Here is a 72,089-nt window from a genome sequence, read left to right as displayed (position 1 = left end):
AAGCAATATTGGTTTTACATGGATCAGAAATTAAACCAAAATCTAGAGGTGTCCTGCAACTTGTTTGCATGTCCAGATCGTACTTTTGTTATGTCCAAGAACATTTAGCCAAAATAGTTATGCTAGATGAACCTTTGCCATGACAAATCATCAAGTCAATGTTTTGTGGCTTCTCAGATAGTTATGGTTGAGAAAAAGTACTACTTGGTTTGCTCTTATACCATGTATTTATCATCTATAAAATCTTATCAAGTTCAAACTTTTCCTGAATGTTCTTGGATGAGAACATCACATATGAAGATCCCTCCTTCATTAAACAATCTGTATCTCAGGACTTCCCTTTGCTGAGTTTATTGTAGTTGTGTATGTGTTTGCATGTTTTACTTTATTTGGCAAGTAAACTGGTACTCATACTTAGGTTTTGGCTGTTCCAGTCTAATTCTCATCTTCAATGTTTTCTTCCACAGTTAATATAAAATTAAACTGTGACTGGAAGAATGGTAGAGGACAATCTTGAGGTGGGCGACTCTTGTTTGTCTTCACCAAAATCTGTGCAAAATTCTGTAGAGCCTAGCCCAACTGAAGGCACCAATGAAGATGAAAGCAGTAACCTTGAGAAAACAGCATGTGCCAATTTTGAGACACCAATGCACCAAGAACTTCCTGCAAGCTTGATATTGATTGACGAAGAAAGCAATCTGCAAGAGACTTCGGTTGAACAAAAGGCTTCCATTGGTGATTCCATATCATCAGAAGTAGACCACAGTGGGTTGCCATCAATCAAAGAAGATTCTCACAGATTTCCATCTGCCTCTAACGAAGTTGATGAATCAAAGGATGCCATCAGTGACTTGATGACAACGCATTCTTCAGAAGAAAACACACATGCAACACCACAGACTTCAGTTAGCTCAAGAGAAGAGGTCCAATGTGCACCTTTGCATAACGTTCAAGATGGTGCTTCCTGTCCCGATTCTGAGAAAACTGCTTGTGAAGCGCCACCTGCTATCTTACAAAAGGTGAAAGAAGATAAACCACGGTTCATGCATAGATTGCCTGATCGCCAAATGAGCCTACGAGACACTAGACAGAAAATGCCTGCGCCCGTGAGGAGATTGAACAGTGGGAATTATTCGAGGACTGATAATTTTTTTGTCGATACAACGAAGCCCATTGAGTCAGTGAAGGTGGCTGCCTCAAGATTTGGTGGGAGCATCAACTGGAAAACGCGCAAAACAGAACCAGTGCAGGTAACTCACAGCATACCTTCTCTTGTTTGTTACATTAATTCTCTCAGCTACAACTTAATAAATTATCTTTCATTTGCATCAGCTACAACTTAATAAATTATCTTACATTAATTCTCTCAGCTACAACTTAATCCTATCTTTTGTAGTTTTATTGAGACTTACTTGAGCACTCACAGACATTTTTTTTTACTTTCTCTATGTATGATTAACAATCTTGGTATATCCAGGTGGGTGATCATGTCAAACTCGAGGTCAGTCTGCTGAAGAACGAAATTTCAGATTGCAAACAGCAAGCAGAAGCTGCAGAGGCTGCAAAGCTGTCTGTATTCAATGAGATTAAGAGAACAAATAAGCTTATTGAAGACCTGAAACATGAACTGGAGAGGGCAGAACATGAAGAGGCAGATGCCAAGGAGGATTTGGATTTCTTCCAATTTATTGTACCAGAGATGGAGGAAGGAGGAGCTAGCGGTGATAGTGTTGCAGGCGAGGAGATTTTGAAAAATATCCAAGAACGGCACAAAGTACTGGTGTCCAAACTGAAGTTGGTCAATGATGAGTTAAAAGGGGTTCAGGAGAATTATGATTCTTTATTGATTGAACAGGACATTTCCATTGGAAAATCTCAGGCAGCCATCATAGTATCCAAAGAGTCTGAGAAGCAAGCAGAGGAGCTCACTGTAGAGCTCAACAAACTGAAGGAAGTGTTGGATTTGGCTCGTGCCACGCGCCATGATGCTGAAAAACACAAGGCGTGTGCATCCTTAGCTCGAGATGAGGACCGTCTTAAATGGGAGAAGGATCTAGGGCAAGCAGAAGAGGAGCTGAGTCAACTCAACAAGAAGCTTTCCTCTGTCGAAGATCTGAAATCAGAGCTCGAAATATCATCCAGCTTGCTGGTGAAGCACAACGAAGAGCTAAATGCATATGTGGAGGAAAAGCTAATTAAAGAAGCACAAGAACAAGGAAACAAAACTGATGAGACCATGCAAGAAGAAACCATTCTATCAAGAGATGAGCTTGAGGAGCAGAAGAAGAGCATTGATAAGGCGAGAGATGAAGTCTGTGCCCTGAAAGTTGCTGCTGCATCACTTCAGTCAGAGTTGAGCAAAGAGAAAGAAACACTTGCCACCATGCAGCAGCTGGAAGCAATGGCATCGATCACCATTACTTCTCTCAAGGCAGAGATTAAGCTGGCAAAACAGGAACTGGAAACAGTTCAGTCCAAGGAGAAGAAATCCTGCGATAGAATGAGCGAGTTGCCTGGGCTTCTGCAAGCTGCAGCCCAGGAAGCTGATGAGGCAAAGTCTCTCGCTGTGAAGGCACAGGAGATGCTAAGAACGAGCAAGGAAGAAATGGAGCAAGCGAAGGCTGATCTGAGTACTATGGAATTCAGGCTCCAAGCAGTCCTGAAGGAGACGGAAGCAGCGAAAGAGTCTGAGAGGCTGTCGCTTGATGCTCTCAGAGCTCTGGAGGAGAGCGAGCTTGCAGCAAGCATTGCAGAACAAGGCTCTCCTGGAATGATCACACTGGACTTTCATGAACATGCGTCTCTCATCGAGAAGTCCCATCAGGCAGAAGAGCTTGTGCACGAGAAGATATCTTTTGCAGTTGCGCAGGTTGAGATGGCCAAGGACTCCGAGTCTCTCGTCTTAGCAAAGCTCAGCGAAATTTACAAGGTTCTGGAAGAACGAAAGCAAGCGCTGCTTGCTGCCCAAAAGCAGGCCGACAGTGCCACGGAAGGCAAGCTGGCCATGGAACAGGAACTGAGGACATGGAGGGAGGAGCATGGGGAGCGTCGTAAGGCTACCGCTGAGGCTTTGAAATCTGAAACTAAACATTCAAACCCGGTGGTGATCGTCGTTGAGCGCGATCGGGACATCAAGGGCACATGCAAAGAAGACAGCTGCGCCTTGGTTCATCCGCTGTCCTCGGATATGTCAGCCAGGAGCAGCCCTGCCGGCCCAGGTTTGCGCGAGAAGGCGAAGAAGGCAAAGAAGCCGCCGTTCCTCCGGCGCATGATGATGTTCCTGGCCAGGAGGAGGCTCACAGCAGCGGCGTAACACGGTGTGCTCTCTTTCTGGCAGACGTGTTAGAACTATTTCCCCACAACAACAACAACAAAAAAGAAGCAAGTGTTAGAAGTGCCTTCTGCTTGCTCAACTGCGATGCTGCAGAACTCTTGGATCACGGGCTGTGAAGTCTTCATGGAATTTTTATATCTACGGAGAAGACACGAACTTGTAAACTTGCGAAGGTGTACAAGAAAAGCTTGTAAATTTGTAATGTTTTGAATACTACTACCGTGTGTTTGTGCCTGTAACTTTGACCGACTCCATTGCTTGATGAACTGGATCTTGAGTTCGATAAGTACTAGTACTTTGGACGAATTTCGTGTGCTGGATAAGATGGGTGGGAGCTGCATGCATCCGGCTCTTGTTCTCGGATCTGATGCTGTTAACATTGTGGATGCTGGGAGTTTCAGTTTACGGTGGTGGGTCTTGCAACGCCCTTTCTTCTGATGCTGAAATTTTCTTCTGAATTTTAGACTGAAGATTCAGCTTGTTCTTACTAGTACATTGGGAGGTACCTGGAGAAGGCACGGGGAAATCATGGTCCCGGCGCCGGCGCTCAACATCTCAATGTTCAGGTTGCGCTCGCCGGCGACGGGCGGATTGTCGGCGGCGTCAGCCGTGTCCGTGGGACGCACGCGCGCGCCAATCGACATGCTCTCCACACACGACGCCTGGCATAGTGGCATACCATGTTCCTTCCGCGGTGGCAGCCGCCATTGTCGGCGCGACATTCCGTGCTCGTTGCTGCTGGCCACCTCAAGCTGGCATAACGGCATAGCATGAAGCTGTCGCGCACGTCGCTGGGCATTTTTTAAAAAGAATTTCCTTTTAAATTTCCATGCCCTCATGAGTGAGAATTGTCATAAGCCATTTCTTTATTCACACACTCCGCTGTTTATTTAGTTAAAACCCGCTGTAAGCTAATGTAAGGCATTTTTGAACTGCAAAAGCATCTTATATTGACGTACAGAGGTAGTATTTCCTCAAGAACTGTAGCCACGGCAAAAAAAAGGACGAGCTAGCTCAACAGTGGCTGTCTTTGAAAACTATTGTGACATTTGAGTCGCCATGCACGGAGAAGAATGAAAAAAAGTGACCACCGTTTGTTGCCGTCATAAAACGTCACGCGCGGTGTACCATCACATGTTTAGTTTTTTATGTGTGCATTAACTAGCCACAATGAAGAGTAACATACACTAGTAATATACACATATTCCTAGACTATGTTACTACCTTCATAGTGGGTAGTAACATAAGTGTGGTGTCATGCAAAGGTTCATTTATTAGGTTATAGACTCATATTGCATTGGGACATGTGATGTTACAGTAACTAGCTAAGTTACTGTAACTATTTCTCTCCTCATTAACTCAATGCCACATAAGCAACTTTGTTGAGTTGGACTCGATGTTACTGCTGAAGTTACTCCCAATGTGGCTAGTCTAAATCACTGCATGCAAGGATCAAAAGAAAACTCATCAATGCATGTACAATACAAGTTCTTGGTCATTTAGGCTGCTCGTAACGGGAGTATCATAGTTAGTATCATGCATGCCAACTAGACTATCTTGCTAAGGGCATCTTCAATAGATTGTATGTTAGTCTTGTTGATAAAATGTCCATGTCATCAACCAACAAGCTATCATACAACTACTTCAATGGGTTGTATCTAAGGTATCCAATAGATGATGAGAAAATAAATATGATTGCTCTCTATTTCATCTTGGAGCTTGTGCAAAGGTTGTTGGTTATTCTACATATAACTTTGCTCTCTCTCCACAGTTATTACATGCCACATCATCACTATGTCCTAGGTGGCAAATTTACCAACACCTATCTTACAGCTGTTGGAGATGCCCTAAGGTGGTATGAAATTAAATGAGGAAAGAGAGATTTGAGTATCATATCATGATATTGTATCATAATAAATGCTATACTACTATGTGTCATGCATGACAATAAATAAGGCGACCTAAGATAGTACTAGTACTCCATTCGATCTTTTTTAGTCTGCATATAAGTTTTGTTTGGAGTCAAAATATCTCTACTTTGACCAAACTTATGAAAAAATATATCAACAATCACAATGTCAAATCAATATTGTTAGATTCATCATGAGATGTAGTTTCATAGTATATATATTTGGTGTTGTAGATCTCGATAGTTTTCAATATAAATTTGGTCAAACCTCACAAAGTTTGACTTGGCACAAATGTAATATGCAGAGTAAAAAGGACAGGAGGAAGTATATAATACTATGCATTACGAAGGTATTATCATACCCTAGTGGTCATGCATGCATGCGTTGTAATTAATGCATCGATAACAACAACAAAACAAGTGTACTAATTAAATAATTGTACAAACTACGAAATTTATTTCACCACTCACCATCTACCTTGGTCCAAGAGATTTTCAAATGCGAGCCCTACAAACCGAAAAGGAGTGAGTAAGACTAGCCACAGTGGCAGTAACTTCAACAGTGAAGGAAAATGCCCTAGAGGCAATAATAAAGTTATTATTTATTTCCTTATATCATGATAAATGTTTATTATTCATGCTAGAATTGTATTAACCGGAAACATAATACATGTGTGAATACATAGACAAACAGAGTGTCACTAGTATGCCTCTAATTGACTAGCTCGTTGATCAAAGATGGTTATGTTTCCTAACCATAGACATGAGTTGTCATTTGATTAACGGGATCACATCATTAGGAGAATGATGTGATTGACTTGACCCATTCCGTTAGCTTAGCACTTGATCGTTTAGTTTGTTGCTATTGTTTTCTTCATGACTTATACATGTTCCTATGACTATGAGATTATGCAACTCCCGTATACCGGAGGAACACTTTATGTGCCACCAAACGTCATAACGTAACTGGGTGATTATAAAGGTGCTCTACAGGTGTCTCCAAAGGTACTTGTTGGGTTGGCGTATTTTGAGATTAGGATTTGTCACTCCGATTGTCGGAGAGGTATCTCTGGGCCCACTCGGTAATGCACATCACTATAAGCCTTGCAAGCATTGCAACTAATGAGTTAGTTGCGGGATGATGTATTACGGAACGAATAAAGAGACTTGCCGGTAACGAGATTGAACTAGGTATTGAGATACCGACGATCGAATCTCGGGCAAGTAGCATACCGATGACAAAGGGAACAACGTATGTTGTTATGCGGTCTGACCGATAAAGATCTTCGTAGAATATGTAGGAGCCAATATGGGCATCCAGGTCCCGCTATTGGTTATTGACAAGAGAGGTGTCTCGGTCATGTCTACATAGTTCTCGAACCCGTAGGGTCCGCACGCTTAACGTTCGTTGACGATATAGTACTATGAGTTATGTATGTTGGTGACCGAATGTTGTTCGGAGTTTTGGATGAGATCACAGATATGACGAGGAACTCCGGAATGGTCTAGAAGTAAAGATTGATATGTGGATAGTAGTGTTTGATCTCCGGAAGGGTTCCGGAATTCATCGGAAAGGGTTCCAGATGTTTTCCGAAATGTTTGGGCACGAGAACACTTTATCTGGGCCCAAGGGGAAAGCCCACGAGGCATTTGGAAAGTGCAAAAGGAAGTTTTGCGGAGACCAGAGGCTAGATGCCAGGAACCCTGGCGTCTAGGGGGTAGACGCCGGGAACCCTGGCGTCTAGCCCTAGAGTCCGAGAAGGACTCTTGCCTTTCGGGTGAAACCGACTTTGAGGAGGCTTTTACTCCAAGTTTTGACCCCAGGGCTCAACATATAAATAGAGGGGTAGAGCTAGCACCAAAGACACATCAAGAAACACCAAGCCGTGTGCCGGCAACCCCGTCCCCTCTAGTTTATCTTCCGTCATAGTTTTCATAGTGCTTAGGCGAAGCCCTGCGGAGATTGTTCTTCATCAACACCGTCACCATGCCGTTGTGCTGCCGAAACTCATCTACTACTTCGCCCCTCTTGCTGGATTGAGAAGGTGAGGACGTCACCGAGCCGAACGTGTGCAGAACTCGGAGGTGCCGTGCTTTTGGTACTTGGATCGGTCGGACGTGAAGACGTACGACTACATCAACCGCGTTGATATAACGCTTCCGCGAACGGTCTACGAGGGTACGTAGACAACACTCTCCCCTCTTGTTGCTATGCATCACCATGATCTTGCGTGTGCGTAGGAATTTTTTTGAAATTACTATGTTCCCCAATAGTGGCATCCGAGCCTAGGTTTTATGCGTTGATGTTATATGCACGAGTAGAACACAAGTGAGTTGTGGGCGATATAAGTCATACTGCTTACCAGCATGTCATACTTTGGTTCGGCAGTATTGTTGGATGAAGCGGCCCGGACCGACATTACGCGTACGCTTACGCGAGACTGGTTCTACCGACGTGCTTTGCACACAGGTGGCTGGCGGGTGTCAGTTTCTCCAACTTTAGTTGAACCAAGTGTGGCTACGCCCGGTCCTTGCGAAGGTTAAAACAGCACCAACTTGACAAACTATCGTTGTGGTTTTGATGCGTAGGTAAGAACGGTTCTTGCTTAAGCCCGTAGCAGCCACGTAAAACTTGCAACAACAAAGTAGAGGACGTCTAACTTGTTTTTGCAGGGCATGTTGTGATGTGATATGGTCAAGACATGATGCTAAATTTTATTGTATGAGATAATCATGTTTAGTAACCGAGTTATCGGCAACTGGCAGGAGCCATATGGTTGTCGCTTTATTGTATGCAATGCAATTGCGCTGTAATGCTTTACTTTATCACTAAGCGGTAGCGATAGTCGTGGAAGCATAAGATTGGCGAGACGACAACGATGCTACGATGGTGATCAAGGTGTCGCGCCGGTGACGATGGTGATCATGACAGTGCTTTGGAGATGGAAATCACAAGCACAAGATGATGATGGCCATATCATATCACTTATATTGATTGCATGCGATGTTTATCTTTTATGCATCTTATCTTGCTTTGATTGACAGTAGCATTATAAGATGATCTCTCACTAAATTTCAAGATAAAAGTGTTCTCCCTGAGTATGCACCATTGCCAAAGTTCGTCGTGCCCAGACACCACGTGATGATCGGGTGTGATAAGCTCTACGTCCATCTACAATGGGTGCAAGCCAGTTTTGCACACGCAGAATACTCAGGTTAAACTTGACGAGCCTAGCATATGCAGATATGGCCTCGGAACACTGAGACCGAAAGGTCGAGCGTGAATCATATAGTAGATATGATCAACATAATGATGTTCACCATTGAAAACTACTCCATTTCACGTGATGATCGGTTATGGTTTAGTTGATTTGGATCACGTGATCACTTAGAAGATTAGAGGGATGTCTTTCTAAGTGGGAGTTCTTAAGTAATATGATTAATTAAACTTAAATTTATCATGAACTTAGTCTTGGTAGTATTAGCATATCTATGTTGTAGATCAATAGCTCGCATTTAGCTCCCCTGTTTTATTTTTGATATGTTCCTAGAGAAAACTAAGTTGAAAGATGTTAGTAGTAATGATGCGGATTGGATCCGTGATCTGAGGTTTATCCTCATTGCTGCACAGAAGAATTATGTCCTTAATGCACCGCTAGATGACAGACCTATTGCAGGAACAGATGCAGACGTTATGAACGTTTGGCTAGCTCAATATGATGACTACTTGATAGTTTAGTGCACCATGCTTAAACGGCTTAGAATCGAGACTTCAAAGACGTTTTGAACGTCATGGATCATATGGATATTCCAGGAGTTGAAGTTAATATTTCAAGCAAATACCCGAGTTGAGAGATATGAAGTCTCCAACAAGTTCTATAGCTAAAAGATGGAGGAGAATAGCTCAAGCAGTGAGCATGTGCTCAGATTGTCTGGGTACTACAATCGCTTGAATCAAGTGGGAGTTAATCTTTCAGATAAAATAGTGATTGACAGAATTCTCTAGTCACCATCACCAAGTTAGTAGAACTTCGTGATGGACTATAGTATGCAAGGGATGATGAAAACGATTCCCGAGCTTTTCATGATGATGAAATCGATGAAGGTAGAAATCAAGAAAGAGCATCAAGTGTTGATGATTAACAAGACCACTAGTTTCAAGAAAAGGGCAAAGGGAAAGAAAGGGAATTCCAAGAAGAACGGCAAGCAAGTTGCTACTCAAGTGAAGAAGCCCAAGTCTGGTCCTAAGCCTGAGACTAAGTGCTTCTACTGCAAAGGGACTGGTTACTGGAAGCGGAACTGCCCCAAGTATTTGGCGGATAAGAAGGATGGCAAAGTGAACATAGGTATATTTGATATATAGATTATTGATGTGTATTTTACTAGTGTTCGTAGCAACCCCTCGGTATTTGATACTAGTTCAGTTGCTAAGAGTAGTAACTCGAAACAGGAGTTGCAGAATAAACAGAGATTAGTTAAGGGTGAAGTGACGATGTGTGTTGGAAGTGGTTCCAAAATTGATATGATCATCATCGCACACTCCCTATACTTTCGGGATTAGTGTTGAACCTAAATAAGTGTTATTTGGTGTTTGCGTTCAGCATGAATATGATTTGATCATGTTTATTGCAATACGGTTATTCATTTAAGTAAGAGAATAAATTATTGTTCTGTTTACATGAATAAAACCTTCTATGGTCATACACCCAATGAAAATGGTTTGTTGGATCTCGATTGTGGTGATACACATTCTCATAATATTGAAGCCAAAAGATGCAAAGTTAATAATGATAGTGTAACTTATTTGTGGCACTGTCGTTTAGGTCATATTGGTGTAAAGCGCATGAAGAAAATTCATGCTGATGGGCTTTTGGAATCACTTGATTATGAATCATTTTGATGCCTGCGAACCATGCCTCATGGGCAAGATGACTAAGGGCTCGTTCGGAAGTCCGCTGGCTTCTCCGAAAGCCAGCTTCTCGCGCGAGCTAGTGCTAGCTGGCTTCTCACGGGAGCCAGCGAGCGTTCGGCAGCGACTTGGTACACTGTAGCGAGAGAAAAACGATTCGATGGGGCATTAGCGATAAGAAAACGGTTCGCTGGGTGGGCTGTAGCACTTCGGGATGGCATGGAATGTAATATCTGGCAACTCCCGCTTCTCCAGAATCTAGGAGCTGGGACGGGGCTGCTCCCAGAAATTGCACTGGAGCCGAGTCAGATTCCAGGAGCCAGATTCCAGGAGCCGGGTCGTTCGACTGGCTTCTCGCCAGCTTCTCGAGAAGTTGGATCGTGGAGGAGATCCGAACAGGCTCTAAGACTCCGTTCTCCGGAACAATGGAGCGAGCAACTGACATATTGGAAATAATACATACTGATGTATGCAGTCCGATGAGTGTTGAGGCTCGTGGCGGGTATCGTTATTTTCTGACCTTCACAGATGATTTGAGCAGATATGGGTATATCTACTTGATGAAACATAAGTCTGAAACAATTGAAAAGTTCAAAGAATTTCAGAGTGAAGTGGAGAATCATCGTAACAAAAATAAAAGTTTCTACGATATGATCGCAGAAGTAAAATATTTGAGTTGCGAGTTTGGCCTTCAGTTAAAACAATGTGAAATAGTTTCACTACTCACGCCACTTGGAACACCACAGTGTAATGGTGTGTCCAAATGTCGTAATCGTACTTTATTAAATATGGTACGATCTATGATATCTCTTACCGATTTACCACTATCGTTTCGGGGTTATGCATTAGAGACAGCTACATTCACGTTAAATAGGGCACCATCTAAATCCGTTGAGACGACACCGTATGAACTATGGTTTGGCAAGAAACCTAAGCTGTCGTTTCTTAAAGTTTGAGGTTGCAATGCTTATGTGAAAAAGTTTCAACCTGATAAGCTCAAACCCAAATCGGAGAAGTGCGTCCTCATAGGATACTCAAAAAGAAAATGTTGGGTACACCTTCTGTCATAGATCCGAAGGCAAGATATTCGTTGCTGAGAATGGATCCTTTCTAGATAAGGAGTTTCTCTCGAAAGAAGTGAGTGGGAAGAAAGTAGAACTTGATGAGGTAACTGTACCTGCTCCCTTATTGGAAAGTAGTTCATCACATAAATATGTTCCTGTGACTACTACACCAATTAGTGAGGAAGCTAATGATGATGATCATGTAACTTCAGATCAAGTTGCTACCGAACCTCGTAGGTAAACTAGAGTGAGATCCGCACCAGAGTGGTACGGTAATCCTGTTCTGGAGGTTATGTTACTTGACCATGACGAGCCTACGAACTATGAGGAAGCGACAATGAGCCCAGATTCCGCGAAATGGCTTGAGGCCATGAAATCTGAGATGAGATCCATATATGAGAACAAAGTATGGACTTTGATTGACTTTCCCATTGATCGGCGAGCCATTGAGATTAAATGGATCTTCAAGAGGAAGACGAACGCTGATAGTAGTGTTACTATCTACAAAGCTAGAATTGTCGCAAAAAGGTTTTCGACAAGTTCAAGGTGTTGACTACGATGAGAGTTTCTCACTCGTATCTATGCTTAAGTCTGTCCGAATCATGTTAGCAATTGCCGCATTTTATGAAATCTGGCAAGTGGATAAACATAACTGCATTCCTTAATGGATTTATTAAAGAAGAGTTGTATATGATGAAACCAAAAGGTTTTGTCAATCCTAAAGGGACTAACAAAATATGCAAGCTCCAGGGATCCATCTATGGACTGGTGCAAGCATCTCAAAGTTGGAATATACGCTTTGATAAGTTGATCAAAGCATATAGTTTTATACAGACTTGCGGTGAAGCCTGTATTTACAAGAAAGTGAGTGGGAGCACTACAACATTTCTGATAAGTATATGTGAATGACATATTGTTGATCGGAGATAATGTAGAATTATTCTGCAAAGCATAAAGGAATGTTTGAAAGGAGTTTTTTTAAAGAAAGACCTCAGTGAAGCTGTTTACATATTGAGCATCAAGATCTATAGAGATAGATCAAGATGCTTGATAAGTTTTTTCAATGAGTACATACCTTGACAAGATTTTGAAGTAGTTCAAAATAGAACAGTCAAAGAAGGAGTTCTTGCCTATGATACAAGGTGTGAAGTTGAGTAAGACTCAAAACCGGACCACGACAGAAGATAGAGAGAGAATGAAAGTCATTCCCTATGCCTCAGCCATAGGTTCTATAAAGTATGCCATACTGTGTACCAGACCTATTGTATACCCTGCCTTGAGTTTGGCAAGGGAGTACAATAGTGATCTAGGAGTAGATCACTGGACATTGGTCAAAATTATCCTTAGTGGAATAAAGATATGTTTCTCGATTATGGAGGTGACAAAAGGTTCATCGTAAGGGTTACGTCGATGCAAGTTTTGACACTGATCCAGATGACTCAAAGTCTCAATCTGGATACATATTTAAAGTGGGAGCAATTAGCTAGAGTAGCTCCATGTAGAGCATTGTTGACATAGAAATTTGCAAAATACGTACGGATCTGATTATGGCAGACCCGTTGACTAAACTTCTCTCGCAGGCAAAACATGATCACACCTTAGTACTCTTTGGGTGTTAATCACATAGTGATGTGAACTAGATTATTGACTCTAGTAAACCCTTTGGGTGTTGGTCACATGTCGATGTGAACTATGGGTGTTAATCACATGGTGATGTGAACTATTGGTATTAAATCACATGGTGATGTGAACTAGATTATTGACTCTAGTGCAAGTGGGAGACTGAAGGAAATATGCCCTAGAGGCAATAATAAAGTTATTATTTATTTTCTTATATCATGATAAATGTTTATTATTCATGCTAGAATTGTATTAACCGGAAACATAATACATGTGTGAATACATAGACAAATAGAGTGTCACTAGTATGCCTCTACTTGACTAGCTCATTGATCAAAGATGGTTATGTTTCCTAACCATAGACATGAGTTGTCATTTGATTAACGGGATCACATCATTAGGAGAATGATGTGATTGACTTGACCCGTTCCGTTAGCTTAGCACTTGACCGTTTAGTTTGTTGCTATTGCTTTCTTCATGACTTATGCATGTTCCTATGACTATGAGATTATGCAACTCCCGTTTACCGGAGGAACACTTTGTGTGCCACCAAACGTCACAACGTAACTGGGTGATTATAAAGGTGCTCTACAGGTGTCTCCAAAGGTACTTGTTGGGTTGGCGTATTTCGAGATTAGGATTTGTCACCCCGATTGTCGGAGAGGTATCTCTGGGCCCACTCGGTAATGCACATCACTATAAACCTTGCAAGCATTGCAACTAATGAGTTAGTTGGGGGATGATGTATTACGGAACGAGTAAAGAGACTTGCCGGTAATGAGATTGAACTAGGTATTGAGATACCGACAATCGAATCTCGGGGAAGTAACATACAGATGACAAAGGGAACAACGTATGTTGTTATGCGGTCTGACCGATAAAGATCTTCATAGAATATGTAGGAGCCAATATGGGCATCCAGGTCCCGCTATTGGTTATTGAAAAGAGAGGTGTCTCGGTCATGTCTACATAGTTCTCGAACCCGTAGGGTCCGCACGCTTAACGTTCGTTGACGATATAGTACTATGAGTTATGTATGTTGGTGACCGAATGTTGTTCGGAGTTTTGGATGAGATCACAGATATGACGAGGAACTCCGGAATGGTCCTAAAGTAAAGATTGATATGTGGATAGTAGTGTTTGATCTCCGAAAGGGTTCCGAAATTCACCGGAAGGGGTTCCGGATGTTTCCCGAAATGTTTGGGCACGAGAACAATTTATCTGGGCCAAAGGGGAAAGCCCACGAGGCATTTGGAAAGTGCAAAAGGAAGTTTTGCGGAGACCAGAGGCTAGATGCCAGGAACCCTGGCATCTAGGGGGTAGACGCCGGGAACCCTGGCGTCTAGCCCTGGAGTCCGAGAAGGACTCTTGCCTTTCGGGTGAAACCGACTTTGAGGAGGCTTTTACTCCAAGTTTCGACCCCAGGGCTCAACATATAAATAGAGGGGTAGGGCTAGCACCAAAGACACGTCAAGAAACACTAAGCTGTGTGCCGGCAACCCCATCCCCTCTAGTTTATCCTCCGTCATAGTTTTTGTAGTGCTTAGGCGAAGCCCTGTGGAGATTGTTCTTCACCAACACCGTCACCACTGTGACGCCCCCGATTCAATCGTACACTAATCATACACGCAAACGTGTACGATCAAGATCAGGGACTCACGGGAAGATATGACAACACAACTCTACAAATAAAATAGGTCATACAAGCATCATATTACAAGCCAGGGGCCTCGAGGGCTCGAATACAAGAGCTCGATCATAGACGAGTCAGCGGAAGCAACAATATCTGAGTACAGACATAAGTTAAACAAGTTTGCCTTAAGAAGGCTAGCACAAACTGGGATTCAGATCGAAAGAGGCGCATGCCTCCTGCCTGGGATCCTCCTAAACTACTCCCGGTCATCGTTAGCGGGCTGCACGTAGTAGCAGGCACCTCCCGAGTAGTAGTAGTCGTCATCGACAGTGGCATCTGGCTCCTGGACTCCATCGACTGGTCGCAGCAATCGGGTATAGCAAAGGGGAAAAGGGGGGAGAAAAGCAACCGTGAGTACTCATCCAAAGTACTCGCAAGCAAGGAGCTACACTACATATGTATGCATTGGTATCAAATGGAATAATGGTATCATATGTGAGCTGAACTGCAGAATGCCGGAATAAGGGGGGGATAGCTAATCCTTTCGAAGACTACGCTTCTGGTAACCTCCATCTTGCAGCAGGAGAAGAGAGTAGATGGTAAGTTCACCAAGTAGCATCGCATAGCATAATCCTAACCGATGATCCTCCCCTCGTCGCCCTGTGAGAGAGCGGCCACCGGTTGTATCTGGCACTTGGAAGGGTGTATTTTATTAAGTATCCGGTTCTAGTTGTCATAAGGTCAAGGTACAACTCCAAGTCGTCCTGTTACCGAAGATCACGGCTATTCGAATAGATTAACTTCCCTGCAGGGGTGCACCACATAACCCAACACGCTCGATCCCATTTGGCCGGACACACTTTCCTGGGTCATGCCCGGCCTCGGAAGATCAACACGTGGCAGCCCTACCTAGACACAACAGAGAGGTCAGCACACCGGTCTAAATCCTATGGCGCAGGGGTCTGGGCCCATCGCCCATTGCACACCTGCATGTTGCGAGGGCGGCCGGAAGCAGACCTAGCCTAGCAGGCGTTCCAGTCCAATCTGGCGCGCGCCGCTCAGTCACTGACGTCACGGAGGCTTCGGCTGATACCACGATGTTGAGTGCCCATAACTGTCCCCGCGTAGATGGTTAGTGCGTATAGGCCAGTGGCCAGACTCAGATCAAATACCAAGATCTCGTTAAACGTGTTAAGTATCCACGAACGCCGACCAGGGCCAGGCCCACCTCTCTCCTAGGTGGTCTCAACCTACCCTGTCACTCCGCCACAAAGTAACAGTCGAGGGCCGTCGGGAACCCAGGCCCACCTCTACCGGGATGGAGCCACCTGCCCCTTGAGCCCCCAACTCCGAACAGTACCACAGGTAATGTAATAGTGCAAAGTATATAGCATATGCCCGTGATCACCTCCCGAAGTGATCACGGCCCTGTAGTATAGCATGGCAGACGGACAAGAGTGTAGGGCCACTGATGATAATCTAGCATCCTATACTAAGCATTAGGATTGCAGGTAAAGGTAACAACAGTAGTAGCAACGACAGGCTATGCATCAGGATAGGATTAATGGAAAGCAGTAACATGCTACACTACTCTAATGCAAGCAGTATAGAGAAGAGTAGGCGATATCCGGTGATCAAGGGGGGTTGCCTAGTTGCTCTCGCAAGAGAGAGGGGTCGTCAACACCGTAATCGTACTGGGTAGCATCGGCGTCGGTCTCGGTGTCTAGTGAGAGAAGAGGGGGGAAGAAACTATAAATATTAAGCAAACAGATGCATAGTGATGCATGACATGACAAAGTGTGATGCTGGGTGTGCCCTAACGCGGTATGAGGTGGTACCGGTGAAGGGGGGAAACATCCGGGAAAATATCCCTGGTGTTTTGCGTTTTCGGGCAGAGGAGCCAGAGGGGGAAAGTTGCGTGTTTGCTATGCTAGGGATGCGTGGCGGACGAACGGGTTGCGTATCCGGGTTCGTCTCGTCGTTCTGAGCAACTTTCATGTAGAAAATAATTTAATCCGAGTTACAGATTAAAATATATGATTTTCTAAAGACTTTATTAATTTCTAGAATTATTTTAATTCGAAATTAAATTTGTATTTAGATGCTATGGGTACACATGAAGTGTACCTAGAGTGTGTCTAAGGGGCTGACAGGTGGGGCCCTGATCAAATGTCCAGTCAGCGTTTGACTGGACCGTTGACTGGTCAAAAGGGCCGATGGGACCCGCATGTCATTGATACATGTTTTACTAAACAACATTTGATTAACTAATCTGGTTGATTAGGTTATTAAGCAGGTTATTTAAGTTAACTAATTAACTTACTAATTAATTAATTAATTAATTAACAATTATTATTTAATTAATCCTTTTTTTGTTTTATTTTTGGGCATGGGCCCCATCTGTCATAGGCACAGCGGGCCTATCGGGCGACGGGTTACGGGCGCGGGCGACGAGCGCTGGGGCGCTGCGGGGCGCCCGAACTGGACGCGGTCGCGGCGAGGCGCCGGCGGTCACCGCCGCGAGTGGTTGCAGCCGCCAGGGAAGGGGAGCAGCGGCAGAAGGCGGCGAGAGGCCACCGCAAGCCGACGCGGCAGCGGGGGTGCGGTGGCCAGAGCAGCGCCAGAGCAAGAGGGGGGCTGTGGGCGCGTGGTCCGGCAAAGCCACCGCAGCGCCGGAGAGACGGGGCCACACGCGCGGCAAGCGGCGATCAAAAACTGGAGCGCGGAGTCAGGTGAGGCCAAGGCGAGGGGCGCGGCGGAAGGGATGGCCCTGGCTCGCAGTCTGGCGCAGGGGAGACGGGTGCGGAGCACGGCTGCAGCTGTGAGGTGGGGCGCGGGCACACGCACGAAGGGCAGAGAGTGTGGCCTGCTGGCACGTTCGACGCGAGCGTAGCGCGAGCAACGCGCGGGGCTTGGCCCGTGCACCGGCGCGGTCGGGCGCGGCGTATGGCGTCCGACAAGGGGAGAGGGGAGTACGAGGAAAGGGGAGGTGCTCACGGCGGGGGCCATAGGGGAATGGCAGCGGGCTCGACGGAGGCCTTCGGGGAGGAGGTCGATGATGCGTCGCAGTCTGGCGAGGAGGAGGTTGACGGGGAGGGCGCATGTCCAGCGAGGGGTTGAGGCAGAAGAGCTCCGGTGGGGTTGCCCCGACGAACGATGACGGCGGGGTGGTTCTCCTTGCGACGGCGGTTGGCGATGGTGACGGCGAAGGGTCGCGGCAACGGGGGTCGGGGAGCCGTTTCCCTCGATCCAGATGGGGGGGGCAGAGGAGGAGTGGGACGAGGGAGAGGGAGTGGGGACGAGTGGGAGTAGTGGGGGGTTAGGGTTTCGGGCGAGAGGGGATAAGGGAGTGGGGGTGGCCGGCCTGGCCGGGACTTGGCCCAGTTGGGCCGGGGGCTGCTGGGCGGAGCCCGGGGGGGTTCTTTCCTTTTTTTGTTAGTTGAGTTTTTGTTTTGATTATTTTTCTTATTTTCTTTTCTGTTTTATTTCTAGTTTCTTTTAAATTTTTAGTTTCTACAAAAATCACCACTAGTACCTAAAGTAGTATTTATAACAAACTGCTGTCACATCAATTCTTAACCCATAATAAAATATTTTAATATTTTATAAAATCCAATAGGTATTTGTTTAATTGTTTTCACTACTGTTTTAATTAGTTTAGAGCCCTTAAACATTTTATCAAGGTTTGATTTCTCCATCGTATTTACAGTTGATTTATCTGACCCACCTTGAACATTTTGGTTTCATTGTTTGAAAACTTTTGTTGTTTGCCTATATTTTAAATTTGAATTTGAATCATTTTGAACTAACGTGATTTTATCAACAGCGACCGAGGTGACGTGGCATCATTAGCAAAGGTTTACTGTGATTTAATTATCCGGGCATCACAATTCTCCTCCACTACAAGAAATCTCGTCCCGAGATTTAAGCGGTGGAGTAAAGGGGGAAGGTGTTGGTAGCGAAAAACCTAACGAGTCTTCTCGGTCTTGCTTGCTCTTCTCGAAATGGTCGATCCATTACGTTGATGTTTTCATTTCTCCACTTCAGGTCATCATGGTGAAGTCGTCCTTTTCTTCGGGAACTCCAACGTACTTACGAATAGGTAAGGGGCAGTTTGGCTACGACAGAATGCTTATGAGGGAAACAATCTGGGGATAACCCATGAATGAACATAAGATTATCTCTCGAGTTGAACATATAAAATACATCAAGAGTAAGGTACGAAGGTACCATGAGAAGTTTCAAACGGATAGGCAATCGTTCGATGTCTGAAACAACACGCGAAAGGGGTCCAGAGCAATGAGATTGAGTATTGCGTCTGTTACCAGAATAGATCACTAGGACGGTGGTCCGTGAATTACATACAAGGCCAGGCACGAGGAATAACTTTAGGAATAGCGGGTGTACAGGAGAGTCAGGTTTCGATCCTGTGGAACTGTGGGTTATGGGCCCACCATGTGGGTTAAAGTAGGAAGGGCGGTGACGTCTTGCAAGATCATGTAAGCAAGGCATGTCAGAGGATAGCTTGTCAGCTATGTCGGCAACAACATCGATACCAAGGGCGAGGGACGAAGAGAACCATTTTCCTACTCGTTGAACGAGGCGGACCAATAGGCAAGGTTCTCGTCTATAGGTGGCTACCAAAATGTCATCAACAATAGTAACAGGGTCTTGCTGACAGAATTGTACACCGAGGTGTTTACATAAGCAGGAGAATATTACCGCTTAGATCATATAGATCACAAGACGCGTTAAACCAACCAATGGAAAGGCAATTATGATTATCAGATTAAACAGAACAATGGAAAGGAAAATGGGTTTAAACACATATTTCAAAGGTATACCCTTCCCAAGGACAAGTAGAGCATGATATCCATGACAGGATATAATGTAGAAAACTCTTTAGGTACGGGAGAGAACTTTCATGACATTACCCATACAGCGGTGTTTGGATAATTGAGCAGGAAACATTTAACATTGGGCTTCAAATGTTCCTGTTGAAAATCGGAGTACCATAGACATGCTTTGAGATAGCATTGACATGGTCAACAGGTGAAGATCAGACTTTGGAGACAAAAAGGATCCATCAGGAACAACTTATAGAATAAGTCTTACAATTTCCTCACGGAAGAATGACTAACCTTGCCAAAAGGAAACTATAACAATAGGTCCTCCGGTCAGGTGTGCTAGGCATGACATCACCTTACCGGGTCATATAAAGACCAATGTTATAACTCTTGGAAATATGTTCCAATCATCATATCTGGCCGAGATTTAGATCTGATTGGTGTCAGGATACCTCAGACATTTGGATGCCTGAGAAGAAAAGGTGCAACACAATTTGACGAGAAGACATTGTAAGATTCTCGGGAAATGTACTATGGAAGGGAGTTCCAGAACAAGAGCTCATCATTAGACCAATGAAGGAATAAGGAGGTAGTTGATGAACTCAGTGACAATTCATCGAGATTTCGAAAGGATGGGTTTCCACAATTATGTGAGCAAGGAGATAACATTTGTCAGATCAAATGATATAATATAATGATGTATGCTCGAGGAAAGCATACACAATTGAACATTGATTGAAAGGTGCGCCCGAAAGATGGGCTTAGGTAGCATGATCAACGTTAGAATGGTGGTTCAACAACCAATAGTCTAAGAACGATCTATCGACCATCAACTTCAAAGCAATAGGGTTGTTAGAAGTACAAAATCCACGCCGTACCGTTCACTGTTGGAATCCCGGTTAGAACCAACACGGGGACCAAGAAAGAAAGGTGATGGTGAGAAGTATTACCTGTATCAAGAATCCTTAAGAGGTGATGAAATCCTCACGACTTTCTTGACATTAAAGATGGTAATACTCCAAGGTAAAGAAGAACAAATGCGGGATAGCAAGGAACTCAAGGTATAACACAAAACACGAACAAGTTTGTGTTGGAGGGAAGTCAATAAAGTGGTCGATGGTAACACAAATCATCTAGGGCAAGGATGGTATTTATCATCATGAACTCAATTGATATCTTGGAAGAGCTCGGAATGCTGATGATGATCACGACACATTTGTCGAGAGATTTCATGAAGATGTAATCAATTGGTGATGACATCTAGTCAAACGAATGATAAACGAAAGGTTATTGGAACCATGGTTACGACACAAACTCGAAATCAAGCTTGCGGTTCAAGGCGAAATGATATGATGAGGAAAATCGACGTAAGCTTAGCTCATCGTCGAGAATTGTGCTCCGTGAAGAAGGACCAAGTAGCACAGTTAAAATTTAGCACCATGATGATATAGCCGATCAGGCTAGGAATGACTTAAGTGATTATTAACTCGTAAGCAACAACAATTATTTAAGAGTTATTGAACCAGAGTGCGGAATCGATTCACTTATTGGAATCGGTGAGAAATAATAGTTGATGAAGAACCCATAAGAAGTTATGCAGTTCTATGATATTCTTGAGATACCAGAGTGTAATACACGACGGTAGATCAAAGTAAAGGTTGGTCGGGTGCAATGTAGAAGACAATTACTTCAACTTGTCCGAGAAATGGTATTTAAAGGAGAACATGGTCGGAAACACTATTGCAAAAGGCCAGATCCCGGATATAAGATGAACTTATACCAAAGGAATAATTTAATTTAAGAGAAGCTTTAATGATAAGATCTACATCGTGTCCATGGGCATGAACACAAAGTTCAAGGTCAACTCCCACTTCTCCAATGCATAACCTTTCATTCACTTCTCACTTTCGAAGAAGTTGTAGTGTTGAAATTTTATTTGGCAAAATACCAGAAGTGTATGACTCGTGAAAACTTTCGAGTTCACACAGTTTAGAGAAGGCATAAGTTCAACCCATAGGGGCTTCTTAGAAACATATACCACAAGTTTCAAGAGTAAATATCACAAGCTCAAAAGTAGAGCAAGGTTGAGAAAGTAGATGATACCATTTACCAAAGGCATTATGTATCCGAGGGAAGGCTCACAAGGTTATTGAATATGAAGGACGTTGTCGGATAAAGTCCATTAAAGGATCTGCCGGTCCATAACAAAGCTGACGTGAGCATCGGCACACAACCAGAGGAAGTAACAATGCAAAGGCATTGGATTATGGAAACAACTGACTAATCCAGAGCTCAAATGCAAAGGAGTTATGATTTTCAAATCAAGGGATCAGAAGCAATGTTCTGATTAGGGATGGATAAGTTGAATAGCCTTGGGGGTACAATCGACGGCAATTGGATTTGTTGAGAACCATCTCATGTTTAAATGACGTCTGAGCCGGAAAGATAATTTAGAAGGATCAACTGATGATTACGTGCATTCGCACTCATGTTGAATCAAAGGGATCAAAATGACGGTGTCTAAGGATACTAACGAATATTGCCAGACATATGGAAAGCATCCATCATGCAAGCAGACAAGTATTGCAGAGCAATAAGCTACTAAGGATTTTTGGAGGATCGAATAGTATTTTGATGACCATTGTGAAACACATGAATAACTGGGGGATGAGCGGATACTCGATAAGTGCGAGAATTATCCGTAGGGGTATTCAGGTGACAAAGAACAGCAAGGCAGTACGCTCAAAGGATTATCGAAACAACGACGAGTATTTCGGGGTATCTTGTAATAACAAGACCAACTGGGAATAAAAGTAAGAACGACCGGTGTAAGTATTTATCCATAGGGATTTTTCGATGGTAGGGAATTGCAAAAGCAATGGCACAAAGTTTCAGGAGAACATCGGAGAGTATTATCAGAATCTTCTGTTGAAGCAGTCGATCATCTGTAATGAAGGGCTCTCCGGGAGAAAGTGATAACGAGATCCTAATGTTAGATTTTAGCAAAATTCATTTAACCCGAATAGAAGAGAGTTCAGAGTCCTAGAGTAAGGATCGAGGAGTAAAAGATCCTAATACCACCCAGAGGGCGACGTGGGCCCGTAAGCCGCACAACCATGTTAGTAAAAGTTTTTCAATGACTAGACTCGACTTCAGCCAAGGAGTTGGAAAGGGGGATTCCTACAGGCAGTCGGCTCTGATACCAACTTGTGACGCCCCTGATTCAATCATACACTAATCATACACGCAAACGTGTACGATCAAGATCAGGGACTCACGGGAAGATATCACAACACAACTCTACAAATAAAATAGGTCATACAAGCATCATATTACAAGCCAGGGGCCTCGAGGGCTCGAATACAAGAGCTCGATCATAGACGAGTCAGCGGAAGCAACAATATCTGAGTACAAACATAAGTTAAACAAGTTTGCCTTAAGAAGGCTAGCACAAACTGGGATTCAGATCGAAAGAGGCGCATGCCTCCTACCTGGGATCCTCCTAAACTACTCCCGGTCGTCGTCAGCAAGCTGCACGTAGTAGCAGGCACCTCCTGCGTAGTAGTAGTCGTCATTGACAGTGGTGTCTGGCTCCTGGACTCCATCGACTGGTCGCAGCAATCGGGTATAGCAAAGGGGAAAAGGAGGGAGAAAAGCAACCGTGAGTACTCATCCAAAGTACTCGCAAGCAAGGAGCTACACTACATATGTATGCATTGGTATCAAATGGAATAATGGTATCATATGTGGACTGAACTGCAGAATGCCAGAATAAGGGGGGATAGCTAATCCTTTCGAAGACTACGCTTCTGGTAACCTCCATTTTGCAGCAGGAGAAGAGAGTAGATGGTAAGTTCACCAAGTAGCATCACATAGCATAATCCTAACCGATGCATAGTGATGCATGACATGACATGACAAAGCGTGATGCTGGGTGTGCCCTGACGCGGTATGAGGTGGTACCGGTGAAGGGGGGAAACATCCGGGAAAATATCCCAGGTGTTTCGCGTTTTTGGGCAGAGGAGCCGGAGAGGGAAAGTTGCGTGTTTGCTATGCTAGGGATGCGTGGCGGACGAACGGGATGCGTATCCGGGTTCGTCTCGTCGTTCTGAGTAACTTTCATGTAGAAAATAATTTAATCCGAGTTACAGATTAAAAAATATGATTTTCTAAAGATTTTATTAATTTCTGGAATTATTTTAATTCAAAATTAAATTTGTATTTAGATGCTATGGGTACACAGGAAGTGTACCCAGAGTGTGTCTAAGGGGCTGACAGGTGGGGCCCTGGTCAAATGTCCAGTCAGCGTTTGACTGGACCGTTGACTGGTCAACAGGGCCCATGGGACCCGCATGTCATTGATACATGTTTTACTAAACAACATTTGATTAACTAATCTGGTCGGTTAGGTTATTAAGCAGGTTATTTAAGTTAACTAATTAACTTACTAATTAATTAATTAACAATTATTATTTAATTAATCCTTTTTTGTTTTATTTTTGGGCATGGGCCCCATCTGTCATAGGCACATCGGGCCTATCGGGCGACGGGTTACGGGCGCGGGCGACGAGCGCTGGGGCGTTGCGGGGCGCCCGAATTGGACGCGATCGCGGCGAGGCGCCGGCGGCCACCGCCGCGAGTGGTCGCAGCCGCCAGGGAAGGGAAGCAGCGGCAGAAGGCGGGGAGAGGCCACTACAGGCCGACGCGGCAGCGGGGGTGCGGTGGCCGGAGCAGCGCCAGAGCGAGAGGGGGGCTGCGGGCGCGTGGTCCGGCAAAGCCACCGCAGCGCCGGAGAGACGGGGCCACGCGCGCGGCAAGCGGCGAGCAAAAACTGGAGCGCGGAGTCAGGTGAGGCCAAGGCGAGGGGCGCGGCGGAAGGGATGGCCCTGGGTCGTGGTCCGACGCATGGGAGACGGGTGCGGAGCACGGCTGCAGCTGTGAGGTGCGGCGCAGGCACGCACACGAAGGGCAGAGAGTGCGGCCTGCTGGCGTGTTCGACGTGAGCGTAGCGCGAGCAACGCGCGGGGCTTGGCCCGTGCACCGGCACGGTCGGGCGCGGCGTATGGCGTCCGACAGGAGGAGAGGGGAGTACGAGGAAAGGGGAGGTGCTCACGGCGGGGGCTGTAGGGGAATGGCAGCGGGATCGACGGAGGCCTTCGGGGAGGAGGTCGATGATGCGAGCAGTCCGGCGAGGAGGAGGTTGACGGGGATGGCGCAGGTCCGACGAGGGGTTGAGGCAGAAGAGCTCTGGTGGGGTTGCCCCGGCGAACGATGACGGCGGGGTGGTTCTCCTTGCGATGGCGGTTGGCGATGGTGACGGCGAAGGGTCGCGGGAACGGGGGTCGGGGAGCCGTTTCCCTCGATCCAGATTGGGGGGGGGGGCAGAGGAGGAGTGGGACGAGGGAGAGGGAGTGGGGACGAGTGGGAGTAGTGGGGGGTTAGGGTTTCGGGCGAGAGGGGATAAGGGAGTGGGGGTCGTCGGCCTGGCCGGGACTTGGCCCAGTTGGGCCGGGGGCTGCTGGGCCGGAGCCCCCCGGGGGGGGGGGGGTTCTTTCCTTTCTTTTGCGTTAGTTCAGTTTTTGTTTTGATTATTTTTCTTATTTTCTTTTCTGTTTTATTTCTAGCTTTTTTTAAAATTTTCAGTTTTTACGAAAATCACCACTAGTACCTAAAGTAGTATTTATAACAAACTGCTGTCACATCAATTCTTAACCCGTAATAAAATATTTTAATATTTTATAAAACCCAATAGGTATTTATTTAATTGTTTTCACTTCTGTTTTAATTAGTTTAGAGCCCTTAAACATTTTATCAAGATTTGGTTTCTTCATCGTATTTACACTTGATTTATCTGACCCACCTTGAATATTTTGGTTTCATTGTTTGAAAACTTTTGTTGTTTGCCTATATTTTAAATTTGAATTTGAATCGTTTTGAACTAACGTGATTTTATCAACAGCAACCGAGGTGACGTGGCATCATTAGCAAATGTTTACTGTGTTTTAGTTATTCGGGCGTCACAACCACGCCGTCGTGCTGCCGGAACTCATCTACTACTTCACCCCTTTTGCTGGATCGAGAAGGCGAGGACGTCACCGAGCCGAACGTGTGCAGAACTCGGAGGTGCCGTGCTTTCGGTACTTGGATCGGTCGGACGTGAAGACGTACGACTACATCAACCGCGTTGATATAACGCTTCCGCGAACGGTCTACGAGGGTACGTAGACAACACTCTCTCCTCTTGTTGCTATGCATCACCATGATCTTGCGTGTGCGTAGGAATTTTTTTTGAAATTACTACGTTCCCCAACAAGCAGTAGCATCGAGTCCAACAACAAATTTTCTTATGTGACAATGAGTTAATGAGGAGAGAGGTAGTTTGAGTAACTTAGCTAGTTACTGTAACATCACATGTCCCAATGCAAAAATGTGTCTATAACCTAATAAATGAAGCTTTGTACATGTCCCAATGCAATATGTGTCTATAACCTAATAAATGAAGCTTTGTATGTTACCACACTTTATGTTACTACCCACTATGAAAGTAGTAACATAGCCTAGGGATATGTATATGTTACTAGTGTATGCATTATCCACACTTAATGCTACTATTCACTATAAATATAGTAAAATAGTATAGAGATATGTATATGTTACTAGTGTATGTTACTCTTCATTATAGTCAGTACTCCCTTCATTTTTATATACAAGGCCACTATAGAATATACATTTTGCATCTATACAAGGCCACAAACAGTAATCGAGGCAAAGTTTAATACTTGCATGCATGCAGTCATAATGACAGTCAGCTACTTCCTTCACTCAGTTTCTTTGCATGCATGCGGAGTATTAATGATCACAGTAAACAAGAAAAAAAATTGACTTGTAAAGTAGGCATTAAATTTTACATTGGTACCTGTAATCTGAGTTTGTGGCCTTGTATACAAAAATGGAGGGGGTATAATTTATAAGGCCGGACTAATCATAGCTCCAGAATTCCTGTCAACCATCAGGAAAATACGACATTAGTTAATCTTGGGGATAGGCGAATTAACAGGCTGAGAAGGTGTTTGGATACTCTCTAGTCATGTGACTAGTAGTAGTCAGATTAAAAGTTTTTCGTCAGGCCCTGTTTGGAAGGTGACTACTACTAGTCAACATTAAATGTCTCAGTATTAAATTCTTCTCTCTCCCTTCCATTTATCTCTCTTCTCTCCCTTGTGCAACAGCAACTACCGCTATACTCCCGCGCAAGGAAGGAAAGCAGCAAAGTCCTGTTCCTTTTCTCCCTCACGCCATGCAACAGCAGCTCTCAATACCTTTTTTTCTCTCCTCACGCAAGCAACACAAGCACCAGACCATCCCTCACGAAATTGTCCCATAAGGAAATCAAAACTGTCCACACATAAGAAAACTAAAATTGTCCCATAACGTTACATGTTGGAAACGAAATAAATAACATCAGAAATTTCTCAACGCCCGTTGAACAGACCATCAGCAATCGTATCTCTCACTCGATTCATATCCACTGAATCTAGCTCCATTTCTTCACCCCTAGTGTTACGACGCCTCCTCCTCCTTGTTTCCTCAAGGAGAGGTTGATAACTCTCATCATTGTCACACCTATCAAATTCCTCATCACTAGAGTCATCATCTTCATCAGTCCTGTCCTCATCACTAGACTCATCATCTTGGTCTGTACTGTCCTCATCACTAGATTCATCCTCATTCTGCAAGAAAAGCACAAACAAATAGAAATCATGAAGTCTACAGACATAATGAACATATCATCAACACATGCAAATACACAGATCGGTAGATAATATTTGTCCAGAAACATAATGATTAAGGCCACATTAGTCCACAAATCATGTCATCCACGACTCAAGACACAAGAGGACACACATGACTCAAGACACAAGAGGACACACATGACTCAAGACACAAGACTAGCTGACACAGATCATTCTGCCTTCATATCTCGCCATCTGCTGCATACATGTTCTTTGCCCTGCACCATCTCTTCAACCATATCGACCTAGCTTCAGGGGTCTTCATGTTCTGGAAGACAGTTCTGTTGTGTTTCTCCTTGAATAAATCACAAGCAACAAAGTACTCAACTGACTCTTCTGATGCTCCACACTCAATGGCAAGGTTCTGACAGTTTTTTACTGACTGAGCACGTTCCTCACTTCTCCTAACCTTTTCATTGCCTTGGTTCACAAGAGCCTGCAAAATAGAGTCTGTTTTCTCACTTTCCTTCTCCAACTTAGTTTCAATGTCCTTCATATATTTTACAAATGGACCCCGAGTTTTGCCTTGAGTACGAGGCATGTTGTCTAAAGTTTTGCTTCTCTTTGAAGGACTACTAGCTGTACTCCTTAACTCTGAGGGGCTCCCTCTCTTTTGAGTGTTGGTACTCATAGGGCTGGACACAAAGCCTTCATTGCCATCCAGGTCATCATCATTATTTAACTCCAAACAATCTTCTGTCCCAGGAACATAAGCAGATGAACCATCCACAGCGACCTCATGAAATATCTCATGTAACAGGGGCATATACTCAGGGTTACCATTTCTAAATTTCTTGAGATTTGGTCTGTCCTGAAAAGAAATAATAGAAAGAAATCAGCATATATATCTTCTGTCATTGGAACATAAGCAAAAATGAACACTTGAAGGAGAGGGAGCAAGAATATAAGCAAAAATACCTTGATTTCTTTCTCCCACCAATCTGCAGTTGCCGTCACTTCGCCATCTAAGCCGCGGCCGCAGCCGGTTTGCTGCTGCAACCATACCCAATCATTGTACAAGCCCTTCAAGTTAGTTATTTTGTTCCTGAATTCCCTGCCTGGATGCCACAGCTTTGCCCTTTCCCAATATTTCTCCCTCATATTCTTGTACGCCTGAGGGATCCAAACTCTACCAGCGTAATTGCCATCATCTATTTCCTCACAAGCTATTTCACATAAAGTCAATGTATTTCTGTCTGTCCAGTTAGCCTTGCTTTTTGGCCTCTATTAAAAAAATGTATGAGAAAACAGAACAAGTACTATTTCAGATACTGTACTATTTTTGATAAATATGACAGAACAAGTAGCATGAACAAGTATTTTCTTTCATTTGTCCAAACTGAACACCTTGCTGTAGTTTCTACTTTCTACTTTCCACTTAACAAGCTGTAGTTTCTACTTTCTACTTTCCACTTAACATACATTCATTCAAGCAAACACAACAATTGGACAAATATTGTACCTGGATATGCTGGTTCAGCATGCTGTCGTCTTCCTCTGCCTGAACATCTTCTTCAGCTGGTTCATCTTCTTCCTCAACATCTTCTACCATGATCGGTGCTGCCTGCCGCTGCCTGCCGCTGCCTGAGCGACTTGAACCAGCACCACCTCGTCCCGACGTCGCGACGACCTGCTTGGCACGACGATCTGGGGCCCTCACTAGGGGGAGACCTTGGCGAGGTGGACGACCCTGCCGCTACGCCACGCCGTCCGTCCGCTGGAGGGGCACACCATGGCCGGCCGCACTCTCGGGATGAAAAAGGTGCGTGTACATGCCCATGTTAGGGTAGGAGGCGGCGACGGCGGAGTTGCCGTTGAGGTCGATGTTCTCCAACCCGATGGGAGCGCGGAGCCCCCCGGCCACCGAGCCGCGGCCGAGCCCCCCGGCCACCGAGCCGCGGCCGAGCCCCCCTGCCACCGAGCCGCGCTCGAGCCCCCCTGCCACCAAGCCGCGGCCGGCGGATCCCCGGAGACAAGGGGGCGTCATCCCCCACCCGTCCTCGTCGATGTGGTGCACCGCAGCACCGGAAGACGCCGTCTGCGAGAAGAAATCGAAGGGGAGTTCGTCGTCGCCGTCCATGGTACGGACGCGGGAGCGCGGCGCGGCGGAGTGATGCGGGCGCGGCACGGCGGAGCGCTGCGGGCGCGGCAAGAGTACGGACACGGAAGCGGCGCGACAGAGTGCTGCCGCGGCGGCGGAGTGCGGCGGCGGCGGTGGAAAGGGAAGCGGCGGAGTGGAAAGGGGAGCGACTACCCCCTGCCTGCGTGCGAAGGGGATGGGGCGGCAGATGCGTCGCCCGCAACAGGATGGGCCCGCCAATTAATTAGAGGAGAGACTTTAGTCACTTTTAGTTGGGAGTGGGGTGACTAAGGACTAAACTAGTTTTAGTCACCCATTAGTCAGGGGGTTTGGAGGTTTACTGACTAAAAGTGACTACTACTAGTCTCTAGTCTCCAGTCACTAGTGATCCAAACACCATCTGACCCGACCCGACCAGACCACCTTCCGCCTCCTTGAGTCGCCGTCCCCTTTAGCTCGACCCGCTCCGGCGAGACGGTTCCGACCGACGGCGAGGTATGTGATGTGCTACCCCCATCCATCCCTTTATCGTCCCACACTTTGGTTCTCTCATTTAACCTGTTGACCGACGGCGCACAGGCGTACAGGGAGGCGGATTCCGGCGGCCGGAAACGGCCCGCTCCAGAAAGGGCAGCACCCGGAGTCGCGGTAAAGCCCTAGATTTCGTTGTCTCAGTTTGCTGGAACCCTAGTTCTTTGCGGGATTCGCGAATTTCTCCGTGTGAGATGGATTTGTGGCTGAGATCGATGGGATCTTCATGCCTGTTAGGCTCGTTGCGGCCCATTTGGATATGCAAGAATGTGCCTAATCTAGTGTGACAAAACGCAGGCACCATGGCGCTGTGTTCGGCTAGCAACTAACTGGTAGTTCTAACGCATCGTGTGGGTAACCTTTGCCTCGTTTGATTGGTGAAGTCTTGTCAATTTGTCATCGAACAAGATATTGAGAGTCTCATTTTTCCGGTGAAGGAGGATGCGATGTATACACTGGTTAGCTTGAGGGAGGAGGATGGTAGAATAGAACAGTGGAGGCTTTGTTATTGAATGGTCACATTCTTCTTTAGCCTCCGCTATCCAATAACATCTCCTCCCCGCCTAAAGCCACTCCCTGGCTCACACCACTTGGAGGAGATCCTCCTCTCGGAGTCGTCGTCCTTGTCCTCCGCTTACTGGACTGGGCGGAGTGGAGATCCATTCTGATCTGGATCTGTTAACTTGGTTGACGATGCTAATTTGCTTGGGTTGTTCTGTGAGTTTGGTTACAGCATTTCTTTTTCTTTGAGCAAGCAATCTGTCCTGGTCTTTGTGGGATAGGCAATCCAATTCACCCTGCTTGCTTCCGATCTGTTGTGGATCGGTGTGATGCGTGCTGGAGTAATCAGATCAGTTAATTCCAAAAGAAATTTGTTGTAAAAAGCAACAAATTAGAAGGTAAATTTGTAGACTGACAAGTGAGAACAACAGCTTGTAGTTCACAGAAAAACATACCGTATGCTGAAATTTTCCATGACAATTTTGATTAGATTTCACCCATATCTGGTGTTTTTAATTATGCATATAGTGCTGAACATTTGACCAAACTTGCTCAAGCTAACTGATTGATCTGTACTCTGTTGCTAGAGGACACTGACGATTTCTTATCATTTTTTTAAATGTCACTGGACGCACATTATTATAGCAAATTTATGGCTCTTTTTTGGGTTTTGATCCACTATGTTTGTTGCAGCTTTGGACCATCCGAGCTTGCATTCTGAATATGCGAAAGACCTGTGGTTTTGAATGCTGGAAATCAGACCACTTCTGTTTTTAAATGCACAAATATGTTAGGGAATTCTTTGCTAGCTGAGGAAGAACTGGCGCTTGCAAGTAGATGTGGTTTGTTCTCATCAAGCATGCAACAGTCTCACACATCGACCTGTCCTACTATCACATATGAAGAAGCTCTTAGAAGGGAACTGGAATATCGGCGAAGGTTGGAACGTACTCATCCACATCTGTTGATTGCTCTTAATGAAGCTCCTGCGCTATCCAGAGTAAGCTTCTTGTCTGTTAACTTGGCAGCAGGTTTTGTTGGTAATGAACATTTGTGGTCCTATGGTTGATAACTTACGTGCATGGGAAGTATTGAGTTAGTCTGGGTAACCAATCATAAACAGAAAATTACCATTTCATCTTAGTTTACTTTATATGTCAACACAGTTTTATCATTTGCACTATCTGTGTATTGCAGAAAGCTATTTTGTACCTTTTATTCAATAGTTATCTTCTACTCCCTCTTTTCACAAATACTATAAGATATTTTGGATATTTCAGTATGGACTACATACGGACTGAAATGTGTGAACAAACACACTAAAACGTGTCTATATACCGCTGTTTCAGAAAAAAAGTTAGAACATCTTATATTTGTGAACGGAGGGAGTGTTTTCTTGTGCAAGGCATTGAATCGAGTCTCAACTTCATATGTTGAAAGCTCAAACAGGAGTCAGTTTTCTCAAGTTCTATTGTCACATTCATGCTGTTGAGAAAATATCCATAAGCCACACATTGAGTTTAATATTGCTTTACAAGATGTGATGAAACATACCCGAGTTTGATCCAACCACCCATGTGAGAAGCTGCAACAAAGGTGGTGTTGTTTCAATGCCACTCCAAATTATCTCTAGCCCTTTATTCTTGTTCTTACCATTTTCTGGACAGGATGAAGAGTTCAGCTTGCAGAGTTGTAGTAGTTCTTTGATCAGTGGGGAAAGTTTGCTAAAGTTTTAAGTAAACTGCATCCCTATTTAGAGAAACAATTATTCTGGACGATTTCTGGTTATTGAGTATTCATTTGAAATGCAGTTTACTATTGACTCATTGAGTTCTGGCACCACTCTCTTTTACTTCTGATGTTAAACCATTCCGTGTTCTCATTCTTCTGCATAGGTTCGATGTTACTTTCCCTAATTGTATCAAACTATAGTTAGATATTGGAAGATGTTATCTGAAAGCATGATAAGGCTATGCACTATTTGTTACTATGTTTTTGTTCGAAACCTAGAAAAATTTGTCGGAGAAATTAGATGCACTTTACTTATCTATTATTGGAATAAAAATATACTTTCAGGAGACCTGTACAGATTCAACACCTGATGTGTTGAAGAGAAAGTTAACTCCTGAGAGTAATATGCCTTCACCGCAGTCAAGCTTTAATTTCACCGCCGCAAGAAGCCAGCCAGCAAATTGGTACCCCCCAAAGAAAAAAGTAATTGTTCGACAGCCTGCATCACAGGCTATGCAGGCTGTTCAAATACCCAGAACAAATTCTGTACCTTCCTTTTGGTGCAAAATATGCAAGGTGGATTGTGTCACTGAATTCAATTTCGGCGCCCATATTGGAGGGAAAAAGCACAAACTTAAGAAGCAACTGATTCTTGGTAATATGAACACTGGAAGACCTGGCACTGGCAGTCAGTTTGCGGGTAACACAAACCGTGGACCAAGTGAGAATGCAGTTTCTGGAAGTAGAAATGATGAACCAAATGCAGGTAGCAGCAGTATTGCTGGACCAAGCAGCAGCGTGTCCTCTGGAAGCAGACCCAGCGAAGCAAACCCCTGAAGCATTAAACTAGGTAATCAGCCTTGTTAGGTACTGTGGAAGGCGGGTTCCAAGCACAAGCAGTTCTCAAGGTCATGGAAGCTGTGCAAGAGTTTGCAGTTAACATCAAAGAACTAGGCTGTGTAGGCTGTCCTCGAATGAGCACAGTTGACTTTGACGAGCACGCATCTCTCATTGAACTTGTGCATGAGAACACATATTGGGCAATTGCACAGGTTGAGATGGCCAAGGAGTCTGTGTCTCTCATCAAGACTTGGCGACATTTACAAGGTTCCGCAAGAATTAAAGCATCATGATACAGATCTTTCTTCATAAATACCATGTTTTATGCTTGTAACTGTCACATACTCAAATGGTTGATTGATTAGATCTTGAGTTTGATATTGTCGATGAATTTCATGTGCTGGAAAAGATGGATCTTGTTCTCATATGTGAAGGCAATCTTCTGTTATCCATTCCTGTGCAATTGTTATTCCTGTACATCTGAATGAAGGGGATTTCAGTGGTCCTATATGGCTTTTTATTCTGAAATAAAAACCCAGGGGTTGAGTCTTGCAACTCTTTGGGAATACTGAAATTTACTGGCTTCAGCCACATCATGCTCACATTCATCTACAGACGGTCATAGTTGTTTATGCCAATGTTCACAAGGGCATGTCAAACTCATTGATTCATATTTCATACATTTTTTTATTACAAACTCATTGGTTCATATTTCATACAATTTGTAGATGCGTCTTTTAATAGGGTGAAAGAAAAAAAAATCTTATGTGTTGAAATCATTCAAACATATCCCTGGGTTTATGTAAAAAGAAAGGGTTGGAAAGCAAGATCTGAGCCGCCTACGATGACCTCGATGAGTCTGGCAAGGCATGGACTTGCCTGGTTTTGAGATGTATATAATGATCAAAGTTGTGAGTTCAGTGAACTAAGGATCCTACATGTAGCTTTCCATGGTTGTTATGGAGTTGGGAATTCGCTATCTACCTGATAAACAATGGCTGTAATAAAAAAATCACATGACATGTTGAAGTAAATCGATAATTATATATAGAGTAAAAATATACTATCAATCGTCAGCAAACTTGAAGTGTATATCCGCTTTGGTCACCAGACTGAATTATACCCGAAATATGTTTCTTTCTAACATACAGAAAGCTAAGAGAAGTCCCAATTTATTCTGACATCCAGTTTTCTTTTATTAAACTTATGACATGTGGACGAATCATCAAAGTGCATAGAGCTATTTAAGTGGTATACTCAGCTTACTTCTTTTAGTAAAGCAATACATTGTAAGCAAGTGAATGATCTGTCAAGGAATTCCTAAAGTTTTTGGTGGCTGTCTATCAAAAACAAGAAAAGTGGAGGAAGGAGCTGAATTTATCAACCGTCTCTGACGACAACTTATTCTCTTTCCTTTTTTATATTTCCTTGTTTCTTGAGTCAACTGTAATGAAAATTGCACAAATCAGTCGATACGCATATAAGATGTTATCTCTCCGATCGAAAATATGTCGGAATTAATGGGCATGTTGAGTTTAATGGGCCTTGAGCCAACTGTAGTTCACAATTTTGTGAGAAGTCAAAGAAGTCACGATTAATTTAGACATCCAATATTTTTTTGTTGAACTTATGGCATGTGGATAAATCATCAAAGTGCATAGAGCTATTTAAGTGGTACTCCCTTTACTTCTTTTAATCGTGAACCATACTCCTACTTCTTTTAATCAAGCAGTACATTGCAAGCAAGTGGACGGCCGAGCTATTTTTTATCGAGAATAAAAGAAGTGTAGGATGAGTTGCACTCATCAACGGCCTTTGACAACAACTGATTTTCTTTTTTATTATTTGCTTGTTTTCTAGAGTCAACTCCTATGACAAGTTGCACACATCAATCAATATGAATATAAGACGCCGTCTGTCCTATTAAAACAATTGCTAGAATTAATGGCCCTGTTGGGATTAATGGGCCTTGACCTAACTGAATTTGAGAAGTTAGAAGAAGTTACAATTACTTTCGACATATGTATCTTTTATTGAACTTATGACATATGGATGAATCATCAGATCACATGGAGGTAATTAACTGGCACTCAACTTATTTCTTTCAATCGAGCAATACATTGCAAGGAAGTGGACAATCGAGTTGTTTACCAACAAAGGAAGTGGATAATCGACCTATATTCATCAGCTGCCCTTGACGATGGTGGTGGTTTCATCACTCTGGCCAACGGGGCTACCCTACCCAGCCATAGGGCGCCGACTATGAGACACGTAGGTAACCGACGCCGTGCTAGTGAGTGTCAAGTTCCCTTGCATAACTATAAATACGAGTTCCAAACGGATCATGACAAGTCGGATGAGCAACGAAAATTCTAAAACCCTCACTTGATGTGTCATACTCGTGGCCACGATGTGCGTTGCCGCCGCGGATGGGAAAAGTGGAGGAGGCAAAGCCGCTTGGGAGACATGGCTGTCCATAGTGTGTGTCGTCGGCAATGTCTTGTTCCTTTGGATCTTATCAGCGTCTACCGGTGGGGTTGCCCAAGGGAAAATAAAAAAACAAAACTTGAGAGGGGGAAAGAGTGTACGACCATATTCATGAATCAATAAGTCAAGCATCCCTACAAACTAAAATATGTATAATCACTTCGTACGTTTAGACCACCAGGAGCCAGAGCCCCCCTCCTACCCCGGTTTCATTATCCATGGATGGACCGAGGGAAAGACTTAAGAGGGCGAGAATGTATGACCATATTCATGAACCAACAAGCCAAGCATCCATATAAACTAAAATGCGGGCATAATCACTTCAGGGAGCAGAGTTCTCCTCCCTTCCACGGTTCGATTATCAACTGAAACCAAGGTTCAAAACCCAATTACAGTACAAAGTAAATTACAGCAAAGTATAAGGCCAAAGCTTTGGCAATACACAACACAGCTTGTTGAAAACATATTACAAGATAAGTGCAAAATGCGCTCAAGGATACTACAATCCGGACCCCCTCTTTGAAAATTACCTACAGCCCACCTATAACCAGCCTTGAGAGATTTACTAACCCACTTTACACCTTGCCAAAACATGGAAGGTTTTATAGAAAAATATATTGGGAACATTACTAATATTTTTATTATCAAGTATTCGCTTCCATATTTTGTCATCGTCTTCGATGTACCTCTTGATCGAGTTACCAAAGGAGGCAGACGTTGAGATCTTTAATCACTTCAATCTTCACATGGTAACTGAATTCATAGAAAAAATGAAAGAAAACTAGTCATTTGAGACAAGTTGACTTACATAATATGATAATATATTGTTTCGAAGTTGCAAAAGAGAATATTTACACATTGCCCTAACAATCTAACCTGCAACCTCAAAGAAAAAAGCACTATGAAATGACTCAGCTAAGGATGTTACCGGCACTGGGGCTGTCGGTCAACCGACGTGCGTGAATGTTGACACCCGTCAAGAGCCATGAAAATTTTGAGTTGGAACTGTCGAGGCTTCGGACAGCCTCGCACAGTCCAAGAACTTGTGTGTCTCTCTAAGACACACCGACCCAATGTTATATTTCTTTCTAAAACTACACAAAATTAAGAGCATGTTAAGAGTTTGCGCTACTGGTTGGGAATGGAAAATGTTTTTTCCATTACCGTTCAAGGCAAAGGGTATAGGTCTGGCTGTGTTTTGGGATGAACATTTCTCTCGAACTAAATAAGTTTGGTGACCATTTATTGATATGTATGTTTGGAATGCAGATGGCACAAAATGGAGGAGCACTTTCATCTACGGGGAACCAAAGGCGACCTAAAGGTATGTTAGTGGGATCTTTTGAGACGAGTTAAATCACTTGGTGCTAGTCCTTGGTTTCAAATGGGTGATTTTAACAAAGCAATGTGGTACAATGAGTATTTTTCTCGTCATAACAGACCAACAAGATTAAGGGCCAATTTTTGAGAAGTTTTGTTTGAATGCAGTATATTCGACTTGGGCTACCATGGTGTTCCGTAGACTTCTAATAATAAGCAAGATGGCAACAGAAATGTGAAGTTGCTCCTTGGTCGTGCAGTGGCGTACCCTCAATGGTCTTATTTATTTTTTAAATGCAAGGTTTCTCACATCATCAACTCTAGGTTAGAGTAGACCATTGTCCTTTGTTAGTTCAAATTGATGGGTTCCCCTTGCTTTGGAAAAATTACTAAGCATATTAGATATGCGTCATTTTGGGAAAGGAAGGGGGTGGCTCTGGACGATCAGGTTAAGGCTTGTTGAAATAATGGTACACATATAGACGATCCGAAGAATGTGGCAAATAATGTGGATAGATTAATGAATTATCTTCATTGGATGGACTTGGGCTCATATTTTCTATCTTCCAAAGAAACTTGACTCGGCTCGTAAAAGATTAAATGTGCTATTTAAAAGAGATGACCATACCACGCCTCTGGAAAGGAAGAAAATACTGAGGGAGATGGATGAGCTCCTTCTCAAGGAAGAAATTATGTGGAAGCAGAGATCACATTGGACAATATGAAATGGGGGAACACAAATTTCTTTCACAGGAAGGCTTCTTGGAGGGCCAAAAGAATAATATTTCTGGCCGCGAGAAGAACCATGGGTCTTTTACAGAGAATTTGGATGACATTCAGGGGCCGTGAATGCAAAGCCAGTGTGAGCGGGGTAAAAATTCGTTGGCTGGCCCAAAGGGAGTGGCGCTCCGTTGTTGCTGCTTGCTATAAGCAGAGTTATAAGGGCGCGGCTATGTGCTGGCCGCAGCGGTTCCTATCGCACTGTCGCCTGTAGAGAGCCAGTGCTGGGGCGGCATAGCGATCGCGTCTGCTGTGACGTCATTCACTTTTTTTTCCACATTTTTGCTTCATTTTTTTACTATTGTTTATATTACAAAAAATACTCTACATGTGTATGGAAAATGTTTAGAAAATGTTAAACATGCATTTGAAAAATGTTATTCATGCGTATGGAAAATGTTTATAATATTCAAAAAATGTCACGTGTTTAAAGCAAATATACGTGTCATTTTATGAAATATATATACAACGTACAAAAAGTGTTCGCGTAATTCAAAATATTTTTCCACATAATGTAAAAAATGTTTCATAGCATCCAAAAGATGTACGTGACATTTTAAATAAAATTATGGCAGTCCAAACAAATGTTCCTGACATTTTAAAATATGTTTATACGATGTAAAAAAATGTTCATGTAGGATAATAAAATTTTTATTTTTAGAAAATATTTGTATAATGTAACAAATATTCCTGTAGTTTAAAAAATATTTATTGCCATTTAAAAAATGGACAATGTATTTGAAAAATGTTAATTTGTATCTATATCTATATCTACACCAATATAAAAAAGACCCAAAGGGACAGATCAAAGCATGTCAATCCTACGACCTATATTGTTACAATGGTGAGCGCTCAACATGTTTAATGTGTAATTAAAATCATACCAAACATCAATGTCTGTGCTAATCACATAATTAATATGTAACTGATATCCTGCCCAATATCAGCGCGCATTGCACTTACACATTGCTAGTTCTTAAAATTTTTAAAAAATGTATTTGTAAAAAAAAATGTACACAATGCGTTTGAAAAATGTTCAAAGTGTATCAGAAAAATGTTTTTACGTGTGCTCTTAAAATGTACATTGTATATCTAGAAAAAAGTAGACAAGAGTCCAAAGAAATAAACCAATAAAAACCGAAAAGAAAGAAAAAAGGAAAGCAAAAAAACATAGGAAACAAAGAAAATCAAAATATAATGAAGAAAGAAAGAAAAACTAAGAAAAACCAGAGTAAAAATGAAAAAAAAAACAAAGAAAAACGGTGAAAAACAAATAAAACCAACAAAATACAACAAGCAAAAAAACAAAAAAACAAAGAAAACTGGACCGATCAAACCTACAGGGATCGCTACTAGAGGCATCGACCGCGACAGCTAAATGAGCCAGTACGTAGGACGTCGCTCATAAGCGATTTCTATCAGAAATCAGTACGGGCGATATAGCTGTCGCGAAGTTATAGACTCTCAGCTCCGACCTCTTTTCCCGAGTCACACTCGCACGTAGACAGCCAGGAATGCGAAGTGAGCAAAGCGGCAAGGGGGACACGGGGATCAGCACGACAACGCCGCCATGCACAACTACACCAGCAGCCGGCGGCTCATTGCATCACCGGCCTGTCTATCAGGTGCATGCGCCCAACTGTCCAAGCCAAAGCCCCATTTAATAAAAAAGGACACAATTCCTAGTCGCTCGTGCCGTCCCCCGCGGGCGGCCCGGGCGAAACCCTAGCCGCCAGAGAACTCCCCCTCCCCGATCTCCCACTCCCCTCGCCGCCGCCAGCAAGCGCCGCCGGGCAAAGCCCGTGTGGCTTTGGCGGCGGCGGGGCCTTTCATTTTTTTCTCTCGCGAGGCCTGGGCGCTGCGGGGGCCGCTCGGCTGAGGAGAGGCGTGGGGGCGCGGCGTGCTGGCATCGATGGACGCGGCGAGCTTGCGCCGGTGGTGGTGGCGGGCGCGTGGCCAGGTGCGCGCAGTGGACGGGGCGGGCGTGGCGCGGTCAGCCCAGTGCGTCCAGTCGCGGCTGGGTGGAGGCTTGCGCGGTGCGGCCAGGCTTGGCCCGGCGCGAGCTAGCGCGGCGCGGGGGCGGCAGGCACGGGCGACGCGTGCGCGCGCGCATGTGGCGCTGGCGGTCGTTCCCGGCGCGGATCTGCTGGATGCCTGGGCGTGCTTGCGCGGCTGCCCAGATCTGGTGGTGCCCTTCGGCGCTGTGCTCGGTGGGGAGGAGGCCCGATCTGGGCCAGTATGGCTGCCTCTTGGTGGCTGGTCGCGGCGCCGGCTGGCCGGTGGTGGCGGTAGCGGGGGGTCGGCGGAAGATGGGTGGGCTCTTCCTCCAAGCATGGTACACGCTCGGCTCCTTGGAGTTGTGGCGCCGTCCTACGTGGATGGAGCTAGAGGAGACTCGGGCAGATCATTCCAGTACAGTTAGTCCTGTTCTTGCGCGCGGCTGTGCGAGCCACTCAGCTTTGGCTCGATTCTGCCAAGTTCCAGCGCGCGGCGGTGCGGGCCGGCAAGTTCTTGTTTTCCCTCGGCCTTTCCATTGCGCTGCGGTGCGGGGTCTCGCCCAGTTCTGCGCACGAAGGTTGGAGGACGGCCAAATCTGGCTGGGTTCGCCCAGGTCCTGCGTGCAGCGGTGCAGCCCGGTCAAGTTGGTGTGTGCGCGCCTTGTTCCTGTGAGCGGCGGCGACCAATCTGTGTTTGGTAGTGTGTGCCCGGTTTCGTTCTAACCTGAGGCGTTGGGTGGCCTCGGAACCCAAGATTGAGGATGGAAGGCCTGGCTTCGGATGAAAATCCTGCATCGATTTTTTCGGCTGCCGACGGTAATGGCGTCCGCGGACGTCGTCTTCCTCCCTGGAGGTGCTGTTGTGGAGCCTGTTTTGCTCTTCGTACCTCAAGGCGTGAGATCTCCAGATGAAAATCTAAGATGTGGCAGATCGGGTGATGACGGTGTCCTCAACATCGTTTTCCTCCTTGGAGGCATCACCTTGGAGATCCCGTTGATGGTTTCCGATGGTGTACTAAATTGTTGGCGGAGCTCGGATTTGTGGTGGTGCCGATAGTGTCTTTTTCTTTCGTTTCTTTTTGTGCTGCCTTTTGCGGTACTTTCCTCCTTTGGGGGTGTCTTTGTAATACCTCTTTCTATCAATGAATTTGGCAGTTCTTCTACCAACGTTCAAAAAAAAGCCCCATTTAATTAGGCCATTTTTGTTGACTAATTATATTAAGGGTTTGTCTAAGACACGTCTAAATGTGTCCAAGTTATTACAGATCTAAGTGACTCAATTAAACTAAAAAAGAATAAAAAAGAACAAAAGAAAATGTATGCACGAATTTCCGCGTAAAATCGATGACATAGGACTAGATGTGCAATGCTTTGGCATGTGCTTTACCAAAACTTTTATACTAATGACTAATGACTAATTATATTAATTTTCTACGGAGAGCATAATGTACATATTCATATGTGCACCAATACATCTTGCGAAACACTATTAAATAATTATATTTTTCCTCATTAGATTTTAAAAAACAAGGCAAAAGATTTGTTATATTCATAAATTAAGAAGAGAGTTGTCCGGTTAATTAGTGGAAACCCAGAGGAAAAATCCGTTATAATATGCCGTAGCACATAAAAGATGTCCCTTAACTCTTGGCGAAGTCTAGATTTGGTCTCTCAACTCCAAAACCGGACAACTTGCACCCCCAACTATCGAAACCGGACAAGGTTCGTCCCTGGTCTCGGTTTTGACCGGTTTTGGTGCTGGCTCACCCCAGTTTTGACCTGTGCATACTCAAATTCATGTACAAATTTGATGTCCATGAGCCTTTTGAAATTCACATACACTTTTCAAATCAGCGTAGTTTTTCCAAGGTCACATATTTTTTTTCAAAAATAAACATACTTTTTTTTAAATCAGTGAACAATATTGAAATTTGCGTACTTTTTTCAAATCCATGATTTTTAACATTTGCATGTTTTTTCAAATCTACTTATTTTTGCGTAAAAAATTCCAAATCTACGTACTTTTTCAAGTCCGCATAAATTTTTGAAATTCATGAACTCTTTCAAAGAAAGTACGCGAATATGAGAAAGTACATCAATTTTAAAAAGTACATGAATTTGAAAAAACTACATGAACTTTTAAAAAAGTATGCAGATTGAATAAGTATGTGAACTTGGAAGAAGTACGCGGATTTGAAAAAAGTACACAAATTTTTAAAAAGTACCCGACTTTAAAAACATTACGCGAACTTGGAAAAAATATTGAATTTGAGTTGGCACAGTCAAAACCGGGGCGAGACAACATCAAAACCGGTCAAAACCGTGACCAGGGATGAATCTTATCACATTTCAGAAGTTAAGAGGGCAAATTGTTCGGTTTTGGAGTTGAGGGACCAAATCTAGACTCCACCAAGAATTGAGGAACGAAAAGTAAACTTTTCTCTAAATCATACACACCGCTTAGTGCATAGTCGGAGTTGATCGTTGGCGTCATCGTCAACACTTCTCCCCGAGCAAATGGCTTTGACTTCACCGCAAGCGACCATCGACAAAGCCAATCGAAAGGTGTAGAGAAGCCGCAAGACGATCCAAGCCAACCAATCTACCACACGCCAGGAACAGGGCGGCACCGAATTAGAGAACAATCCACGAAGAAGAACTATGCAAGGCCCACACCACGAAGAATCACCAAGCTGGTCTATCAGACGCCTGTCATCGTTGTCGCATGGACCTCATTGCTGCGCAACTCCGAATCCATCACACCAAGAAGATCATGACGACCCCGGGGACATGCCGAAGAGTCAACTACCGCATTCGTAGTCACGACTCACGACCCCGTCGTCTATCAACCACATCCCAATTTTACTTCCTGAATCTTGAAAAAGCCATACATAGCTATCACTTCTCGTGCCAATGCGCTCCATGGAGGGAGACCCGTCCACTAATTAATACCCTCTGCGGAGGTCGAAGATGCCATGCCGTTCCCGAAGAAAGGAGACAATCTATGTAACTTTAGCCCACCTTTTGACTACAGTAGACTCTATCTTGCCACACAAACCACAGACGATCACCATCTCCAACCGTGGAGCTTGCCAGTTGACACCAACTCCAAAACACTTCTCCCAAGAGGGAAATATGACACAAATGCCACCATCGTCTGATCTGGTGATCCCGAATCTAGGGTTTCCCCCGGAGTAACAAGGACAAGGAGGTGAGAACCTAAAACAACACCTTCGACAAGGTGACGACGCTCGTAGACGCAACTATCATTGGTCTGGAAAACATTCGAGCTTCGCTTTCGCCGTCCATCTCGCCTCTTAAGTCTGTCGCCGGCTGGCCCACCAAATTTCCATCGATGGCACCCACGTCGTAGCAAGGAGCCCAGCCAGGCCCATTGGCCCTGGAGCCCATGTCACAGATTTGGAGGCAGAGAGGGGAGGGGGGCAGACGAGATCGCGACCTTACCGCAGGCCTCGCCATGGAGAACTGGCAGACCATCGAGAGGCCGCAGATGAGCCACATCGAGCAGATCCGTCAATGTTGGTCTGAATCACGCCGACAAGGGAAGTCGCCGCAGGCACCGGGCACACTCCTCCATTGGGCGCCACATAGCCATTGCAGCTGCAAACTAGCACGCCAGATCGCCGAAAAAAGTTTCTGCCATTCGACAGCTTCCTGGCCTGAAACAGAGGCGAAGCCGCCGCGGCGAACTCCGCCGCCCGTCGTGCGGGCTTAGCCTACCAGCATCCTTTGGCAACAACGTGGGGAGAGACGGGGTGGGTGGTGAGCTGATGACGTCAGCATGGAACTGGGTTTTCCTTGTGCCACCTGGAAGGTGACTTCTTTCCGATGCTTCACAAGTGATGCTTTTGTTAGAACACAAGGTCAATTTATTCTTTAGCACCACTCTTACTCTTTTAACATTAATATTCAATAAATTTCCAAACATTATACAATTCAATACATATTTAAATTATATGATTAAGTGAGGGTATAATTTTTTCACCGTTTGCGTCATCGTCATCACTTCTCCCTGAGAAATCGACTTCGACTTCATCGCAAGCGACCACCGACAAAGCCAACCACAAAGGTATAGAGAAGCCATAAGAAGATCCAAGCCGATCAATCAACCACACACCAGGAACAGGGCGACACTGAATTAGAGAACAATCAACAATGAAGAACTATGCAAAGCCCACGCCGAGAAGAATCACCGAGCTAGGCTACCATTGTCGTGGCACTGATCTCGCTGTCGCGCAACTCCGACTCCATCATACCAAGAAGTCCATGACAACCTCGAGGACATGCCAAAGAGTCGACTACCACAACCGTAATGGCGACCCTATTGTCTCTCATCCACATAGTTGTTCCTGACAAGCCATCGACGACCACCATCACCAACCACGGGGCATTCCAGCCGACACCAACTCCAAAACACTTCCCCAAGAGGGAAACATGACACCAGTGCCTCCATCGTCTGATCTGGTGATCCCGAATCTATTGTTTCCCATGGAGTAATAAGGACAATGAGGCGAGAACCTGAAACAACACCTTCAACAAGGTGACGACGCTTGTAGACGCATCTGTCATCAATCCGGACAACATCCGAGCTTTGCTTTCGCCGTCCATCTCACCTCTTGAGTCCGTCTTTGGCTGGCCTACAAACCCCCATTGACGATGCCCACCTCGTAGCAAGGAGCCCAGCTAGGCCCATCGGCCCTCGATCCCAGCCCATTTCATAGATCTAAAGGCAGATAAGGGCCCATTGGGTGTCGCGTAGCTGTTGCAATTGCAAAGCTAGCACGCTAGGCCGCCGGAAAAAAATTCTGCCGTTCGACAACTTCTCGGCCAAAAACAGAGGGGGAGCCGCCGCGAAGAACCCCGCCGCCCGCTGCGCGGGCTTAGCCTACCGGCATCCTTTGGCGACAACGAGGGGAGAGACGGGGTGGGTGGTGAGCCGATGACGTCGGCGTGGATCTGGGTTTTCCTTGTGCCACCCGGGAGGCAACTTCTTTTTGGTGTCGCACAAGTGATGCTTTTGTTAGAACATGAGATCAATTTATTCCTTTAGCATCACTTTACTCATTGAGCATTAAAATTCAATAAATCTCCAAATATTATACAATTTAATACACATTTAAATTATATGATTAAGTGAGGGTATAATTTTTTTGTTATACGAATTCTTTACGCATACGATTTTTTTAAGAAATCAGGGCCCCAAATTTCTAGAGGCGGCATTGCGCCCCCCCCCCCCCCCCCCCCCATAGGACAAGAGCCTGCACTTGCAACATTGATTTTTTTTCCTTCTCAAACTGGCCCTCACCCCTCAGAAGTTAGAACCAGTCGTGCCGTTCAAATTATCCATGTATTTTGCGACGAGACGTCCTAATTAACAAACGGTTGCCCGTATAGTCCGCACCCGCTCCTACACGACACGCTACATTTCAGGAGCGACAGTAAAATACTACGAACCACTTACTATATTTTTACCTCTCAGTAAACAAAGAACCGCCCATCTCCGGGGTATATTCCAGCCAATTATTTGCTCCAGACAGTCCAATAGAAGAATAACATATCCCTCCAAAAAACAATAAGGCATCACCAATCTTGGCTTATCATCCAAGCAGCTACTCCCAGCAGACAAACACTAGATGCAGGCGCCATCCGGGGCTTGAGCGACCGCGACCCCCCCCACACAAGCTCTAGCAGAAAATAGGAAGACGTGGTAAGACTCCGGCACCCCTCGTTTGATCCGTCGGGCTGCCGATGCGGGATGGCGCTATCAATTGTACGTTCACGCAAAGGGACACGCATCGTTGTTGGGTCTATTTAAGCTCCACCGGGGGGTGGCTACTGAGGTCACCACCTCACTGCCCCCATCTTCTCCAGAAACCTTGCCGGCCTAGCTAGTTCGGCGGCGGCAATGGAGATCGAGCGGGAGGCGCCGAGCAGCGAGAGGGGGAGGAGCTGGCGAGCCAACGCCGTGCAAGATGTGCAGGATGGCAAGAAGTTTGAAGACGGTGATGAGACGCTCGTCAAGGTACAGTGCTATGTCTTGCTCCTCTTGTGCATATGTAGAAGCTCGTTTGCTCATGTTCATGGTGAGTCTGGCTCTAGCTAGAGAGATCGGTTAAATTTAGTTACAATATCTGTGCTGTACAGGAGCCGGCATGGAAGCGATTCCTCTCCCATGTTGGGCCCGGGTTCATGGTGTCCCTGGCCTATCTAGATCCTGGCAACTGTAAGCGCCCTTAATTTCCTCTTTTGCAACCAGCTCTGGCTTTTATCATTGTTCATACCTCGGGTCACGGTTCTCATGGTGATGGAACTGTTGATGCAGTGGAGACGGACCTGCAAGCCGGCGCCAACCACAGATATGAGGTAGTGGCAGTGCACATTTTTCAGCTGATTCTACCTTTCCCAGGCGATTCTACTTTTCCATGACATTGCACTTTTTTAACGATCTTTGTGGATCGAGTATGCATTCTCTTTCTAGTAAATCTCAAACTTTTCACCGTTTCCAGCTCATCCCAAAACCAAAAGGAGTTGAGAGACTAATTGGCACCTCTGTCTTTTGCTTTGTCCTGTCGATTGTGTGCTTGCAGCTCCTCTGGGTGATTCTGATTGGCCTTATCTTCGCGCTCATCATACAATCACTAGCAGCTAACCTTGGCGTGGTTACAGGTATATTAAAAGTCCACAAACGCCAATCTCAACATACAAAACAAAATGCAAGTTGTGCTAGCTAACTCGATAATCGCGTGCGTGCAGGAAAGCATCTCGCGGAGATATGCAAGACCGAGTATCCAAAGCCGGTGATGATCTGCCTGTGGCTTCTTGCGGAGGTGGCGGTGATCGCCGCCGATATCCCGGAAGGTTCGGATCATTATGCTGTCTATGTTTATTTACTTTTGTGCTTTGTGTGTGTGTCATGGCCCCACTGTGGACGGCATTCTTTTCTCCCTATCTTGTTGTCCTTAGTCAACCGTTGCTAACTATATGAATCTTAAATTAACCACATCCCTTAATAAAAAACACTAATAGCAAGTATGCACATGGTGGAGTCAACATGCTGAACTGGTCTACATAATTGTATTACTTTGTTATTGACGTGCCCAATTGTCTTTTGTTGAAAACACTACGTAGCAATGGCGAAAACAGGTCTTTTGTCGTTGTTTTTCTGCGGTGGAGCGACGGCAGCAGTTGAAAATAGCAACAATCTAGTAGTAATCTATAATGACATGCATGTCTTCTAAGTTTCTTACGAAATCGATCGGTTAACTTGTTTGTTTACATAGTGATTGGGACAGCATTCGCTTTCTACCTCTTGTTCCGCATACCTGTGTGGATCGGGGTTCTCATCACCGGCTCCAGCACGCTCCTCCTCCTTGGCCTACAAAGATATGGAGTGCGCAAGCTCGAGTTTCTGATCTCCATGCTGGTTTTCGTCATGGCCGCATGCTTCTTCGGAGAGCTGAGCATAGTGAAGCCTCCGGCGAAGGAGGTCCTCAAGGGTCTGTTCATTCCCAAGCTCAAGGGGAATGGCGCCACCGGAGATGCCATTGCCCTCCTTGGAGCTCTAGTTATGCCGTAAGTGTGGATTGCTAAAAACTATCAACTGTGAAAATGTTATTAATTAGAGTGGCTAACTAATTAAACATGGTTTCTCATTTTGTTTGAGTACAGTCACAACTTGTTCTTGCATTCGGCGTTGGTGCTGTCCAGGAAGACGCCGTCATCAGTAAGAGGAATCAAGGTTGGTTCCTTCACAAATTATTCTATAGCTGGGGGGTAATAGCTTTGCCTAGTAAGCATATGTGTGTGTCGATCAGGATGCTTGCAGGTTCTTCCTGTACGAGAGCGGCTTCGCGCTGTTCGTGGCGCTGCTCATCAACATAGCCGTCATTTCTGTCTCCGGGACCGTCTGCTTCGGGGAGAACCTCTCGGCGGAGGACATCGACAAATGCAGTGACCTCAGTCTGGACAACTCCTCATTTCTGCTCAAGGTACGTAACAGCACGACTAGTTAGTGCAAATATTAACACAAGATAATACAACCATTTGATTGAAATGTTTTGTGTTGTTGGACGCATCAGAACGTGCTGGGCAGATCCAGCTCGATCGTGTACGGGGTGGCGCTGTTAGCCTCAGGGCAAAGCTCGACCATTACCGGCACATATGCCGGCCAGTACATCATGCAGGTACTTTCCAGCTATATATGTATGACATGTCTATTCTAGAAGTAAGTAGAGTTACTTGTCATCTTTCTCTGATACTCCACCACTAATTTGTCTCCTTTTAGTCCACGCGTGCATGCATGTATGTATCTGTGGTTTTCTTAGTCTGCTAATTCGATCGCACTCTCAAATATTTAAGCACAAATGGCCCTTCCTTTTTCTCCTTGTGAAAATTAGGGGTTCTTGGACATCAAGATGAAGACGTGGCTGAGGAACCTGATGACACGCTGCATCGCCATTGCGCCCAGCCTGGTGGTCTCCATCATCGGCGGGTCGAATGGCGCCGGCCGTCTCATCATCATCGCGTCGGTACGGCGACCTCGCCTTCCTCTCTTTACACGAGCCTCCCTCACTGTCAATATCAGGGAGAACGAAAACGACGGCGGCTGGAGTAGCACCGGCGAAAACGCCGGTCCCCGTCGCTGCTCGGTCAGAAAACACACACACACACACACATACATAGTGCCCCGTCCACTACTATATTTCGCACGACTTAACTACGACTTTACTAACAGCCAGCCAGCGAGTGCTTGACTGACAAATATGCACTAGCAAATCAAGCATCTGAAAACTTCTATGCCCTTCTTGTAACTACCGCGACGGAATGATTGGGTTCTATCTTATGTATAATTGGTCTCATTCATTCATGTGATTGGATCTTCTTTGTGCAGATGATACTGTCGTTTGAGCTGCCGTTTGCACTCATCCCGCTTCTCAAGTTCAGCAGCAGCAGCAGCAAGATGGGCCCGCACAAGAACTCCATCTACGTAAGCAATCGCTATTTTCCCTCCCTCCATGTTGCTTGTTTTTGGACACGTACTCCTGCCTGCATGCATGATCATGCACCTCAATAATTGTGCATCGCCACACAACCGTACCGGCCAGTACCACCCTAGCTAGCCTGGTACTGATCGATCGATGGTCACCCTACATGCCATGTTCTTGATGAAAATGCAATGATCGATCCATGCACTTGACCACTTGTACACGCAGCAGCGCACGTACGTCCAAGCTGAACCAAACAAATATATGTACTATCAAGCATCTGGACGACCGGTTAAATCACATGCATGATTATAATGCTAGTACACATGCATCTCTATTTTTTACTTCAACCTTTTGAGTTTTTGTCATCGGACCACATTTTTTCTTTTCAAGCACCCGCCTCTTGAAAAGGATCCCACTTTTCTATCCGAACCTACTTTACGTCATATCCGATCCGATCATACATGGCATGTGAAGCATCACCTTAAGACTATGCATTGTACATGCCCTAAGAATGTGCACTAACTCATATCTGTGGTTGGCGCCGGCTTGTACCTACGCTAGTTATGTACGCTCATGGGGGGCTGTGAAGAAAAATAAATTATGAAGGCTAAGATGAGATTCATATTTTACCTTTCGTCCCTCCAGCTGATTCTGTCTAGCCCCGCCACTCTGTTGCTCTGTTTATCGCAAATTAAATGCTCGTACTTGCGTGCAGATCATCGTGTTCTCGTGGACGCTTGGGCTGATGCTCATCGGCATCAACGTCTACTTCCTCAGCACCAGCTTCATGGGGTGGCTCATCAACAGCTCGCTGCCCACGTACGCCAAGGTGCTCGTCGGAGTCGTCGTCTGCCCTCTCATGCTCGTCTACCTGGTCGCCGTCGTCTACCTCACCTTCAGGAAGGACACCGTCGTCACCTTCGTCGCCGACTCGTGCAAGGCCGACGCGGAGAAGGCGGCGGGCGGCAGCGGGGAGGACGACGACGAGCCCGTGCCCTACCGGGAGGACTTGGCAGACATACCGCTCCCGGCCCACAGCACAGGCTAGCTATAGAGACTTTATGATAGCTACATGCATGGACATCTCGCCTCGTCTTGTGAACATGTATATGTACGATGAAGTAGTAGTTGCTCGTATATGTTTTGGGATCGCCTATACCATCAGGTACCTGTAAGCATGTTGTTTTCAGCGTTAGTCACTTTCTCTCTTGAGCGTACGATCAACATTCAACGACCATCATGCACGCATCATTCTTCTTCCTCCTTTTCTTCTTCGTCTAGCCACGACGGGTACCCCCCCCCCCCCCCCCCCAAGCCTACCCAGCCCTAACCGCTTGCCCTCGCCCTCCGTGCCCCATGACTATTGCCGCCTTGCCGCCCGGCCCTCCCCTCACCCTTAATCCCACTAACCCCATCAACCATCCCACTAACCCCCCGATCTGCATGAACCCGGACACCCCTCGCACCTTCCGCCCCCTGGTTAAGTTCTTCCTCACCTCCACTTGGACGCCACAACTCGGTTCCACTCACTGCATCGTTGAAAGGATCAGTATGGTCGACTAGAGGGGGAATAGATGACTAACAATGTTTAGCTACTTTTAACAGTTTAGTCTTAACAATAAAATAGGTTGTCAAGATATGCAACTAGGTAGACAACCTATATGATGAGCTCAACAACAACAACACAAGCAAGCACAAGATACGAACACAATATAAGCTTGCACAAAATAAAGGTTAGGAGTAACCACAAGTGGAGTCAATGGAGACGAGGATGTGTTAACAAAGTTCCCTCCTTTTAGGGAGAGGTACGTCTCCGTTGGAGCGGCGTGGAGGTACATGCTCCCCAAGAAGCCGCTAGGGCCACCGTATTCTCCTCACGCCCTCGCACAATGCAAGATGTCGTGATTTCAATAGTGGTGCTCTTGAAGGCGGCGACCGAACCTTTACAAACAAGGTTGGGGCTCTCTCCACAACGTAATCGAAGGCTCCCAACAGCACCACAACACTTCACCATAATGGAATGTGGCTCCGAAGTACCGCTTCCATCCAGGATGCCCAAACACTCAAGAGTAACAAGATCCGCAAGGGATTAGTGGGGGAATCAAATTTCTCTTGATGGAAGTGTAGATCGATGCCATCTCCTTCAAATTCTAGAGCATCAACAAGTTTTGATGACTAGGGAGGAAGATTGGGCGAGTTTGAGCTTTAGGACAACAATGGAGCAATGGGAGAAAAGAGGTAGGTCTTCTTAGGGAAGAAGACCTCCTTTATATAATGGGGGCTTGAATCCAACTATTATGCACTCTGCCCGTGTTCAAGTGGTACTACTGCTAGGGGAGCGGTAGTTTCAGTGCCAGCCAGTATGTACTTCAGAGTACAAGGGTAGTTCCACCGGAGCGGTACTATCGGTAAATGTCACTGGATACAGAGGGATGTATCGGAGCGATGCCAGAGCGGAAGTATCGCGTGAAGCGGTACTACAGTGTAACTAATATGTAGCGGGAGGTTGGCGGGCAAGCCAACAAGCCACCCATGCCTCGGAGAAGGCTCGGCTAGTGCTCATGAAGAACATGCCTGGCGGCATCTCCGCCGCCCACGGCACACCGCTCACTGCTGCTGTCGAGCGCTACAGGACAATCTACATGAAGAAACCAATCACCCTTGTTTATCAAGGCGATCACCAACCTGGTCAAGGCCACTAGCCTCAAAGAGGAAATTAAGTCGACGCCGTCAGTCCGACAACCATGGCCTGAGGCACATGGACCTCCATCAACCCGAGCATCAATGTTTTTCCATGTTACGTCTTCCTATGTTGTCATCCTGGGCTTATTGTGCAAGTGTTGTGTTGTCCCCTGTTCCCATCTGCTCCGTTATCCTTCTGCTGTTGCCTGTTGGTGCATTGTACCTTTATGGATATTGCAATCGTAAGTTGGAATGATAGTGTCCTGAACAAGCCGGCTAGAAGAAGAGCTATTACTAGTTTTACCAACGGTTTGCACTGCGACATCATCTATTTAAAGGAGGCCAAATTGGTTCGTTTTAACCAGTGTTTTATTGTTGAAACCCTTGGGTTTTGTTTCGCTGATAATTTTATTTTCAAACAGGCTGATGGAACAAGAGGAGGGATCATCATTTCTTGCTCCCAGGATTTCTCGATGGTGCTTGATGGGTTGGTTCCCAATAGCTTCTGGATGGATCACCGGATAGGTGACTAGTCCGTTGCCGACATCACCCCCTTGTGCTCGGTCTAATTCCCAAGTGGCAGCGCGCCGGTGCCCATACCGTGTGGTGCAGGAGGGGCTCCCCTTGAGGGCCTGGTGCGGGACATTCTCGGCGGGCTCGGAGCCGCTGCCTTGGTCCAATATGTTACTCCCTCCATTTCATAATGTAGTGCGTTTGCACTTCTCAAGATTCAAATTTGATCGTAAATTTAACCAACGAGACCGACTGCGGCGGGAGCAAAAAATATATCACTAAATTCATATCCAAAATACGAATTCAGTTGTATAATTGTTGCTCCCGCCGCAGTCTGTTCCGGTAATTAAATTTATGGTCAAACATGAATCTCGAGAAGCGCAGTGCACTACAATATGAAATGGAGGGAATAATTTTTAGAGCCCTCTCGGAGGGACCGGATGAGCAGCGCTGGTGTTGGACAGACTTCGGACATTACTCCGCGAAATCTTGCAATGTGGCCTTATTCCACAGCTCCAATGGCAACCCCTCTTGGAAGCTCACCTGACGCACTTGGCCTCGTCTACTGACAAGGTATTCGCCTGCCTTGCCCTATACAAGATCGATCTTGGATTGTCGATCGACTGGCGCAGCGCAATTTCCCCCGCTACGACATCAACATCCTTTACGATCAGGTGCCCGAGGGCCTGCAACACCTTCTTGTTGGATGCCTCTTCTTGCGCTCCATCTGGCATGAGATCCTCTCCGGGTGCAAATCCACGGTACCGTTTGCGGATTGGTGGACGACCTCCATCAAGACGGCACCTACCGCTCTTCGTCGAGGTCTATCATCCCTCGTGCTCCTCACAACCTGGTCGATTTGGAAGCATCACAGTGGATGTGTATTCGACGGCTGCGACCCTCGGCTTCAAATTCAGGAGCACCCCAGTTCCTTCTTCTCATGCTCTACAGACGTGCCAATGTGTGTACACGATTCGTGATAGTTCCTCCCTCCCTAACGTGTCAATGACGCGTTTGGGTATTCATGAAAAAAAATCTTCAATACATTTTTTTCTCAAATTGCCAAAAATTTGTACTTGCTTATTCATCTGCAAATAATCTCTGAATTTAATACAGTAAATTTTGCTTTCTGAATTTAATGGATTCAGCTGCATTGCCCACATTTATGTAAACTTTTGTCCCAGAAGTTCCCAAACAGAGTAAGATCCAGCTTTTAACATTCAAGGATACAAAATACAAAGTACACACCAAAGTGTAATTTTGTAATTGGACGGTAAGTTTTTCTTGCTATGGAAACAGTAGGGCCATGGCTTGCACTCATCAAGACAAAAGTGCAGCAGAAGAGTTACAAGAGAAGGGGGGGGGGGGGGGGGGGGGGGACATTTACAACAGCATGGCATATAGGTTCGGCCACAACACTTCTTTTTTACAGTTAAGGGCCAATTCTCAGTTATCGCTTGTGCTACTACTCTTGCCTGCTGCCAGGAACAAAGTTCTTGAGTGATCTCGTTGCAGACATCCGGAACGCTCCACGCCACGCACCTTGTGAGTTGTGACCCGTGCCTCTGTAAATTTCAGTCTCACACATTTATGCATTACATATCAAACAATCAGTTGAATCTTTTGACAAAAGAAGTAGGTTAGCAAACTGAGAAACACCAAACACTTGATAAACCGAAGAAGAGACTGCATGCAGCCTTGGCCTCAGAAAGTGCGGTGCAGTTTTCATTGCCGTAATGGAGAGACCCATTGTCTCAAAACTCATAACCTTTCTTTTCACTGTCACATCATCGGCTCTGCAAGTTTGTCAACAGTAACCCTCTCCATTATCACCACGGCTACAAGATGCAACTGGAACCGAAGAAACAAGGACCAAAAGTAAGCAAATACTGAAAGAGCAAAGAACAATTGACGGCCAGTCACAGCCTTCTGCGATGGTAGTATATAGGTGCCTCAGATAACCTTACAGAAATTCCACATTTGATGGGAAGGTCCATTTCAGAGCACAAATCAGGATTTAATCATCACCGGCACAGGCATCAACCAACACGCGCTCATACATCAAGAAACACCAAACAAATCCAAGAGCAAACTCGTTTCCCTTGCCTCAGCAAGATAATGCAGTTTCCATAGACCCTCTTTTTCACTTTCACATCATCAGCTCTGCAAGCTTGTCATCTCAGCTACAGGATATAAACAGAGGAGGAGAGAAAACAGAGACAGAAAGAGCAGAGAGACCATAGCGGATCTGAGAACAGAGCAAGCAGGGAGATTGGAACCGAAGCGCAATGCAAGCATCAGGCCTGTCCTCTATGGTACAGAATTGTTGGTATAAAATTCGGAAGAAGAATAGTTTGTTGTGACCTTGGCCCGCCTCAGCAAGAAGAATGTGCATTATCATGGCCGAATGGCTCTGATTTGAACTGTGTTGTTTCACATCATCGGCTCTAAGCATAGACCAAAGAAGTTGAGCAGGTACACCAAAATGTGTAATACTTGATAAACCGAAGAACGGGCTGCATGCAAGCTTTAACTCAGAAAGTGTAGTGCAGTATTCATGGCCGAATGGAGAGACCCACTGGCTCAAAACATATACCTCATCACTTTCTCATCATCGGCATAGGAGGAAACTAACCGAGAGCAGAGCAAGCAAGAAGCGTACGTAAATTCAGAATGATTTTGAAGCTAACTAACCTGAAAAGAAGCTGCTGGGAAACTTAAAGCTAATTCAAATGTTAATTCTCTCGAGATTTAGCCGGCCGGCCTCAGAAACTGATTCGCTCTTGTCATCTGTGCATATATAAAGCACATCTCAAAAGCCATCGATGTGTCATCATCAGGGCTAACCAAAATCCAAGAACCCATCGGATGACAACAAAACAAAACACAGGAAGAACAATAGCCAAAAGGCCTCGGATGGGATGCTATACGTATTATGGCATTGCCGCGCCATACTCGGATGCTCGATAATTTGCTCGTCAATTGAACTTAGTTGTTATCTGAAAAGCAAGCAGTGTGGTCATCGGCGAACGTCACCAAAATCAGAGAAGCAGCTAGCCTTCTGTACACGGCTACAGTACCATCCTCCAAAAGCCAAAGATTCTTGGCCAAAATGGGCTGGGAAACCAATGCCGCGTACGTCAAGGTGGCGAGAAATTCATCGAAACCGAAGTAAATCAACCATGCATGCATGGCAGATCAGTCGAAAGTTATATTACTAGCTTTTTTTTTTGCTGGCTGGCATCAGATACTTTGAAGAAATTCATCGAAACCAAAGTAAATCAAGCATTCCGTTTCAAAAAAAAAAAAAGTAAATCATGTGGCAGATCAGTCAGATCCAAAAGCCCAACTACTTTGAAGAAATAAATTGTATTACTAGGTAGCTGGCATCAGACACTTTGAAGAAATAAATTAGCTCTTGTCACCTGTGCATAGCACATCTCATAATTAAGATGTATGTGTGTCATCATCTGCCCAAATAAATAGTGGAGAAATACTCTCAGATTGAGGTGAAAAAAATTGTCACATGGAAGATGGAACCATGCATGCATGCATATGAAAGAAACCATCGCCATCACCGGCACGCACCATGAAAATTGAACGCAAGAAGACCAAAAATCAGTGAGAAACCAAACCAAAACGTGTGCTCATGCAGAGATCCATGCCTGCGTGCCTACCCAGCGTGCGTAGCGTACGGCACGCCTACTGGATCATCGTCTCGGACAGAACACAATGGAAATATGTTGCTCGTCATCTCTGCGTGACCCTCCAAATCAAAGGGCATGCAAACCTCAAGAAAATCGGCTCAAATGAGTGCCTCGACTCTGGGCATGCGAGATGCGACCAACACAACACATGGAGTTGGTCTGTACAGATACTACATCCATGTCCATGCCAAGGAGGGATCCATCTCATCGGCACGTCAAAAGGAGGGTGCAGAGAAGAGAGGAAAGCAAGAACAGGGAGAGAAGCTCATCGCAGAAAAAGCAAAACGAAAGCCAAGAACGAGAGGAGCCATGGCCATGGGAGAGGGCGGCCAGATCCAAGAAACGGCAGCTCTGCCACACACACACAAACAAACGCACACACACTGCTTGGCTTGGGTGGATCGGAGCAGAGAGCAGGGGAAAAGAATGGGGGAGGTGGAGGAATGGGAGGAGCCGAGCGCGAGGCGCCCCCGTATAAATAGCCGGGGTGGCAGGGCCGCGGACGGCTGGCCTCCGTGTTCATCCCCAACCGACGGCCCGGATGCCTCCCCATGCACAGTCCGAGGCCGGGAAGGTTCCTTCCTTTCCACGCAAGGCAAGATGGAGAGAAAGCGCCTCGGCCTCGGGATCCGCTCTCTCTTTGCAGTCTCTGATTCCTCTTCTGTCAGGGGAGCGGTTACGCTACCCGACGAGCTGCCACAGAGCTGGCCTGCGCGCGCCTTGATGGAGTAATTACAGGGCTGTTTGGTTTTAGAACTAGCATTGCCATACTTTGTCACACATTTTTATTAAATTTGACTAAGCTTAGTTCATCAAAATGACAGCCACAAGTTGGCACGTCTAAGGGAATCTTGTCACACTTTTTGTGTGTATGCCATGTGGGGTTCAAGTGTGGCTTGCCTAAGATGTGGCTTGAACCAAACACTCACCTAAGTTGGTCAAACTTGCCTAATCTTAGGTGTGGCAATCTTTGGCAAAGTTAGTCACAAACCAAACAACCCCTACATTAAATTAACCATATGGTTTACTGCTGCTTTTCTCGTGCTTTGTTTTGAAACTGGATCATATGGGCATGTGGGTATGCAGCTAATTTTTTTTGAAAGCTACCCGCAAAAAAAATGAAAGCAAGGAGAGGGTAGGCTAGTACAATAGTTAATTTATAATGTGAAAAACGTTCTTATATTATAGGGCGACGCTAGGCGCCGGCGCACTGGCCCAAGCGGTTCGGCCGGTCCAACCCTAACCACCGAAACAGCGAGCAGCCGTCCGATCTGTGCGTTGACTTCTTCCTCTCCTTCTTCCTCTCCGCGCGCAGCGCGAGCGCGGCTCCCTGTCGTCTGGCTGTCCCCCTGGCCCGTCGGCCGCTACCCCCTCACCTGCAACCCCTCTCTCCGCCGCTCCCGTGCCGCTGGATGCTGCACTCGCCGCCGGTCGCCGTCGTCCAGATCCACGCATGCAGCAAAACTTCGCCCGTGGGTTGCAGCTCCCCCTCATTGGCGATGGCTGCGGCTCCGACAACACCAGACACCGGTTGAAGCTCTGCTGGATGCTGCTCTTGTTGCCGCCGGTTGCAGCTCGACGTTTGCCGTTGCCGCTGGGATGTGGCTCCCATGGCCGCCCGTTGCAGCTTTCTATTGCACGGTCGTAGCAAATGGAGAAAATTGTTGCAGCAAAAAAGTTTGTCACCGTCGTCGCCGTTTGTAGCTCGTCGTTGCATGTAGCAGCCATTGCGTTCTAGAAAAAGAATGGATGAAGCAAAAAGCTCCAACGATAGTAGCAAAATCCTACTACGGTTGCAGCAAATCGTCGTTGTCATCGTCGCGAGGTCGCAGCTCCACCTGATGGATGTAGCAAAAAACTTCGCCGGTAGTAGCAAAATCCAACTACGGTTGCAACTTTCCCTTGTTGTGCAGTGCCATTGAAGCTTTCTGTGTCTATGGTTGAAGCTTTTTTCAACAACTGTTGAAGCTTTCTTAGGTGACGGTTGCAACACTTTACGTGGGTTGGATCCAAGCATGGCGGCAGGCAGTCATGGCGGCCGGCGAGGGGAGCTCCTGGCCGCCGGCGATGGAGCTTGTGGTGGCCCATCGCAGCCCGGGAGGAGGGGGGGGGGAGGGGGAGATGCGCGCTTGTGAAGGATGTATCTAGGGGATGGACATGGCCATGGCAGCAGGCAGCCATGGCGGCCGTCGATGATGGAGATCGTGGTGGCCCAGTCGCAGCCCGAAGGAGGGAAGAGGGGGAGGGATGAGCGCGCGCGTAAGGCTGGATGTAGGGGATGGAGACGCATAGGAAGGAGGCGGGGTGGGCGGGGCCACTGCGTATGCGCGTTTGCCAGCGTGCGTGCGAACCGGCCGAAAGTTCGGCCGGCGCACCGCGCCCAATCGTTTCCCTATATTATAGTGTGAAAAACGTTTTTATATTTTGGGACGGAGGGACTAAATGGCAAAGTTAATTTGTAAGGACAAGGCATTGCAGTCTGGGGTACGATTTGCAGCCTGCGTGTAAAAAAGAGAGGGGGCAGGGGAAAAGATGGGCTGCTTTTCTGCCAGGAACTGAACAAGTTGAAGACCAAAGTTTAATTTCTCTTTTTCGTTTCGAAAGCTCAAGACCAAATTTTAACGTTGTGGACCATGGTAATCAGTAGTTCCTCAACTTGGATGCATCCAATCTCCGGAATTTAAGATCAGCTAGCCCCGTCAAGCATGCTGCAAAACCTGCGCTTCAATTTGAACATCATTTCCTCTCTCGCTTTTTTTGTTTACCGAAAATCCCATTCCTATGTACAGCTTCTATAAAATCTGTGCGGACTTGTGTATTTTGAAACACTAACAGCTCCCATGATTTAACGTAACCACCGCTAGAATAAACTGGTAGAACTTTTTGTAGAACTTGTACGCTAGGAATATCATTGCCCACACATGTTTGTTATGCGACGGTACGGGGGCCACTGGCTGAGGGAGGGGGGACAAGCAGAGCGCAACTAGTTAACGAGTGCTCCTTCGGGAGCCTCGCAACGATCAGCGCCACTTGGCGCGCTCTCAGCCATTCGCCACGTGTCGCGTTCTGGACGTTTCCTTTGAATTTTGTTTTTTTATTTTTCCACACGCGTTTTCGGCTTTTTAAACGGATTTTTTCGGGTTTTTTCGACGTTTTGGTTTTCCCCCGGTCTTTTTTAGTTTATGAACAAAAAAGAATTTTTTTAAAAAAAATTTGCGCGAAAAAAACGCGGTTTCTTTTACTCCCTCCGTCCCAGAATTTTTGTCTTAAATTTGTCTAAATACGGATGTATCAAGTCACGTTTTAGTATTAGATACATCTGTATCTAGACAAATCTAAGACAAAAAATTTGGGACGGGGGAGTATTTTCCTTTCGCGAAAGTCACGGTTTTTCTTCCGCGAGAGGCACGGTTGTGCTTTAGCGAGAGTCACGGTCGTGCCTTTCGGAAACGAAAAAAAAACGAGTTTTCTGTTTGTTTTTCTTTTGCGAGAGTCACGGTTTTGCTTCCGCGAGAAACACAGTTGTGTTTTTGCGAGAGTCACGGTCGTGCCTCTCGGAAAAGGGAAAAACAAAACGCGTTTTCTGTTTTTTTTCTTCCGTGAGAGTTATGATTGTGCTTCCGCGAGAGGCACGGTTGTGCTTTCGCGAAAGTCATGACCGTGCCTCTAGGAAAGGGAAAAATAAAACATGTTTTCTGTTTTTTCTTTCGTGAGAGTCACGGTTTTGCTTCCGCGAGAGGCATGGTTGTGCTTTCGTGAAAGTCACGGCCATGCCTCTCGGAAAAGGAAAAAAATACGCGTTTTTTGTTTTTTTCTTTCACGAGAGTCACGGTTTTGCTTTCGGGAGAGGCATGGTTGTGCCTTCGCGAGAGTCACGGCCGTGCCTCTCGGAAACGAAAAAAACGCGTTTTCTGTTTTTTTCCTTCCACGAGAGTCACGGTTTTGCTTTCACGAGAGGCACGGTTGTGATTTCGCGAGAGGCACGGGCGTGCCTCTTTGGAAAAGGAAAAAAAACCGTGCTCCCGATTCGGTTTTTTCATCCGTTTTTTTTCGTGAAAAAAGGTTCGCCAAACCTATCAACATGGGATCTAGTTTTGAAAATCTTGACGCGAGGAATCCAATGGTGAAAACGGTTCGAGATTTGGACGCACGGTTAAAGAGATAAAACGTTTTGAATAAACGGATCTACGAAAAAGGGAAAACTCACAGGTTGCGACAAGTGACGCGTTGCATGTGCGCCACTTGTCGCGACCTGGGAAAGTGGAGTGTTCTTGGCAACGAGTACTCCTTAATTAGTGATTTCGGATACATTCACACGTACAGACATACTAGCCCCCCCCCTCAACGTGTATACTTAATAAAAGCCCATAGTAAAAGCCCATTAGCGGCCAGATTAGCAAGGTAGCCTCCAATCTAGGGATGACAATTTTATCCATGGATCTGGATACCCGTGGATACCCGACCCGGTTGGGTAAGGGTATGGAGCTGACTACTGCCCATGGATCCATGGATCTGGATACTCGTGAACGGCTGGGTTGGGCACGATTATAATTTATGCTCCATGAATATCCAATGGATATCCATATGACACGTGGGCTCATTTATTAGGATGAAAAAGAATCCATCATTACTGAAGACTAATTTGGAGCCAAATGTGTTCATGTGGACATTTCGTCTGGGTCTCCAATTACTAGTGCACATACTGTTGGAAGTGCATTTGAATCTTAAAAACTTTATTAATGTAGCTTCGATTGTGATGTACCAAGACTTTGCAACTTCGGTTGTGATGTTATAAGATTTTAAGACAAGTGTTGTGTTATGAGACTAATTGAGTTGTCATTGTGTGGTCTACTTTAGTTTTTTTGATGTAATAAGATGCAAGACAAGTTTTTTACTATCATACTATTTGAGTTGCCATTGTGTGCATGGACAATGTCTGAACACTGTACTTGCTGCCTACTTAGAGCATCTCTAGCCGTTGGCCCCCCAGTGGGCGCCTAAAATCGCCGCCTGGGGGTGAGCCGGCGCAAAAATCGGCCTGGGGATGAGTTGGACCCCAGCCACCCGCCCCAGGCGCGTTCAAAAAAGGAAAAATATAGCAAAGTTCGGCGAAGTTCGGCATATGTTACATAATAGTCGCGGACTTCTATTACATAATATGTCTAATTAAAAAAGAAGCTGGCTGAACGCGGAGTAGTCGCCGCCATCGTCGTCGCCGTCGTCGTCGTCGGGCTTCTCCGCCTTGACACGGCCGTCTGATACGTCTTCGTCGTATCTACTTTTCCAAACACTTTTGCCCTTGTTTTGGACTCTAACTTGTATGATTTGAATGGAACTAACCCGGACTGACGCTGTTTTCAGCAGAATTGCCATGATGTTGTTTTATGTGCAGAAAACAAATATTCTCGGAATGACCTGAAACTCCACGGAACATCTTTAAAAAATAATAATAAAATCCTCGCCAAAGATGAAGACTAGGGGGCCCACACCCTTCTCACGAGGGTGGGGGCGCGCCCCCTTCCTAGGGCGCGCCCCCTACCTCGTGGGCCCCCTGGATGCCCTCCGACGCCAACTCCAACTCTATATATTTGCTTTCGGAGAGAAAAAATCAGGGAGAGAAATCATCACGTTTTACGATACGGAGCCGCCGCCAAGCCCTAAAACCTCTAGGGAGGGCTGATCTGGAGTCCGTTCGGGGCTCCGGAGAGGGGGATTCGTCGTCGTCATCATCATTAACCATCCCCCATCACCAATTTCATGATGCTCACCACCGTGCGTGAGTAATTGCATCGTAGGCTTGCTGGACGGTGATGAATTGGATGAGATTTATCATGTAATTGAGTTAGCTTTGTTCGGGTTTGATCCCTAGTATCCATTATGTTGTGAGATTGATGTTGCTATGACTTTGCTATGCTTAATGCTTGTCACTAGGGCCCGAGTGCCATGATTTCAGATCTGAACCTATTATGTTTTCATGAATATATGTGAGTTCTTGATCCTATCTTGCAAGTCTATAGTCACCTACTATGTGTTATGATCCGGCAACCCCGAAGTGACAATAATCGGGACCACTCCCGGTGATGACCGTAGTTTGAGGAGTTCATGTATTCACTATGTGCTAATGCTTTGTTCCGGTTCTCTATTAAAAGGAGGCCTTAATATCCCTTAGTTTCCAATAGGACCCCGCTGCCACGGGAGGGTAGGACAAAAGATGTCATGCAAGTTCTTTTCCATAAACACGTATGACTATATACGGAATACATGCCTACATTACATTGATGAATTGGAGCTAGTTCTGTGTCACCCTATGTTATGACTGTTACATGATGAACCGCATCCGGTATAATTATCCATCACTAATCCGGTGCCTATGAGTTTTCCATATACTGGTTCTCGCTTATTTACTTTCCCACTGCTACTGTTACAATCACTACAAAATACCCAAAAACATTACTTTTGCTGTCTTTACTTTTGTTGCCGCTACCACCACTATCATATTACTTTGCTACTAAACACTTTGCTGCAGATACTAAGTTTCTAGGTGTGGTTGAATTGACAACTCAGCTGCTAATACTTGAGAATATATTCTTTGGCTCCCCTTGTGTCGAATCAATAAATTTGGGTTGAATACTCTACCCTCGAAAGTTGTTGCAGTCCCCTATACTTGTGGGTTATCAAGACTAATTTTTGGCGCCGTTGCCGGGGAGCATAGCTCCATTCTTTGAGTCACTTGGGATTTATATCTGCCGGACACTATAAAGAACTTGAGAGATCCAAAAACCAAGATCTATCCCTCAACTGTGAGGGGAGGTAAGGAACTGCCATCGCTCTACACTTGATTCACCTTCTGTTATGAGTAAGTTAGCGACACCTACACCTGCTTCTGCTAATCGTTCTGATATGTCGCATGTTATTGATGATGCCACTTCTGCTATGCATGATACTTATGATGAAACTGCTTCTATGCCTGATACTACTGTGCCCCTTGGTGAATTTCTTGATGAACAAATTGCTAGGGCTAGAGAAAAAGAAATTATTGAATCTGAATACGATGATGATAGTGATGATGAAAATATGTCTGTTATTCCTGAGGGTTATCTTTTTGATATGGAATCTTCTGCCGCTATTTTAGCTTGCAAAGATAGATATGAGCTTAAGAGGTTATTAATTAAATGGAACAAAGAATCACTTAGAGATAAAATGAGACCTGACCCTGCTTTTGCTACTTCACCTATTTGTGTTCCTGATAAGGACTATGAATTCTCTGTTGATCCTGATATAATTACTTTGGTTGAATCAGATCCATTTTATGGTTAGGAATCTGAAACTGTTGTGGCACATCTTACTAAGTTAAATGATATAGCTGCCCTATTCACTAATGATGAGAGATCGCGTTACTTCTATATACTCAAAATATTTCCGTTCTCATTAAAGGATGATGCTAAGATATGGTTCAATTCTCTTGATCCTGGTTGTGTGCGTAGTCCCCGGGATATGATTTATTACTTCTCTGCTAAATATTTCCCTGCTCATAAGAAACAAGCTGCTTTGAGGGAAATATACAACTTCGTGCAAATTAAAGAAGAGAGTCTCCCACAAGCTTGGGGGGAGGCTTCTCAAGTTACTTAATGCTTTGCCTGATCATCCTCTTAAGAAACCTGAAATACTTGATATCTTTTATAATGGACTAACCGATGCTTCCAGAGATTACCTGGATAGTTGTGCTGGTTCTCTTTTCAGGGAAAGAACACCGGATGAAGCTGAAATTCTATTGAATAATATGTTGACAAATGAAAATAATTGGGCACCTCCTGAGCCAACTCCTGCTCCAATTACTGAACATGTTCCTAAACCAACTCTGAAGAAGAGAGGTGTTTTATTTCTCAGTCCCGAAGATATGCAAGAGGCAAAGAAATCTATGAAATAAAAAGGTATTAAAGCTGAAGACGTTAAGAATTTACCTCCTATTGAAGAAATACATGGTCTTAATTCACCGCATGTTGAAGAAACATATGATCTCAATTCTTTATTTACTGAAGAACCTCCTGATCCCGATATCCCGACACAGGTAGTAAAGGTAAATTCTCTCTATAGATATGGTTAGACTTGGATGAGTTTGATAACTTTATGTTTGAGCAAGACGACTTCAATGCTTATTTTGGTAGACAATTAAAAGAAAATGCTTATATGGTTAGACGCTTGGGTGATTATATGGCTAATATTAAAGGTGAACTTAAACTTGTTAGCAAACATGCTTCTATGGTTACCACTCAAGTAGAACAAGTACTTAAGTCTCAAAAAGAAGTGCTTAATGAAATGAATAGTAAGAAAAATGATTATGCTGTTAGAGTGGCTACTAGAACTGGTAGAATGACTCGGGAACCTTTGTATCCTGAAGGCCACCCTAAGAGAATCGAGCAAGATTATCAAAGAAATAATATTGATGTTCCTAGTTCTTCTAAAAAGAAGAAGAAAAATGATAGAACTGTGCAAACTTCTAGTGAACCTATTTTTGAACCACCTGATAATCCAAATGATATTTATATGTCTGATGCTGAAACACAATCTGGTAATGAACATGAACCTAGTGAAAATATTAATGATAATGTTCATGATGATGCTCAACCTAGTAATGACAATGATGTAGAAATTGAACATGTTGTTGATCTTGATAACCCACAATCAAAGAATTAACGTTATGATAAAAAAGACTTTGTTGCTAGGAAACATGGTAAAGAAAGGGAACTTTGGGTTCAGAAACCCATGCCTTTTCCTCCGAAACCATCCAAGAAAAAGGATTGATACGTCTCCAATGTATCTATAATTTTTGATTGCTCCATGCTATATTATCTACTGTTTTGGGCAATATTGGGCTTTATTATCCACTTTCATATTATTTTTGGGACTAACCTATTAACCGGAGGCCCAGCCCAGATTTGTTGTTTTATGCCTATTTCAGTGTTTTGAAGAAAAGGAATATCAGACGGAGTCGAAACGGAACGAAATCAGCTATAGAAGTTATTTTTGGAAGGAAACTGTGACGCCCCCGATTCAATCATACACTAATCATACACGCAAACGTGTACGATCAAGATGAGGGACTCACGGGAAGATATCACAACACAACTCTATAAATAAAATAAGTCATACAAGCATCATAATACAAGCCAGGGGCCTCGAGGGCTCGAATACAAGTGCTCGATCATAGACGAGTCAGCGGAAGCAACAATATCTGAGTACAGACATAAGTTAAACAAGTCGCCATAAGATGGCTAGCACAAACTGGGATACAGATCGAAAGAGGCGCAGGCCTCCTGCCTGGGATCCTCCTAACTACTCCTGGTCGTCGCCAGCGGGCTGCACGTAGTAGTAGGCACCTCCGGGGTAGTAGTCGTCGTCGACGGTGGCGTCTGGCTCCAGGGCTCCAGCATCTGGTTGCGACAACCAGAAAGAAAGGAAAGGGGGAAAAGGGGGAAGAAAGCAACCGTGAGTACTCATCCGAAGTACTCGCAAGCAAGGAACTACACTACATATGCATGGTATATGTGTAAAGGGCCATATCAGTGGACTGAACTGCAGAATGCCAGAATAAGAGGGGGATAGCTAGTCTTATCGAAGACTACGCTTCTGGTCACCTTCGTCTTGCAACAGGTAGAAGAGGGTAGGTTGAAGTCCTCCAAGTAGCATCTCCAAGTAGCATCTCCAAGTAGCATCTCCAGGTAGCATCTCCAAGTAGCATCTCCGGGTAGCATCGCATAGCATAATCCTACCCGGCGATCCTCTCCTCGTCGCCCTGTAGAAAAGCGATCACCGGGTTGTATCTGGCACTTGGAAGGGTGTGTTTTATTAAGTATCCGGTTCTAGTTATCATAAGGTCAAGGTACAACTCCAAGTCGTCCTGTTACCGAAGATCACGGCTATTCGAATAGATTAACTTCCCTGCAGGGGTGCACCACATTCCCCAACACGCTTGATCCCATTTGGCCGGACACACTTTCCTGGGTCATGCCCGGCCGCGGAAGATCAACACGTCGCAGCCCCACCTAGACAAAACAGAGAGGCCAACACGCCGGTCTAAACCTAAGCGCACAGGGGTCTGGGCCCATCGCCCATAGCACACCTGCACGTTGCGTGGGCGGCCGGAAGCAGAACTAGCCCCCTTAATACAAGAGCAGGCTTACGTTCCAATCTGGCGCGCGCCGCTCCGTCGCTGACGTCTGAAGTGCTTCGGCTGATACCACGACGTCGGGATACCCATAACTACACCCGCGTAGATGGTTAGTGCGTATAGGCTCGTAGCCAACTCAGATCAAATACCAAGATCTCGTTAAGCGTGTTAAATATCCGCGAACGCCGAACAGGGCCAGGCCCACCTGTCTCCTAGGTGGTCTCAACCTGCCCTGTCGCTCCGCCACCAAGTAACAGTCGGGGGCCGTCGGGAACCCAGGCCCACCTCTACCGGGATGGAGCCACCTGCCCCTTCAGCCCCCAACTCCGAACAGTATCACAGGTAATGTAATAGTGTAAAGTATATAGTATATGCCCGTGATCACCTCCCGAAGTGATCACAGCCCAGTAGTATAGCATGGCAGACGGACAAGAGTGTAGGGCCACTGATGGAACACTAGCACCCTATACTAAGCATTTAGGATTGCGGGTAAGGTATCAATGACTGTAGCAGCAATGACAGGCTATGCATCAGAATAGGATTAACGGAAAGCAGTAACAAGCTACACTACTCTAATGCAAGCAGTATAGAAGAGAATAGGCGATATCTGGTGATCAAGGGGGGGGGGGCTTGCCTGGTTGCTCTGGCAAGAGAGAGGGGTCATCGTCGATGTAGTCGTACTCGGTGGCATCAGCGCCGGTCTCGGGGTCTACCGGGGAAGAAGAGGGGGGAAGAAACAGTAAATACAGAGCCAACAAAGTATCACAAACAGAACGAGGCAATACGCGGTGCTAGGTGTGCCCGAACGCGGTAGTAGGTGATACCGACGAAGGGGGAAAACATCCGGGAAAGTATTCCCGGTGTTTCGTGTTTTCTGACAGATAAACTGGAGGGGGAAAGTTGCGGGTTTGATATGTTAGGGGTGTGTGGTGGACGAACGGGCTACGTATCCGGGTACGTCTCGTCGTTCTGAGCAACTTTCATGTAGAAAGTATTTTCATCCGAGTTACGGATTAAAAGATATGATTTTCTAAAGATTTAAATCATTTTCTGATTTTTATTTAATTCATTTAAATCAACATTATCCAAAACAGTGTTTGCTGACGTCAGCATGACGTCAGCAGTCAACAGAGGTGTTGACTGGTCAACTGACGTGTGGGTCCCACATGTCATTGACTGTTAACTATCCTAACAGATTAATTAACTAAACTAGGTGATTAGGTTAATCTAATCAGGATCAATTAAGTTAATTAATTATTTAATTAATTAACTATTTAATTATTAATTATTTATTTACTTCTTTTATTAAATCTTTTTTAATCCTTTTTTTTATTTGCGTCCTGAGGGGTGGGGCCCCCTAGTCAGTGACCTAGAGGGCCATCGCAGGGCGGTTGCTAGCAGGCGCTGGGGCGCTAGCCCGTCTGGGTTACAGGCTTTGCCTGTGCGGGCGCGGCGCCGGTGGGGCGCCGGCGGCCAAGTGCCCGGCCGGAGGCGCCGACCGGACCGGCGAGCGGGAGGCGCAGTGGCCGCAAGGGGGGGCACTGCGGCAGTGGCCGCTCGGGGCATAGTGGGAGCAGGGCGGCATCGGAGCGGTGACAGTGGGCGCGAGGTGAGCGCGGCCACGACGTTGGCGGCCTGGGAGGCACGGGGGAAAACGGGGTCAGGCCGGTGCGGCGGCGACCGGAGAAAGCCCCGGCGGCGGCGAGCGGGGAGGGGGAACAAGGCGTGCGCGAATCAGGCGCGGTCGGGGTTGGCGTCCGCGGGAGGAACGGGGCGGCGCGGGCGAGACAGGGCCGCGGTGATGCGGTGGCTGGCCGGGACGGGGACGCAGGCGTAGAGAGGCGTCGGGGGTGACCGCGGGCGCGGTTAGTGCGGCGACCACGGGCGTAGGGAGCAGAGGGGAGTGGTGAGGGGCGAGGCCTCACAGGGGTTCGTAGGGTCCATGGCAACGGGGCGCGAGGAGGAGGTGGAGACGACGCGTCGGAGGAGGCAGACCGGTGGGGTGGAGGAAGCAGGCCGGTGAGGTAGTCCGACGTGGTCGTCCGGCGGCTCGGGCTCCAGGCGGCGTCAGCGAGGCAACGAGGCGATGGGGTCGGGGCAGCGATGAGGCGCGGCCGCGGCTTCAGGTGGGTGTCGCGCGAGGAGAGGAGGGCGAGGAGGCAACGACGACGGCAGGCGTCAGCGATCCGGGGCGGTGGCATCGACAGGGTCGGGTGCGTGGTCGCCCCGATCTCGATCTAGATCGGGGAAGTGAGGGGAGAGTGGGGGGGAGTGGGGATCGGGTGAGGGATTCGGTGGGTGAGGAGATAAGGAGGAGTGGGGGAGTGGCCGGCTGGGCCTGGTGGGTTGGCCCAGTGGGGGGTTGTGGCCTGCTGGGCCGAAGCCCAGTGGGGGGGTTTGCTTTCTCCTTTTTTTTAGCTTTGTTTTTTGTTTTTTGTTTTCTTTTCTTTATCTATTTTCTTTTAATTTCTGTTTTATAAAATATAAATACAACTCCTAATTTAATGTTATAATTTATTCTACTGCCCCAAAAGTTTGACACCTAATTAAAATAGTTTGTATTATTATTATTTTTAAAAGGCATTTAATTAATTGTTATAGCTGCTATTTTAATTAGTTTAGAGCCTTTAAACATTTTATAAAATTTGTGGTTTCTCCACTAGTATTACCCATGATTTATTTGACACATTTTGGACATTTTAGTTTTAATGTTTGAAAACTTTTGTTGTTCGCCTAAATCTCAAATTTGAATTTGAATCGTTTTCGAACTAACGCGAGATTAGCGACAGTAACGGAGGTGATGTGGTGTCATTAGCAGAGGTTACTGTAGCTTGATTATCCGGGCGTCACAATTCTCCTCCACTACAAGAAATCTCGTCCCGAGATTTAGGAGCAGGAGTAAGGGGGGAGGGATCTAATTACGAAATGCTAACGGATCTTCTCAGTCTTGGTTGCTCTTCTCGAAGAGGTCGACCCATTATATTGATGTCTTCCTTTCTCTGCTTCAGGTCATCATGATGAAGTCATCATCCTTTCTTCGGAAATTTCATCGTACTAACGAAAGATTAAGGGGGTATACCGAAGAATGGATCTCTGCAGGGTAGATTATCTGGTAGACAACAACGAGGAAGGTGGCGGAAAGTAACTCTCGAATTGAAATTTAAGACAATATCGAGAGCAAAGCAAGAAGGTGCAAAATAGAAGTTTCAAGCGCATAGGCAATCGTTCGTTGCCTGAAGCGAAGTGTGAAAGGGGTTCAGAGCAATGGGAATAAGTATTGCGTCTGATACCAGATTGATGATCTCATCGGAAGGTGGCTCGTGAATTACACACGAGGCCACGCGTGAGGAATAACTTTGGGAACAGGGGGTGTACAGGAGAGTCAGGTTTCGATCCTGTGGAACTGTGGGTTATGGGCCCACCATGTGGGTTAAAAATAGGAGCGGTGACATCTCGCACGGTCACAATAGCAAGGCATGTCAGAGGGTAGCCTATCAGTTATGTCGGCACAATGTCGGTACCAGGGGCGAGGGACGAAGAGAACCATTTTCCTGCTCGTTGAACGAGGCGGACCAATAGGCAAAGTTCTCGTCCATCGGTGGTGACCGGAATGCTATCGACAATTTCAACAGGGTCTTACTGACAGAGTTGTACACCGAGGTGTTTACATAAGCAGGAGAATAATACTGCTTAGATTATATAGACCTCAAGAAAGGTTAAACCAACCAATGGAAAGGAAAATAAGATTATCAGATTAAACAGAACAATGAAAAGGAAAGTGTGTTTAAACACATATATCAGGGGGTATATCCTTCCCAAGGGCAAGCAACGCATGATATTCATGACGGGATATAGCGTAGAAAACCCCTTTAGGAAAGGGAAGAGAAATTTTCATGACATTACCCATTCAACGGTGTTTGGATAATTGGGCAGGAAACATTTAACATTGGGTTTCAAATGTTCTTGTTGAAAATTGGAGTACCATAGACATGCTTCGAGATAGCATTGACATGGTCTTCATGTGAAGATCAGACTCTGGAAACACGAAGGATCCATCAGGAATAACTTGTAGAATAAGTCTTACAATTTCCTCATGGGTGAATGGATAACCTTGCTGAAAAGGAATCTATAATGATAGGTCCTCCAGCCGGGGGGGGGGGTGCTAGGCATGACATCATGTTACCGGGTCATCAAAGGATCAATATCATAACTCTTGGAAAGTTGTCCTAACCATCATATCTGACGGAGATTCAGGTATGATTGGTGTCAGGATACCTCAGGCTCAGGATGCCTGAGAAGAAAGGTGCAACACCAATTGACGGGATGACACTGTAAGATTCTCGGGAAATGAACTATGAAGTGACTTCCGTTAACAAGAGTTCATCATTAACCCAAGGAGAGGACAAGGAGGTGTCTGGTGAACTCAACGGCAATTCACCGAGATTCCCAAAAGATGGATTTCCACCATTAAGTGAACAAGGAGATAACATTTGTCAGATCAAATGATATAAGGAAGTATGCTCGAGGAAAACATACACAATTAAACATTGGTTGAAAGGTGCGCCCGAAATATGGGTTGGGTTGCACGACCAATGTCAGAATGGTGATTCAATTAGCGAAGGACTTAGAATGAACTATCGCCCATTCACTTCAAAGCAATAGGGTTGCTAGAAGTTTTGAATTCACACGTCATAGCTCCATTGTCGGTATTCCGGTTGAAAACAATACGGGGACCAAGGAATGAACGAAGATGGCAAGTAGTATTATGATATCAAGAATTATTAAGAGGTGGTGAAATTCTCACCACATTCTTGACAAAAAGAGATGGTAATACTTCCGAGGTAAGGAAGATCAACTGCTGGGTAGCAGTGATCTCAAGGTTTACACAAAACACGAACAAGTTGTGTTGAACGAAAGGCAATAAAGTGGTCGATGAGAACAGGAATCATCGAGGGGCAAGGATGGTATTACCCATCATGAATTCAATTGAATTCCTGGAAGAGCTCATAAGGTTGATGATGATCACGACACAATTGTCGAGAGATTTCATGCAGATGTAGTCAATCAGCGACGACATCAAGTCAAAGGAATGATGAAGCAAGAGGTTATTGGAACCACAGTTACGACACAAACTCGAACTCAAGCTTGTTGTTTAAGGTGAAAGGGTATGACGAGGAAAATCGACGTAAGGTTAGTTCATCGTCGAAAATTGGTGCTCCGAGAATAAGGACCAGGTAGCACCGTTAGAATCGTCACGACAATGATATAGCCAAACAGGCTAGGAATGGCGTGATCGGGTACAAACTCGTACTTATAGAAGCTTACTGAAGAGTTGTTGAACCGTAGGGCGGACTCGGTTCAGTTATCGGTGTCTTTGAGTGTTCAGTAACACAGAGCCCGCGAAAAATTGGAATCAGTGGGAAGGTAGCACTTGATGAAGAACTCATAAGGAGTTATGCAGTTCCATGATAATCTCGAGATACCAGGGGGGTAATACTCGACACAAGATCAAAGTAAAGGTTGGACTGGTGTATTGATCCATAGGAGACAATTGTTTTAACTTGTCCGAGAAATGAGATCAAAGAAGAACAATCATGGTCGGAACGACGGTTGCAAGGGATCAATTCACAGATACCATATGTTAGTTATTAAGGAAATAGTTATTGTTACAAGAAGCTTCCATGATAGGATATACATCGCGTCCATGGGCATGAACACAAAGTTCAAGGTCGACTCCCACTTCTCCAATGCATACCCTTTCATTCACTTCTCGCTTTCGATGAAGTTATAGCGTTGAAATTTTATCTGGCAAAATACCAGAAGAGTACGACTCGTGAAAACTTTCGAGTTCACACATATTAAGGAAGGCATAGGTTCAACCCATCGGGGCATCTTAGAATCCTATACCAGAATCTTTTAGAAGTAATTAACTCAAGCTCGAAGGCAGAGCATGGTTGAGAAAGCAGACGATACAATTTACCAAAGGCATTATGTATCCGAGAAAAGGCTCACAAGTTTATTGAATATGAAGGGCGTTGTCAGATAAAATCCAACAAAGGATCTGGTGGTCCACAAGGGATCTGACGTGAGCATCGGTACTCAACTAGAGGAAGCAGATTATAGAAACAACTGACTAACTCAATTGTCAAATGCAAAGGAATTATGATTTCCAAATCAAGGGATCAGAAGCAATGCTCTGATTAGGGGTGGATAAGTTGAATAGCCGTAGGGTACAATCAAAGACAATTGGATTGGTCGAGAACCAATTCCAGTAAAAAGAATGGCAGCTCAGCCGGAAAAGTAATTTATAAGGATCAATGATGATTGCGTGTATTCGCAAACATATTGAGTCAACAGACTCAAAATGATAATGACAAGGAATGTCAATAAGATTTCTATACTTATGGGATTAATCATAATGAAAGCAAACAAGAAATTCCAGAGCAATAGGTTGCTGAGGATTTTCGGAATATCGGGTGGTATTTCGAAGACTTTTGTGTAACACATGAACAACTGGGGGATGGGCGGATACTCGATAAATGCGAGAATTAACCGTAGGGGTATTCAAGTGACAAGAACAGCAAGGCAGTAAGCTCAAGGGATTATCGAAACCACGACGAGTTTTTCAGGGTATCT

General features: G+C 45.4%; 3 protein-coding genes and 1 pseudogene across 4 annotated transcripts in view; 3 read left to right on the top strand and 1 right to left on the bottom strand.

The window, feature by feature from the left end:
- LOC123084690 (protein WEAK CHLOROPLAST MOVEMENT UNDER BLUE LIGHT 1) overlaps window positions 1-3,640 on the top strand; it is a 5,155-nt gene extending 1,515 nt beyond the window's left edge. For both annotated transcript variants that reach the window (XM_044506176.1, XM_044506175.1), the window contains exons 2-3: window positions 468-1,250; window positions 1,478-3,640. In XM_044506176.1, the coding sequence (XP_044362111.1) occupies window positions 498-1,250; window positions 1,478-3,313 (2,589 nt within the window). In that variant the 5' untranslated portion in view covers window positions 468-497 and the 3' untranslated portion in view covers window positions 3,314-3,640. The remainder of the gene's footprint in view (window positions 1-467; window positions 1,251-1,477) is intronic.
- Window positions 3,641-27,290: 23,650 nt separating this feature from the next.
- LOC123081521 (uncharacterized) lies at window positions 27,291-29,189 on the bottom strand (annotated as a pseudogene).
- A 360-nt stretch (window positions 29,190-29,549) lies between these two features.
- Window positions 29,550-33,242, top strand: LOC123084687 (uncharacterized). Its single transcript, XM_044506173.1, has 4 exons — window positions 29,550-29,684; window positions 29,769-29,837; window positions 30,915-31,221; window positions 32,298-33,242. The coding sequence occupies exons 3-4, from the start codon at window positions 31,009-31,011 to the stop codon at window positions 32,787-32,789; spliced, it is 705 nt and encodes a 234-aa protein (XP_044362108.1). The 5' UTR covers window positions 29,550-29,684; window positions 29,769-29,837; window positions 30,915-31,008; the 3' UTR covers window positions 32,790-33,242.
- Window positions 33,243-45,021: 11,779 nt separating this feature from the next.
- LOC123084686 (metal transporter Nramp5) lies at window positions 45,022-49,537 on the top strand. The gene is made up of 12 exons (XM_044506172.1): window positions 45,022-45,418; window positions 45,541-45,619; window positions 45,719-45,759; window positions 45,984-46,062; window positions 46,150-46,254; window positions 46,677-46,968; window positions 47,065-47,134; window positions 47,211-47,384; window positions 47,475-47,579; window positions 47,793-47,924; window positions 48,287-48,382; window positions 49,099-49,537. The coding sequence occupies exons 1-12, from the start codon at window positions 45,302-45,304 to the stop codon at window positions 49,429-49,431; spliced, it is 1,623 nt and encodes a 540-aa protein (XP_044362107.1). The 5' UTR covers window positions 45,022-45,301; the 3' UTR covers window positions 49,432-49,537.
- The last annotated feature ends 22,552 nt before the right edge of the window (window positions 49,538-72,089 follow it).

The sequence above is a fragment of the Triticum aestivum genome, chromosome 4A (assembly GCF_018294505.1).
Source record: "Triticum aestivum cultivar Chinese Spring chromosome 4A, IWGSC CS RefSeq v2.1, whole genome shotgun sequence".
NCBI lineage: Eukaryota > Viridiplantae > Streptophyta > Magnoliopsida > Poales > Poaceae > Triticum > Triticum aestivum.
The sequence above is the reverse complement of the archived record's forward strand: the minus strand, read 5'-3'. Positions and strand labels throughout refer to the sequence as shown.

Coding starts and splice junctions, on each gene's coding strand:
- LOC123084687 (XM_044506173.1), top strand. CDS start 31,009: ATGTTAGGGAATTCTTTGCTAGCTGAGGAAGAACTGGCGCTTGCAAGT. Junction 31,222..32,297: donor AAGCTCCTGCGCTATCCAGA/GTAAGCTTCTTG, acceptor ATATACTTTCAG/GAGACCTGTACAGATTCAAC.
- LOC123084686 (XM_044506172.1), top strand. CDS start 45,302: ATGGAGATCGAGCGGGAGGCGCCGAGCAGCGAGAGGGGGAGGAGCTGG. Junction 45,760..45,983: donor GCGCCAACCACAGATATGAG/GTAGTGGCAGTG, acceptor GTGTGCTTGCAG/CTCCTCTGGGTGATTCTGAT. Junction 46,255..46,676: donor CGCCGCCGATATCCCGGAAG/GTTCGGATCATT, acceptor TTGTTTACATAG/TGATTGGGACAGCATTCGCT.